This window comes from Mesocricetus auratus, unplaced genomic scaffold (genome assembly GCF_017639785.1).
Source record: "Mesocricetus auratus isolate SY011 unplaced genomic scaffold, BCM_Maur_2.0 Super-Scaffold_100009, whole genome shotgun sequence".
Classification (NCBI taxonomy): domain Eukaryota; kingdom Metazoa; phylum Chordata; class Mammalia; order Rodentia; family Cricetidae; genus Mesocricetus; species Mesocricetus auratus.
In genome coordinates this window covers 75,183,282-75,255,370 of record NW_024429193.1, presented here as the reverse complement: position 1 = coordinate 75,255,370, position 72,089 = coordinate 75,183,282, and the positions used below count along the sequence as shown (strand labels likewise).

The following is a 72,089-nucleotide window of genomic DNA, read 5'->3' as shown; positions in this document are numbered from 1 at the left end:
AGAGGCACCGGATTCTGTTTCCATGGCAACTGCTTCACTGCCTAGGGGAAAAACAGGACAGCAATTGAAGTCTGTGTTAATGGCAGCCCTAAAAATAATCAGTAATGTGTTGAAATCAAATGAAAGACCCAGGAAATAACAGATAAAAATTAAAACCCTGCAATGCGGGGCTGAACAATGAGACTCTGGGCAAATCTCATTGCTACTATCCTGTGCTCCAAGGTGAAGAGGGGCAGTGGCGATAAGTGTATTTTGGAGGAGAACTGATCATTCTTTTATTGGATCTCTTATTCAGATAACCACTAAATGACTCCAGCCTTGAGTCCACAGTGGCTTTGATTCTGGGCTGTCATGGCTTTATGGGGTCAGTAGACAAGAAAAGCTGCCTTACTTATTACAGATGTCTCGTTTGCTATCCAGTAGCCGTTCTAAACGTTTCCACTGGGTTTGTGTGGGGTTGGCCATACCCAGCCCCAGGGACAATTCAAAACAATTTATAGCATTTTATTAGTTTAGTAAAGGTCATGCAGCTAGGGGGGAAGACTGCCAGGGACTCTTATATATGGAGACTGACTTCGGCTAGAAGCTCTGAGATCTTGTTGATGCACAGTAAATGTTTATAATCTTCATTTTTCCTGAACGTGAAAAAGGATACATTTAATATCTGTCACTCTTGGCAGCTACTTTGTGATTAAGGGAAAAGTAAGTTTGAGGATGAAAACAGCACTTAGGCAAGGAAAATGCCAAGCAAATTAGAGAGATGGGCTGGAATGATTGATGGTTCAGTGGCTATGAGCACTGGCTGCTCTTTTGCAAGAGTGGGGTTCAACTCCCAGCACCCACATGGTACCTTACAACTGTCTGTAACTCTAGTTTTGGGAGCATTTGACAACCTCTTCTGCAATCATTTGGCACCAGGCACGCACACATACATACAATGCTGGCAAAATGTTTATACACATAAAATAAGAAGAAAGAAGGAAATAAAGAAAGAAAGAAAGAAGGAAATAAAGAAAGAAGTAATAGAGAAACATGATGAGACAAGCAAAGCTGCATGGAAACTTCTGGATAACCTTTTGTTTTTGCCAGCAAAATTATTTTTGTAGAGACTTGAGTATAGATTTCCTGTGTTCTGCTTCTTGAAACTAAACAAACAACAAACAAAAATCCTGCTAATAAGCAGCTTCCTGCCATAGAATAACTTCCATATGGACAGAGTCTCAGTTCAGCTCTGCTATTGGCTTGGCTCCTGATTGCCCAGGTCTCCAGAATTGCTAGTCAAGGCCTTGTGCAAAGATGGATAGATGGATGTACAGCCAGCCAGTCCTCCCCCCAACACCCCTAAAGAGGCTTGGATGCAAGTGCTCCTCAGTTAGTTGCCCTTTCAAGTTTGTCGGCCTAGAGGTCAGGCTCTCTAGGACCTAGTGGTGTGGAGTGAAGGCTACTGACACTATTCTTTATTTGCCTGGCCACCAAGAAGAGTCATTAGTGGGACCAATCTACTATATGGACCTGTACTTTGACCCAAAGAGGAAGGTGTGTGTGTGTGTGTGTGTGTGTGTGTGTGTGTGTGTGTGTGTATGTGTGTGTGGGTGAGCTGCCTAGCATATTTGGCTATATCAAAGAGCTAGAATTTTGTGGGCTTAGTTCCAGGAAGAAAAAGAATCTTCTCAAAAAGAAGTTAGTCAAAGTTGAAGCAGGGACACTGGATGATGATAGGTGAAAGATGAAAGGAAAACCTCTAGACTTCAAATAAAAAACTGATTTCAATCAGCTACCTTTTAAATTTTTATTTAACTTTTAAGTTTTTTTGCAGTAACCTGTCATAAAACTAGATTACGTTTTTCTATCTGCTTTAGGTACAACATCAAAATCATTAGTATATAAAAATTGTTCAACGAATATACAGCCAAAATATGCCAGATAAAAATTATATCACTGTTTTGGACCATTAACAATTTATTAAAGTTCTGAATTGATATGTTTATGTTATATATCAACTTAAAATCTGTAATACATTTTGTTCCCTTCTAAATATTCTCATGGTTATCATTCTGTTCTTTCACTGGAATGAGTTCGTCTGTACTCATACTCTTCCGATCCATCTGCTTCTTGCATGTGTGATGGGGCCGTTGTCTCCTTCCTGTGAGTAGGTTTTTCTCCAACATTTTCCTTTAGGGTATAGGAAGGAGGAACATGTTAGAGTGCCTGCTTACTGTTTTATTTTATTTCATTTCTAAAACTCCAGCAAAGAAGGCCAGCTTAAGCCACTGCCCTGTTATTGCATGACTTCATTTTGTGGGACTGCTCCAACAAAGGATCACAAACTGTCATTTAAAATAACTGACACTTTGTTGCATTTGGGGTGGCTAAAATCTGGAATGACCTTGTTGGTGAAACCTCTGAAGATTTCTTCCTTGCCTCTTCATAGGTGTTGGCGTTCCTTGTAGCTGCCTCACTCAGAGCTAGTCCTACACTGTCACATGACCTTCCTGAGGGTCTCTCCACTTTTAATAAGGATCCAGGGCACTGGAATGGGAATTCACTTTAACCCCCTGTGACTTCATCTTATACACATGTCACAGTTTTGCAATAAGGCTACATTGTAAAGTCCTAGGTGAATAAATTATAATTTTTTTAGAGACAAGGTTTGTGTGCTGACTAATTTTATGTCAACTTGACACAGGTTGGAGTCATCTGAGAAGAGGGAACCCCAGCTGAGAAAATTCCTCCATAAGATTGAACTGCAGAAGAGACTGTGTGTTCTTAATTAGTGATTGATATGGGAGAGCCCTGCCAATTGTGGGTGGAGTCATCCCTTCGTTGGTGGTCCTGAGTTCTGTGAGAAAGCAGGTTGAGCAAGCCATGGGGAGCAAGCCAGTAAGCAGCACCCTTCCATGGCCTCTGCATCAGCTCCTGCCTCTGGGTTCCTGTCCTGTGATATAGAAGCAGAAGTCAAATAAACCCTTCCCTCCCCAGCTTGCTTTGGTCATGGCGTATTATCATAGCAATAGTCACCTTAATTAAGACAGTCTCACTCTGTAGTTCACGCTGATCTCAAACTCCCTGTGTAGTCCCAGTTGGCCTTAAACCCATGGCAATCCCCCTGTCTTTTGAGTCTTAGGATTAAGACGTGATTTTTCAGGTGGCATTATTTAAGCTACTAAAATACACAACAGGTGTATTATTCATCAAGAGAAGATGGAGGAATTTGCATTGTCTCTATATTATCTTCACTCAGGCAGCTTCACATTCCAGGGTCTTGGCTGGAAAAGATTTAAGTTCTAAGTTCAAATCTACCCCAGCGAAAAACCTTTGGGTTTCAAGCCATTTTAACTCCATTTGAAGTTACTAGGGGCAAGCCATTGGCTTGCACTAGCATAGAAAGGGTAGCGGTGGCAGAGGCTGGGGCTGGGTACTTCAGCACCCACCATCCCCTCATTCCAAGCTTCTTGTTTTGGTTTTTGAGACTGGGTCTCTCTTTGTAGGCCAGGTGTCCCACACTCTCTGCAGACCTCACAGAGGGAGGTTTCAAACTCACAGAGAAGTTTGTGGCGCCACGCCCCGGTATCCTTCCTTCTGAATGTGGCTTCTAGGTCTGTTGAGGCTGAGACATGTGGGCACCCTCACATTCCAGGGCGCCAGGGGTTCTTTTCCCAGAATAAAAGAGGGGGGCTATCAGGTCGACAAAGTTAGATGCCACTGTCAGTAACTTCTCGCCTCTCCTCGCTTCTGTAGTCAACCCCCTTTTAGAGTGTGGAACACCAGAGCAGGTGCCGTATAGACTGCGACGGCAGTAATTGCCAAGTCTGACAAAGAGAGGAAGAACGGTGGTTCTGTGCTCAAATGCCAGAAGAGAACGGAAACAAATAATCTTGGGTGCAACGATCTGCCCTTGAGAGTTCAGCCACCAAAGTCCAGCCATGGATGTGTTTCCTGTGATCCTGACCATGTGACTCGATTGCGCTTCCTCACTTCCATTATTGTTGGTTCAGCAGAAAGTATTTTAAAACTAGTTTATCTTTGACATGGCCCCAGGGTCTGATAATACTGCTGCCATAATAACAAAGGTAAATGAGAGGAAGTTTTGTTCAGTGAGAAGATCACTTAGTTTGTACCGTGGAGCTCTGCTGCTTCTAGTCCCTCTAAGATTCAAATACACCTCAATTATCCAAACTTTATACTGTTTCCAAAAAAATAAAAATAAAATGTATGCTTGTGTTTATTCTTCCTGGAGTTTGTAAAATTCCTTGAACCTGAAACAAATAACATTGACAATTTTCTCTTCAAAAATTGCTTACTCCTCTTTCACCTTTGCTTTAGTTTTGCATTTTGATTGAGCCTTACCACGGAGTCTGTGAATCTGATGCTTTTGCTACTCTTCTATTTCCCAACCTCAGCTTTCTGTGAGTCAGTTTGGGTATCTTCTCAGCTGTGTCCATTCTGGTTTTTAGCCATCTGACTGTGAAATCCACCCTCGACAGTGTGAGTCTCATCCCAAGACAGTGATTTTTCTCCATTTCTTGGGTTGGTGTCTTTTATCAGTTTGAAAAATCTCTGTCCTCTTTTCAGTTGTCATTTCTGCTCATGTATATCTGATCACACATTGAATCTCTGACTTTTCCTAATTTGTTTTTCTGACAGTTTTCATATTTTCTACATAACTAGATTTGGTTATTTAAATCTCATGTTCTGCCTTGTGAAATAGGACTTTAAAACCAATAATTTTTTGTTTCAAATTTAAAACATTTTTGGATTAATAGTGTCCTTTTCATTTTATACTAAGCTCTAGTATTCTGTGTGAATTCTGGCAATCCTCATTTTTCCCCCATAATTTGATGTTTTCTTTTATACATTAACCAGTGTTTTAAAGTCCATGCCAGCAGTAGATTTAGCTCTTTAAATTCTTAATCTTGATTTTTCAGAGAGAAAAACCAAGAAATTCCATGGAAAAAAGGTACTATACAGTGAAAAATCTTAAACATTTGTATTTTAAGCCTTTTCATCCAGTTTTATTTAATAAATATTCCTTCTTGGAGGAAACAAAAGTGACCATTGTGTTAAATGCCCCTAAAAGAAGCTCTGCTGTGTGCCTTAAAGAGATGCCCAGCTCTGGTCTTTGAGTTTCTTTCTGGTTACCCTAAAATAATTATAGTTTTTGTTGTAGCTTCATATATCTTTAAAGTATCAATTAAAATAGAATTCCATTTGGGAAACAGACAAGAACTAATATCATTTGATTTTGCGCAGAATTTGTGTTGTAATCTTCATAGTGAAAATGTGACTGGAAGGAAATATTGGTATTCATACTACAGTATACTACCACAGTGACTCACTGTCCCTGCAGACTCTTAATTCCAGCAACAGGCTGAGGAATTCATGAAGCCATCCCTGAGCATACCCGGGGACACACTCCAGTAATTACATCAGGATGCCATGTTTTAGGTTTTGAGAAAATGAAACCAAACATTGGGGGCGGTTATATTATTGCAACCTTTTATCTGTGATGTACTATACTACTTAAACACTAAAATAAGTGACAGTGCAGCCCTGTCACTCTTGAAGTCAGAGTGTGCTGAACATCCATAGGCACACTTTCAAACAGGGCCAGGCCACCCTCATTATTCCTTCTGCCCCTTCATGCAGGACAGGTTACAGACAAGCCTCATCAACAGCTCTTCATGCAAGAGCTTAGGAGAAGGCATGCTTCGGACTGTGGTGGACATACTGCGAGGGTGGTGAGCCTTCTTCACAGCTTCCTCAGTGTCATTTACAGTGGGAAACCGGCTTTCTGAAATGTCTAATATTCCAAGGACAGCTCATCTCATTAAAGATGGCTCACAATGTGATTGGCAGCTACCCTGTCTCTTCTATGGTACAATCCAAACAAACTGTGTCCAAGCCAGCCAGCCAGTTTTCAAACTTCCTACTTTATAATTGTTTTCTAGAACTATGGTGATGTCAGCCACATGTCTTTGATATGATACTTTGAGTTGCCTTTGTGGAGATGACCACTAAGAGTCAGCCCTTGGCTTTGCTATATCCACATGGTTCCTTGCTTAGTCAGCAGATACAGAATGCACCATTCAGTGGAGTAGGTTGCTAGTCTGTGGGTGGCAGGGACTACAGCAGCTCAGTATAGGGAATTCTTGTAATGGAGGTGCTCACACAGGCACAGGAAGTGACATAAGCCTTTGAGGTAGCTAATGCTCCAGGCTTGGGCAGATGTAATTGCAATACTCTGGGCTCTGGAAAGGCTGGTGGTCTGCTTTCTTTTCTTCAGTTCATTTTTCATGTTTGCTCTCATTTTCAGTAGGTTTAAAGTTTCAATCAGTTTTCAGATTAGAGGTGCTAAGACATAAAGGCAATGTGCGATTTGCCCATTAAATGTCTTGTTTCTTGAAGCATTTCATTGAATGACTTCACCCAGCCAAGGCATTGTCTTAACCTTTGTGAAGCCTGGCTTATTTCAATGTTGACAGCTATAGAGTGTGATCATTAATTTTAAGATGTGCCTATTAACCGGTGTTTGGCTGTAATAGGTCCTTTCCACTTTGAATTCCAGACTTTGTTTGGCTAGTGTTGGTCACCTGCTGAAATCCCTGCATTAGGCTCTTCTGTCTGCTACGGTCTGTGACAGTTTTTTTTTTTTGAAGCTTGCCTCACATACAAGAAGACAGAGTTTAAAGGGAAGGAAGGCTGAGGGCTACTGTGTGGGTAAGCTCTTCGGTTTGATTTTTCTCTAACAGTTCACTCCTCAGACCAAAACTCCACAAGCAGCTGTCCTGGCTGTTGCTGTGATAAAACTGCATGACCAAACATGAGCTGGGGAGGAAAGGGTTATTTCATCTTACAGCCTACAGTCCAGCATGAAGATAAACGAAACAGGCGTTCACTGCAGGGACTGAATGAAACACAGAGCCCGAGGAATAATGGGTGCAGGCTGGCTGTCTGGATCTCCAAGGCTTGCCCCAGCCTTCTTACGCAATTCAGAACCACCTTCCCAGGGTGTCACTACCCAACGTGGATGGACCCTTCCACTCCAGTCATTAATGAAGAAATGCTCCAATCTGATGGAGGTACTTGTCAGTTGAGACCCCCTTTCCAGATGCGTCAAGTTGGCAGTCAGCTGATAGGCAACACAGCATCCTCACATGACTCTCTCCTTAGATCTACAAGATTGTTGCTTGCTTCCTGGATTCCCTTCACCTTCACGATAATTTGGAAAGTGCCCTTGCGAAAATCCTGAGGTCAGGACTCTGGGTGCTCAGTGTTACTTGATGTTTGATCCTCATTGCCTTCACAGGTTAGTGTATGTATGTATGAATGTATGTATGTATGTGTGTATGTATGTATGTATGTATGTATGTATGTATGTATGTGATGGGGGAAGTTCTGTTTATATGTCAATAAAGCACTGTTGGCCAATAGGGAACCAAGATAGGTGGGACTAGGAGTCCAGGAGGACTCTGGGAAGAAGAAACACAGGGAGTCGAGATGTAATGCCATGGGGTAGGAAGCCCGGAAACTTCTCCGGTAAGAGACATACTTAGATTAACAATTATGGGGTAATTACTTAAGTCAGAGCTATCCAGTAAGAAACAAGCAAGGCCAACAGCTTCATAATTAATATAGTCTGCTGTGTGTTTATTTGGGACTGATGCGGCTCTGGAATCAGGCTGGCGGGAAGGCTTCTCTCAAGGAAAAGGTTTCTCTTTACATGTATGTAATTTAAAACTTATTCTTAGTAGATTTAGTTCAATATATTATATACCATTGGGTCTAGGATACAACTAAATTTTAATTACAGCAACAACTATCATCATTATTATTATTATTATTATTATTATTACTGTATACTGTTTCTTGAGACAGGGTTTCTCTGTGTAGCAATCCTGGCTGTCCTAGACCAGGCTGGCGTCAAACTCCCATAGATCCACCTGCCTCTGCCTCCCAAGTGCTACCACTGCCCGGATTAATGATTATTACTTTTAACTACAGAAATATAAAATAACCATGCCTCGTCCAACCTTGAGGCCTAATCCAGCCTTGATAGGAGAGTCTGTGCCTAGTTTTATTGCATTTTGCTATGCCATGTTTGGTTGATAGCCCTGGAAGACCTGCCCTTTTCTGAAGGGAACTGGAGGAGGAGTGGATATGGGGGAGGAGCAGAGGGAGGGGAGAAACTGAAGTCAGGATGTATTGTATGAGAGAAGAATAAATAAAAGAAGAAAAGAAGTCATCAGCAAGCAGAGTAGCTAAGGATGTGGGGCACTGGGCTGGAGAGCTTTGCTCTTGCAGAGGACCTGATTTGGGGGGGGGGGATGTCTCCAGCATCCATCACTCCAGCTCCAGGGCTTCAACATCCTCACCACTGTCACTTAGAAGATCATGGACTTGGCATGATTAGAATGGCCATGTTTGAGGATGCATGTGGGCATGAAGAACTTACTCACACTGAGACAAAGTAGCAGGAGGATTGATATGGGGAGTGAGCCGTCTCTGCTGGGTTCGAGCAGGTTCTGAGGGTGGTGAATGGAGCAGACGGTGTATAAAGCGCTTGGGGATTGCAGAGTGGAGGCCACAAGGCAGGATTCTTTACCAGTGACTCTCAGCCTTCCTGACGCTGCAGTCTTTACTACAGTTTCCTGCGTTGTGGTGACCCCCAAGCATAGAATCATTTCGTTACTGCTTCATAAATGTCATTTTGTGGGCTCACAACCCGCAGATTGAGAATCAGTGCTTTAGACTCTGACGACTGAGCACAGTTTATGTCTTTTCCTACCAAATCTAAAGTAACTTGATAGGGATATCAAACGGTTGCTTTATATACTTAGTTAGCTAATTAGTTAATTACCTAATTAATTGATTTTATTGTTCAAGACAGAGTCTCACTATGTCTTGGGTGGCCTGGAACCTGTTGCATAGATGATGAGACTGGTCTTGAACTCTTAGAGATCTACTAACTTCTGCCTTCTGAGGGCTGGGATTAATGACAGATGCTATGTTCAAAAACTATTTTAAATGAGCAAAGTAATGAATAACATAGCAGTCTAGCAACATGACAGCAAGTAGCTACTCTTTGATCAGCCATCAAGCTTTTCCGTAAAAGAAAGATGCCCACTAGGAAGTGAGCAGCTGACCTAACAATTGCTAGCTCACCCCTGACCAGTGTATTAATAGGCAAGAACAACTGTGAGTCTCTGATTTTGGTCACAGTGAAATGAGTATTCTGGAATTGTGCTTGTTTCCCTCCTGATAATGATAAAGCTAATGTTATTGGTTTGTTTGTTGTTTCAGTAAGGTGTTTCATGTAATGATTCATTTACTCCTCACATCAACCTTATGAGATAGATAGGTGCTTTTAATAAGAATAGCAAAATTAATAAATAATATATTTTAGCTGGGCGGTGGTGGCGCACACCTTTAATCCCAGCACTGGGGAAGCATAGGCAGGTGAATCTTTGTGAGTTCGAGGCCAGTCTGGTCTACAAAGTTGCACAGAGAAACCTTGTCTTGAAAAAACAAAAAAATGTATTTTAGTATTATTGTTATCAATCATCATTGTATTGGTAGCTGTCTGTGTGTGTACATGTATGTGTGTGTGTTTGTACATGTGTGTGTGGGGGGTGCATATTTATGAGTGTTCATACACATGTGGAAGCCAGAGACTGACATAAGGTACCTTCCAAAGTCCCTTTTCTACCTTATTTTTTGAAAGGTAGCCCCTCACTGAACTTGAAACACACTGATTGGCTGCAAGGACCAGGCGGAGAGTTGCAGGGATCCTCCTGTCTCTGTCCCTACAGTGCTGGAATGACAGGCATGTGTCACAGCACCTGGCTTTTTAACTGGACTCTGGGGATCTGAACTCCGGTCTTTATGCTCACCCAGCAGGTTCCTTACTGACCAAACCATCTCCCCAGCCCCTGCTCTGGCTGTATTACCAGAGGCTTAGGAGAAATGGGTCCCATTTAGCTTAAAAGCACCAAATTATCTAGAAGGTAATGCTTCAGTTTCTGATTTCACACTTAGTATCTTCCTGTGACAAACTTTCCTGATTTCAATCACATTTCCAAGGTGCTAACTATAGCGTCATGCAGATCCCCACTAACTCCATCTAATTTTAAAAGGCAAACATTACCCATGATTTGAATCCAAAGCAACATGGAGAATATACTCCTGATTTCAAGATATAGCAGTGAGGCAGATTCTAGGTAGTATGTTGCTTTAGCAACTTTTGACAACTGTGTCATGGACCCGAAAACATGTGTTGATCATAGGCCTTAGCTATGGCTGGCTTCTTATAGTCTCTCTAGAGTTCAGCCAGTACATGAAAAGGGGAATGAACGTCAGGCTCCATAGCCTGCCAGTCACTCCGATGAGCGCTTTACATGTAAGGGGGACTCTAGTTCTAGAACCACCCAGTGAGCTGGACAAACCAGTCCAGTTTTTCAGCTGAGGAAACAGAGTAGAATTTGCCCAAAGCACCTAGCTGAAGTAAGAATTTTTGTTTATAAATTCTCCAACCTAACCTGATGAGATGCAAATATTGCCTACCTCTGTGTTGTGAGCAATTAGTGAGAAAGTGAAGGAGGAATTGCCTCTGAGCTGGTGATTATTGTGGTCAAGGATGACTCCATTCTTCAAAGAACTGGAATTGGTATACATTCTCTTCTGTGGGAGGTGCCTTGTAGTTAGGAAAAGTCTGTTCGTTCTTCTGAAGACACTGTTCTTCTGTACATTCCTTAGACTTTTTTTTTTAAATTTTAGAACACACTCCAGACTTCTAATAAAAGGCGTTTGGGTCATCCGTTTTGGTGGCACTACTAGGCTCTGAGGGGTGCCCTGGAAAGCAGTGATTAGTTCGAAGGCTGCTGGTTGGCACAGGGTTGCTCTCTTCTGTATGTTTTCCTTAGGTAGCTCATCCACCTCTGGTCATGCATGCTCTTGGCTTTCATCCCATAGGTGGTAAATTGTGACCTTTCTCAGATCCCCTTTGCACTGTGATTCAGACATGCATGGCCTGTCTGATATATGTATAGCCATGTACCCGTACAAGCTTTATAGGCTGATAGGCCGAGTTCGAGGAGACAGTGCTTCCTATGTACATGTTATAACCATGCTTAGGGGAAGAGACAGAATCCACAGGGCTGGGGAGGTGAGGACGAGCGGCTAGGAAGAGTGTGATAACAAAGTGTTCTTGCTTCCTTGAATTCAGTGACTGAAGGGTTAGCAAGGAAACTGAATGCTCGGGACGGGGCGGTGTAGAGCGACCATGGACAAACTGCAAACGTGACTGTGAGTCTTCCGGTAGCTTTTGACTTTTTTGGTCCTTCCTCCTCTAGCATCTTCCTCTTTCCCTGGAGTCCTTCTCCATTGCTTGTGGCTTCTCATCCAGGCCAGTGGCTCTCAACGTTTGGATTCCTTGGACGGCTTGTGTCAACGCAGATATTGGCACTTGTGTCCAAAGCTCCCAATGCAGGAGATCTGGTGCTATAGTGGAGGAGTTGCTCTTCTATGAAATGTCCAATTGTGGGTGATGCTGTGGGGGGCGTGACCATGATTTGGGAAGCAGTAGGCAAGGGGCTTTGCTTGGTCATCTTAATATTTTCACTAATTCATTTAGTCAACATTTCCTGAGATATTATTGAGCCAGGCAATGTTGTCTCAGTTTGCTCTCTACTGCTGTGAAAAGTGCCAAAACCAACTTGGGGAAGAAGGAGCGCAGTCTGTCAGTGAGGGAGTTGGGGCAGGAGCTCAAGCAGGAACCTGGAGGCAGGAGCTGGAGCAGAGACCCTGGAGGAGCATTGTTTACTGCATTTCCCCTGGCATGATCAGCCTATTTACTTATGCAAGCCAGGACCACTTGCCCAAGGGTGCCTATAGTAGGCTGGGTCCTCCACCTAAATCATTAACCAAAAATAATAAACAAAATGCCTCACAGGTCAATCTGATGGAGGCAGTTTCTCTACCGAGGCTCTCCCTTCCATTTTACTCTAGTTAGTATCTAGTTAACAACAACAACAAAACTAGCCAGCTCAAACGCCTTAGAAATTCATGCTTTCCCTAGAACCTTGGGTTTTTACTACCATGCTGTAGTGTCATAAGTGCTAAGTGGTTTAGTAATCCATGGAGGGGATCTAGCAGGTCAGAGCACGGCAAACATAGGCCACATCATGGCAAACACCACAGACAGGTTTTGCCCCTTTACCCCTTTTCCTCTCCCTTGCTGAAAACCCTTACTTTCCTAAAGCTAGCCCCCAAGGTTTATTCCCTTGTTTAGACACTGACTCGTTCCTGAGACAAAACACCAGGGTCCTGTCCAACAATCAAGATTCATCCATTGGCTAATATATCCAATGAGGATCTACCAACTCACCCTAGCACAGACCTCCCCCACTCCTGCAGAACGCCCTCTCTTGTTTCTCTTGCTCTCTGGCTTGTCTTGCTTGCCTGGGCTGCCGCTGCTTGTGCTGTCTCCCCCAGACTCCCTGTCCCTCCAGGGTAATAAATCTCCTTTGTGTTGAGAGTTTGGTGTCTGGGTGTGTCCTGTACTGAATCAGAGGGCTAGCCTCCCTTTCAGTCTTGCCTCCCAAGTCTCATGAAGCACTCTAGCCGGAAGGACTTGCCTTGCAGATCGTCACTCTCTGCATGAGATATGTCCAGCGGCACCCCTCAATAAAGCTCTTAATTGCATCTCAGGGGTGTCAAGTCTTGCCACTCACACGCTTACAACCCTGTCAGTACTGGTTACTACACATAAGCCTTGTTCATGCATGCTTTCTGTCTGTGCAGCTGCTTAAGGGAAGTCACCACTGTCCCTGCTGCTGCTGTTGCCACCGCCGCTGATGTCTCCTGCAGTGTGACATGGTCCACTCCATGCCTGCTGTGCTTCTGTGCTCGCAAAGCAGACAGCATCTAGAAGTACCTGAGCAGCGCTGGAGAGAGCCCTCAGATCCTGCGTCGTATCTCCTCAGCTGAAACCCACAATGTGTTGCTTGTGTCTCGTTGCACCTCAGAATACCCCCATCAGTGTCTTCCTACAGTTGCATCTCCCATGCCTCTGTTAGGGCTGCAGAAGGAAGAGTGGGTGAGTGTGCAAGGTTTGTGATATCATCCCATGCTATCTTTCCTAATCCCGTGTTTTGATGGGCTCATAACACATGTATGCGCAGTTACACATCTTCATATCAGATATGTTGCACATACTTGAATCGCAGAAGGTGGCATATACACTTTTAAAGTACTAGGTTGAACGCATATGGTGTTTACTTACAATTCAGAAGCATTTCTAGTGTGCACAATTTAATCTAGCATAGCTATGGGGCCTTCCTTCCTTCAAACACAACCCCACAGTGTATTTCCTGCTATATAAACTGTGCTCGAGGTAAGGGGAGACGATTTGCAGTTGTGGTCTAATTTCTTTCTATGGGCTTAAGTGTTGAGCCAGCTTTGACCCAATCTTTACTGACTTTTGAGGTTGCAGATCTAGGGCTGTGAGCTTCTGTCGAAGTTGGGGACATCCTGGGGCCAGTGTGCAGGTACTGGTTCTTCCTCACATGTGGTCTGCTGGCAGGGTGGGGGCAGCACACTGAGGACTCAGTGCCCACCTCTGAAATAGGAAGAATTGTTTAGATTCCCTGAGTATTTGGTAATAGTTTATGTAGCCTTCCATTCATTTACCAGATTCCTTTTTTCCCGATGGAGCCAGAGGGTTGGCTCAGGGGATAAAAGTACTAGCTGCCCTTGTATGGGACTCAGGCTCAGTTTCCAACACCTACATGGTCACTCACATCTATCTGTAACTTCAGCTTCAGAGGATCCGACACTGTCTCTTGACCTCCATGGACGGCAGACACACACGTGGTGAATATACATGCATGCAGGCAAAACACTCATACACAATAAATAAAGTAAAAAGATCTAAAAATAAATAAAAACTCCATGATAACTCTGAATTGAAGCAAATGGTAATTATTCAAATATTCATGAGTCATTTAAGTATTAAGTGGTAAAATATTTCAAGCCTAAGTTAAGTTGGCTGCTATACATTTGGGGAAGGTTGAGACATGGTCTTGCTACGTAGCTCTGGTTGTCCTGTAACTTGCTATGTAGACAAGGCCAGCCTTGAACTCATAGAGATCCTCCTGCCTCTGCCTCACAATTGCTGGGATTTAAGGCATGTTCCATAATACCTGGCTGATGCTATATATTTTATCTGTCTGCTCATACAAACATTTCTGTTAATACAACAGGGCCATTCTAACACCACTTTGAAGAGGCGGTACCACATTCCTGAGGCTAAATGAATTATGGCAGGACATTTCTTTACTGGGGAAAGGCCAGGGGCCTCCTTTTGCTCTTAATCAGGCTTACCCACAGATCGAGAAAAGCGCATCCATCCCCTGGAAATACAGCTACTCTGTCTCTTGCTTATGTTTGCGGTTGTAAGCTGTGACAGTCAGGGTCACTTCACAGATTTATAAGGACAGCTCTGAGGAGACAGATTCTGCTGAAGCACTTATTTCTCTACAAGTCAGTGTAGACAGGTAGCTCAGTAAGAGTGGTATCTAAGAGTGACCTTCTCATGCTGTACAGATATGCACAGATTTCTACAAAACAATGTAAAAGATGGAACTTATGTTGCACACAGTTTAAGGGAAAGATAAGATATACAATGTAGAGTGCTATTTAGACAATTATAAGCTGGTATGGTGGCTTACACTAGTGAACCTGAGGCAGGAGGATTGCTGTGAATTCCAGGCTAACCTGGGAGATAGTGAGACCCTATCTCAAAATAATAACCACCAACAAAATAACAGCAGAAGCAACAACAAACCTACTAAAGACATACTCCTTACTACCAACTAAACAGCTACAGTCTTTCAAGAATTATTGAGATGAGAGTACTTCAGTTCCCTGACAGGGTGGCTTGACTCTGTCCAGGCCTTGTGTGAGAATAGTTAGCCAACATGTGGATAATTTCCACGTGGGAAACAGGAGAAGACTGCAGCAGAATTGTAGTTCTGGAAAAGTGATGCATCCTAGATACCAAGAAGATGGTGAGGGCTAGGGACCCAGTGGAAAGAATACAGTGAATATCCATCCATAGGTCCTTAACATGTAACAAGCAAGGGTCAACAAAGAAAAGGAAAGGTTTAGTGAGAGAGTTTCTATTAAGAGTCCCTATTCATTTTCCGTCACTTTGCAAATAGTTTTCAGGAGGTGGAGGAGCTTGAGCTCACAGGGACACACCAGTGGTACGCCTGACAGGAGAGGGGATGAGAACTGGTGGAAACTTATGCCTATGTACTGTCTAATTTAGTTCTAGAGTTGTTCCAGGCTGAAAGCAAGGCAACCTTCACCATAATTGGATGTTACAGATGGAATTCTTAGGATCTACTTCTTTTTTAACCTTGGTTTCCTTATATATTATTGTTTTTATGAAGAGAAAATATTTTAGGCATAGAGTTTATTAGTATCTCTGATGATAATAACTTTGAGTGTTACACATGCACAAGTTATGTTGTGATAAGCTTTTCACCCATTCTGATTTCAGTTTCTCTTGAATGCCACACTACCCAATGGCATCATTCTACTTGGTTTCATCAGAGATCTTGAGTAATAGGTGACAGGGCCTTCCATGTTCTGAGATGAGGTGTGGACCACCACATGGGGGAATTGGGTTGTTATACCAGGTGACTAAGGGTGTGGGTGGGTGGTGACTATTCACTTGTATTCCTTATGAGGCACAGGTAAGGAAGCCAGCTTGCTGGTCATCTGACATGCTGACTCAGAGAACAATTGGAAGATTGTGTGTATATACATTGTATGGCTACTATAATATATATACACATACATATATAATAACTCTGATATAGATGGATTTCAGGGTGTTAGGAGATACTTTGTTACTGCCCCCACTGAAGAGACTGCAGGATGCTCTTTGGAGGGTCAGTTTCACATATTACCCCATGCCCGGGAACTGCTCAGTAGATTCCCAATGTCAAAGGAGAGCTTTTCTGCTCTACTTCTCTCCATCTGCTGCCCTTGGACATTGGGACAGCTCAAGCCAGGCTTAGCACACAGTGAGGAGGTAGATGGATCCGGAATGGACTCATTATACAGGGAAACAAACAAACAAAAACCATTCCAGATGGGTCTCCTTGCTTTCTTGTTTGTAGATTTTTTTCTTTTGTGTGTTTGTGTGTGACGGTTGACTCATGAATGCCTGGCAAGCGCTCTGCCAGTGAGCTATAGTCCCAGTTCCTGACTATAGGCTCTCGTGTGTGTGTGTGTGTGTGTGTGTGTGTGTGTGTGTGTGTGTGTGTGTGTGTGTAATACTGCTGCTGTGTCCATCTCCTTGTCAGGCTTCTTGAGAGGGCTAAGATAGCTTCTGCAGAGGGAACAAGATTCAACTCTGAAATGAACTCAAAGGATTCTGCTGTGTGATAGAATCAAGCATTTTAATAAGGTATGCAGATACATCTAGGACTAACAATGATGGACAAACTTTAAACCCCCTACCCCCGTGCCCTGTGTAGCTAGAGGAGTCCTAGCACCCACATGCAGTTTCACTCAAGGGTTTTGGAGGAAGCAGTGAGGCCCCAGAACAGGTCTCACGGGCAGTGGAAGGAGTGATGCTCAGAGGGATTTTTGATTACATCTAATGAGTCTCATCTGTTGTATTGGCTTTATTTCTACTGCATAAATAATGTCCCGTGCTTGTTCCAAATGCTATAATAATAGCGTTGGCTTGGCACAATGAGCCTCAGTAGAAGATTCTTTGACAGGGTGTGGACAGGGGGAGATAAAGACAAGCATATTACCAATGAGTCCAGGTGGTCCTTCCATTGTGGCTGTCTTCTCTAATCACAATGGGTAGCTCTCGGATGAATGCTGTTGTCCGGCTGCTGGATGTGGAATGAGATACAGAAGATTAGACAGGTACATACCGTGGTCAGTGAGGGGGAGAGCTGTGTTTGCTTCCTTTCTAGCCCAATCTTTGCTGACCACAAGCCTTAGTGTCTGCTAACCCCTGTTGTGACTGAGGAGATGACTTGACCATTATGCTGAGGTATGAGAGGAGCCAGCCAAGCTCATCGGCACATACTATCTTTATTTGCTTCCTAGGCACCTGTAAAGTTGCCATTAAGATGTCTGGAAGAGGCTTCTGCCAAGTGTTTATTTTTAACTTTTTTCATTTAATATTTTATGTCGTTGAAAACAGGACTTAAGATCTCCCTCATAAGCTAATCTCTGCCCATGGCTTTCATTTGTAGAAACTTAGACCAATTAATCTTTTGAAAGTAAAAGACAGCTGTAAACAGCAGCTCAAACATGAGCCCCTCCCAGAAAGTTCTGAGGGAGCATCTAGAAAATAAATTCATGCTCATGGGGTACGTCCTTTAGAAGTTTGGGAGCATAAAGAAAATGACTTCAGGGCCTGAATTCTCATGGACTTTAGCTGAGGCCAGTTGGAAATTCAAGACTGCTGGCCATCTTGGCATTGTTTTGTCTCTTTTCACCGTGTGCCAGAACTTCTAAAGAGGAAGAAAAGTTTGAGAATGAGAAATTCTCAGCTTTTTTTTTGGCACTGTAACAGTATTTTTATGATTAAGCAGCATCACAGTCCAATCTACTCACTCCCAGGAATCACGACCTTTTTCCTAACAGGTAAAATCGCCTGTCTCAAAGGTGGCTTCTTGTTTGACTCCATGGGCCGCAGAAGCAAAGAAAAAAAAAGCCCAGTGAGTCCCCAAGGTGGTCTGCTCCTGCCTTTGTGCCAGGACATGCAAATAACCCTGGCCAATCACTAACCTGTTTTTAAAAGACCTCCAACCAGAAGGAACCTAGGCTGCCTTCTAAGCGCTATTTCCGGGTGCATCTGCTGCTCACCACTAGTGTCTTCCCGTGTCTCTAATCTCACACTTCCATTTCCCTCCTCATTCCCAGTAACCCCTCCTTAGCTTCTTCTCTACTTCTTGGTGGATTCTTTCCAGGATTAGTGGGAGACAGCTGTTAGTCTGCAAACAGCCCAGATGTAAGGTAAGATGCAGGCCCTGGTCCTCTGGTGTCTGGTCCCCAACTCCAAAGGGTCAGTGGCACTCCTCATTCTCCAAGCCTTTATTTGGCAGGGGGGTCTCCACCAGCCTGGGCAAACACTTCAGATCACTTCAGCCTCCCAAGGCTGACATGTCTGTGTTGGTTAGCAAGTGGGACACTAGGGGGCTCCCAGGGGTTGAAAGAGGAAGAAAGTTGTTGGAATGAAAACTGACTCGGAGCTGTGTTTCGAGAATTCAAAATTAAATTTTATTTATTTATTTATTTTAGTCATCTTTCAAAGAGAGCCTCCCGTGCCTGAAAACTGTGCAGCAGCCGGTTTACAAATTGTTTTGCTGTCAGGAGGCAGAAGCTTTGATGACTGAGCTGAGCTGCCTGAAAGGTGGAACTCTTCTGACCATGAAATATGTTCTCTTGACATGCCTGCCGCAGCCTCTCCAAGTTCTGTGCATCGGGGTCAGGGATTCCATTCATCCTGGAGCTGAGTGTGCGGCCAGCAGGGTAAGTAAACTGGTCTTTTTCCTTTTAAGTCAGTTTCCTATGCTACTTAAAAAAGTGGAGAGAAAACAAAACAAAACAAAAACACGTGGAGATTCTATTTCATTCTGCTCTCTTTAGTGGAAAGAAAAGAAATAAAAAGTAATTGCTCATTTGTGGTGTTTGTGTGTGTGTGTGTGAGAGAGAGAGAGAGAGAGATGAGAGAGAGAGAGAGAGAGAGAGAGAGAGAGAGAGAGAGAGAGAGAGAGAGAGAGAGAGAGAGAGAGAGAATAAATGTTCCTTTTTCCAGAGCTGCACAGTCAGACAGTAAAGGCAGTTAAATACCAGTGTAAGGTATTAGAACACGATGTGGAGACAATCTGGGGCATTTCTTTTAAAGAAGAGTATGTTTCAATGTGAACTCACTAGTTGTTTTTGCCAAAGTAGTTAGTACATATCTTATAAAAAATTAGGGTGCTTATAAAAATTTAAATGTGTTTATTACTCGTCTTGAGCTACTTCTGGATCGCACAAAGGGGTGTGCAGGGAAGCCCGGGTTGATGCCGTTTTTACGCGCTGCTTCACAGCCAGGTGTAGCGTGACTTTAACCGTGAGCCACCAAGTGCTCTTTGCGGCTTGTTTTCATTACTTTAAAGTGAAATCAGACACACACACCTGTCTTGTTTCCACGGTTTACACTTTGACCCCAAACTTGGTAGTGTTTATGGAAGGAAAGGGTTACTCTCCTCTTTCCTCTTGCAGAGGAACCTAAATGGGTTGAGACGGTGACTCAGTCAACTTCGTTTCCACTCATCCCCAGAGTCAGCCTTCCTTTCTGCTGGGGAAGGCTGATAGGAGTTTAAGAGGCTTGTGGTGCCCTGTGTCCCGAACGTTCCCAGCGCCAGCAGCGACCCCTCTCTTTCCCCTCTGCCTATTGGAGACCACTCAGATATCGAAGCGGACTGGACGGCTGGATTCAGGAAGCCATGAATCATGTCACCAGAAAGGAGCGGCAGACTTTAAACTCCATTCAGCATGTGGAAGCGGCAGAGAAATGACCTGTCCAGACAAGTCGGGGCAGCTCCTAAACTGGTTTGTCTGCTCCCTGTGCGTCCCTCGAGTGTGTAAGCTCTGGAGCAGCCGACGTCCCAGGACCAGACGGAACCTGCTGCTGGGCACTGCCTGTGCCATCTACCTGGGCTTCCTGGTGAGCCAGGTTGGCAGGGCCTCCTTCCAGCGTGGGCAGACCACTGACAGGGGGCCACCCCACAGCCACGACATCTCCAAGGTACTCTTCCCGGAGATCCCCCTGGATGGTACCCTGGCCCCTCCAGAGTCGCAGGACAATGGCAGCACACTGCAGCCCAACGTGGTGTACATTACCCTACGCTCCAAGCGCAGCAAGCCTGCCAATATCCGTGGCACGGTGAAACCCAAGCGCAGGAAGAAGTACGCAGTGGCATCCGTGGCCCCTGGACAGGACGAGCTGGTTAAACCGTCTTTTATACTGCAGGGAGTTGCGCGGGCAGCAGATGCTGAAGTACCTGGCTATGCTCAGGGCTACCTGGCTAAGGTTGGGGAACGCCCCTGGAGGGTGCCGCGTGGTCCTGGAATCAGAACTGGTGGTTCAAACTTGCAGCAGCCTAGGGTGCGAGAGAGCAACATCCGGATTTACAGTGAGAGCGCCCCCTCATGGCTGAGCAAAGAAGACATTCGCAGAATGCGCCTGCTGGCTGATAGTGAGGTGGCTAACATCCTGCCAGCGGTCTCTAACAGTGGTGCCCGCTTGCTGGTGTTCGAAGGGAGCACCTCAGGCTCTGTGCCTGGCTGTGGGCCTAGTCCCTGTGGGCTACTCAAGCAGCCCCTGGACATGAGTGAAGTGTTTGCCTTCCACCTGGACAGGATTCTGGGTCTCAACAGGACCCTGCCATCCGTGAGCAGGAAATCAGAGTTCATCCAAGGTAACAGATTCACTTATTTCTTATGTGCAGCTGTTGGGAATTTGGGATCATTTTCTCTTTCCACTCGCCCTCTTGCAATGACTTTTCTCCACCCACGTTTCCCATTTGGACAGCAGCAGCAGTAGCAGCGGTGCGGTCTTTCCATACTCGTGGTATTCTTTCTCCCAGTCTGGCGATGACGCCTTGCTGGGCATGTGAGAGTAAGCCCGCACTGTTCAGTCTCTGCTCACCATTTCCCTTGGTGCCCTTTTTCGCATTAAACCTAATTAAAGCCAATGACAGTTTGCACGATGACAAGAAGCCAGGGTGGAGGTACAGAATCTGCTGACAGCCCCATGTATTATTACAGGTTTCTATGGAAACTTCCAAGACAATTCAAAGAGTAAGAGTGGGCTAGAGAGGTGGCTCAGTGGTTAAGAGCACTCACAAAGGACCAGAGGTGGAGTTTTGTTCTCAGCACACGCATGGCGGCTCTCAGCCACCTGTAACTCGAGTTCAAGGGTGTCCAGTACTGTCTTCCGACCTCTGCAGGTACCAGGCATGCGTGTGGTACACTTGCACACATGAAGACAAGCATTTCTACACATAAAATAAAGATTCAATTAAAAAAAAGAGTAAGAGGAACCTGAGATAGTTACCGTTCCTCAGTAAAATAGAATCTTTGCCAGAGGTTCAGACAGAACTGACTGTGTAGGAGCCAACCCTTTTACTTCCCTGTCACCAATGGACTCAGTCTCTTTATCTAATAAGTAAAGAAAAAAGGTGACGTTGATGTGCCTAGACTGCATACTAACCAGTCACGTGATTTCTTCAAGCTCCGTTGTTTAAGGAGCGTGATTTTCAGGACCGAGTCTTCCTGGAACACAAAGGCAGTGTCTAGAGCTTGTGACCACTAAGTGAAGGGCAAGGTCACGGTGCTGGCCTGCAGGGACGATCATGCCACATGGAGGATACTCCTCGAATAAGGATACCATGCCAGGCTTGGAATCCGAGGTTCACCCACTCAGTGGCTTGTGTTGGAACACAGAATAATCAACACGTTACAAAAATAAGTCAAGGCTGGAATGCCACAGTATCTCTCTCTCTCAGTTTCTTTAGCTGTAAAATGGCAATACTGCCCACCTCATGAAGCTGCTGGTAGCTCACCCATGGAAAACAGTTCTTGGCACACAGTAAACCTTCAGTAAGTGTTGGCCATTTCCTTTATTACACTACGTCCAGGAAGTACCAAGTTCCTTGAGTTACTTTGAGTCTTCCACCCTCAAAAGTCATTTTCTCTTGTGGAGGAAAAAAAAAAAACTAGGAATAAAACTTTGCTCTCAACTCCGCCTACTTTGTTCCAGGATTCCTCTTAGACATTTGATTCTGTGCCTTGGGTTTACAGCATATCCCTTCCCTTGAGAAGTCCCTGGCATGGTCCTCTCCCATTCATACCTAAGTGGCAGTTGAAATAAATCAGTAGGGTCACAGTCGCAGCTCAGTATGATAAGTTAAATCCCTAGGATTTCATATCAAATGATTCTATCACTTGCTCTGTTCTTCCTGGCATCTTCTCCATTTGGATTTTTGAAGCCAAAGTCAGGTCAGCTTCCCCAGGAGCCTCTGAAATGACTTACAAGCAGCTCTGCATCACTTCGTACATGAGAGCTGTTGTGGTGCGTCAGGCGGCATGGGGAGACCATTTCTGGCATGCAATGGACACCCTGAGGGTCCCTCTCTCTGTGTTGCTTTGTGCTCCGATTCCGTTGAGTGTGAATTTCTCCTGTCAGGACCTCCCATCCTTCTCTGGACTCAAACTTACATGCACAAGTCTGAGCTCTGAAGGAGATGTGGCTCATTCATTTTGTGTCATCATTCCCTTTCCAGGAGCCTCCATGCCTGGGAGGCACTACTATTTCCTGTTTTGTTTATTGTATGCCCAGATCTTATTGAGTGTATAACATGCTGCAGATACTCAATGAACACGATGTCAAATGATGCAGGAATTCCTTCTTGCCTTCTTCCTTTGATGCTAAACAGTAAATCTGTATCTGCCTCACTTCTAATGTAAGGACAAATATTAGTATTTTTACAGCAAACCTTGACTGAGGTTCTTCTAGAGGCCTCTTAAAAAGTTCTCTGTGGAGGCCGATAGCAAATGTTGCTGATATTATCCTCACTGTACAAATAATAAGGCTTTTTGATGCATTATGATGAGGACCACTGGCAGGATGTGTAGGCATTATGCTGGCATGATTTGATGATGGGCTTCCTGTAGGAGTAGCAATAGTGCTTGTTTAGGTAATATGATTTGGTCTAGAAATAACGTCTTTTTATATGGAGGAGAGAGTAGGTAGTTAGCACATCTTGTATATAATATGTCCTAAATATTGTGTCTATTCTTCAACTTTTAATTGTGGTTATAAAAATACATTTATGTCTAGTACAATGAAGGCAATTTGGTTGTAGCTGTCTGGATTATCTCACAGACTCCAAGAATCCTACACGTTGGCAATTTTTAAAACCTTAACTTGAGGTGAAGGAAAAGTAAGGCATTTTAGAGTCATAAAAGAAGAATGAATTCTTGAGAGCATAAAAAAATTCAAATTCTTTTTTCTCCATATTTTTATCCTAAATTTCTAAGTTGTTCCCATTTCCACCAATTGGCTTCTCTAAGCAAATCCTTTAAGAAGCCACATGGTCTTCCTTTATTTTTTTTTATTAATTTAGTTTTTACATTACAATTCCAGTTTCCCCCTCCCTCCTCTCCTCTGTCTCTCCCACTGTCCCTCCCCACCTCCCATGTGCTCCTTGGAGAGGGTAAGGCCTCCCCTATGAAGTCTACTAAGTCTGTCCCATCATCTCGTTGAGGCAGGGCCAAGGCACCTGGTTTGACTTTTTTTCTCTCCATAGTGTAAGCAATTATAAACTTGTTATTTAATACAGTTATCACAGGTGACCAACACTTATGCACACATACAGGCTCTGGAAACCTCTTTTCTCAAGGGACAGCGACTGCCACCATAATTGAGACTTGTCACTTCTTACCAATACCCTTTTGTTTTAAGAATTGGATCTCCATTATCATATTAAGCACACATAAAAATTTTCAGAGGTGCACTCAAGTCACAGGACCTTGGAACTCCATGACAGGAAGTTGGTGGATCTGGAGATTGAAGCCTGGAGTAAATGTATCTTTGATTAGAAAGCATATGGATATAAAGGAACGTAAAAGAGATGGGCGGCAGCTCTAGGGAGACACAACGGAGAAACCAGAATGATTTGTGCACTCCTGGTCTCTCAGTTGAAGCTCCCTGTTGACTCAGAGGTTCCCAATTACAGATACATCTCACCTTACAATAGGTTTATGTACTGGATTCAGATGCACTTAATATGGCTAATCTATGGGATCATGGCTAGGCCTGCTCCATCTTAAGCATGATCAGGTAGCCCCCAGGGACATTTGCATTTGTCTATAGCTATGTAAAATCATCTACCCCAAAGTCTATTTTGTAATTAAGGCTCATACACAGAGAGATGTGTGTTGCATACACAGGATGGAAAGTAAAACACAATGTCCAGATAATACCTGCAATATAGCAAGGTGATGAGTGTTGGTTGTCTACCTCCACAGTCAAGTGGCTAACCTGGGCTCAATGCTACCACCCGGTATGTCCACAGTCAAGTGGCTAACCTGGGCTCAATGCTACCACCCAGTATGTCTAGAAAACCTCATCAGATGTTGCTAGTCCAGGGAGAGATCAAACCTCAGAATTCAAAATATGGTTTTTATTGAATACTCTTTGCCATCCTAAAGTTGAAAAGTTGTAAGTTAACTTGAGCCATGGCTCAGGTACTGTCAATCCACAGACTATCTTCAACATACTTTTTCAAGACTAAAACAATTAAATTATATGCATACTTGTATCTGAGTATTGGCTTATGGTTATGGGTGAACAGCCCTCAGAGTTCAGAGCCTTGGAGTCTATGGAGATGAAGTTACATGTGATTTTGAACTGCTTGACATGGGTGCTGGAAGTGGAACTCATCTTCCGCAAGGGTAATATGCGCTCTGAACAACCGAACCACCTCTCCAGCCCTGTCTTCAGTTTTAAAAACTGATAAAAGTAATAGCGATTCAATCATCACAGAGTTATTAGGTCAGATTTCTCTTTGGATCAGTTCATGGTTATAGAATGATACATTTTAAATGAATATTTTTGGATATAAAATATACATTTAAAATCAGTGAGTTTGCCGGCATTTATACCAAACCATTTTCTGATAGGCTGCAAAGCTGTTCTAGAAAAAGAAGAGCATATATATATATATATATATATATATATATATATATATATATATAGGTGTGTTTATAGTTAGGTAGGGACTGACAGCAGATCTAGTCATTATCATGGGCATAGATTCCTGTTCTATGGTTCTCTTTGAGGGAGGTCCAGAGATAAATAAAGCATCCATAGTCCTTAAAAATGATCTAGTTTTTGGCCGCTCTTTAACCCCTTAAGATTAAAAAAGTATAAACCTCTGAGGGAGAGAAAGAGGTTGGCTGGGTATACAAAACTGACAAAGAACAAATTGTGCAGAGGCTAAAGACTGGTGGTCTATGTAAAACTTGTTAGGACCAATATGGCTAACTTTGATGACCCCTAAGTGTCCATTAATTCATTATTAGGATATCAGCAGCTGTGTACTTGCCTAACATGTACAAGTCCCTTGATTCAATCCTTAGTACCACAAAGAAATGAATAAAATAAAACTCCAGTAACATCTGATGTGTAGACTTGGTATTAAATATAATAGACAAGTCATCACATGTGCTATAGGCACGGAGTGATGCCTAATAGTAAAGTCTTTGTGAGTGTGTCTAGTGCATTTGACACCTTGGCAGATGTGGGGAATCACATATAAGGATAGAAAGTGGGAAAAAACCCTGTTGGGAGAAAAGAATCCTTTCCCATTCCTGGAATTCCTTGCTTTTCTCCACCTGAATTCATGAATTATATCCTTTCCTTTGCGAAAGTTTGGGTATGGAACCTGTAATCTAAAAATCCCGAAGATCTTCCATTATCTCTAGAAACCAACACCCATCCTTGGGTATGTCCTACTGTCATTTCCTTAATAAACCCTAGCTTAATTTTATAAAAAATATGAAATATAAAATGGTATTTTTTAGCAATATTCAACTGGTCATCTATAAAGACGGTGTTATATATAATACAGTATATAATGGTCATTATCCATGTACTTAAAACAGTTTACTACCATGAACCTGGCATCATGATGCATGTGGGAAATCCATATAAGGACAGAGGAGCCACACCCCCAGCCCCTATTGCTTTTGTTTTAAGCAGGGAAGTCTGAAGCTATATAAGGTTATGAATTTTTCTTCAAGCCACATGGCTAGTGACTAGGGAAGATGGAACTTGTTCCTGATTCTTCACCGGCTAATTCTTTCCCAGGTTTCTTCTCTAAACCAACACCATGTTTTAAATACTGTCTGGGACAGTTATGGGATAGTGACCAAACTGTACACATTTTAGCATGATGTTTTCTGATTGTGTTACTATGTCGGCAGATTTACGTTCTTTTTCAGTTCAACAATATAACTTTGACATTGTTTTTGCTCAAGGGGTGAAGTATTGATGTTCCACTCTGACCATTGCTACACTTATTTTTAAATGCAAGATAAAATTCTAACATTTACCAGATTTGTTTGGTGTGAACCTAGGCAAATGAAAATATGCTTGAACATATTAATTTGTCTTTTCTTACACAAGACTCTCAAACTATTACAAAGGTCACCAGATACTTAGTGGTGCTATGTTAATATATTCAGGTGACTTTTTGAAAAAAAATTTAAAAATATAATTTTATATTTTATATAGGGTAAGACAAAGCAGGCTGTGACCATGTGAAAATCAATACATTTAAAAAGGAAACCCAGCCGGACTATGGTGGTGCACGGCTTTAATCCCAGCACTTGGGAGGCAGAGGCAGGTGGATCTCTGTCAGTTCGAGACCAGCCTGGTCTACAGAGCGAGTTCCAGGACAGCCTCCAAAGCTACACAGAGAAACCCTGTCTCGAAAACAAACAAACAAACAAACAAACAAACAAACAAACAAAAAAGAAACCCAGGGCTGGGCTTGGCTTAGCAGGTAAAGGTGTTCGCTGTCAGGCCTAATGGTCTGAGTTTGATTCCTGGAACTCGGACAGTGGAAGGAGAGAAACAACCTCTGAAAATTGTCTTTTGACTTCCACAAGAGCCCTGGTACGTGTGTGTGCTCTCCCCACGAATGAATGAATGAATGAATGAATGAATGGAAACCCAGTGTCCTCTGTGACCTCTGAGTTAGTGACTTTGCCACAGCTTCCCAAGAGTCTGCATGTCACTATGAATGGGGCTTGGGAATACCATTTGGGTAGCATTTAAACATCCTGCTACTTTTCATACCCAGCATGGAAGATGCATTATGTATGCTTTATTTTTAGGATGCTGTTTTATTGCCATGGAGCTGTCATACTGAATTAAGGTAGGCTAGTTCCAAAAATTCTGTGCAGCGTGCTGCTTGGATGACAAACTACAGGCACCCCACAAACTTCTATCTAAATCCATCGTGTGTCCCAAGTTGCTCACTGTTTCCCAACTTGCATTGCCTCTGCTTCTTACAGAGCAGGAGAAATATACTGTGTTTTAGTTTTTTCCCTGTCTTCTCAGGTTTACTAGAGCAGCCCTGGGGAGTCCTAGCTGATGGTCTATCTGCTGGGGTGGAAGGACATTAGCTTTGCTTTTGATGTTGTCTAAGGGGGTCAGGTAGAGATGGAATCTATTTGCTTGCAGTTCTGAGAATGCTTCCACAATTTGGAAACACAGTGGTTCTGAGTCCTGCAAGGCTTCAGCATGCCTGCAAACTTTCTTACAATATTTATCCAGGAGTGTGTAATCATGTTTTATTCTCAAATTTTTTTCTCAAAAGCACATTGTGTTCTTTATCAGAAAAACCCCAAGGCCCTTTCTTTACCAATCAAATCGAGCTGGCCAGCTTGCATTCATCTGGGGACAGAAGTTTACTGAGCATTGCTCCCAAGCATCACTGGCTGGCTGCGGTGCCCTCTTGTTTGTCTACCTCATACCTTCACAGACACACTGGAGACCTGGCAACCTTCTGCTATGCATCCAGAATTTCTTCCTTTTTCTGACACTGGACTGGGACAGAAGTGATAGTGAATGGTTGTCATGGTATTCACACTGCAAACATGTGCCTGAACTGCATGCAAATCTACGCGTCTAGAATCGTGTTTATCTATCTTCTCTGCTTTAGCAAATGTTGACTGAGCACCCACCTTATACCAAGTCCCCTTCCAGTCCTTGGATCTGCATCCCTGTACTTCATAGTTGAGGGTGATTGTCCTTGTGGACCTGATGTCATGGGATCTTGTGTCACTGATTGCAGGTTTTGCTCAGCATCACCCTGAGCTCAAGGTCATGACTTCTCTCTGTATGGCCCGAAGGTGCTACAGCTCTGGGGTAGCAGAGGGACTGCACAGGTTCAGTAGGGCCAGACGAACTTCCCTTCCTTAATTAAAAGGCAGTGCTTATGACTTTAGCACAACTCGCCTGTAATCAGCTCAGTGTATTGGTATTTAATTTTGTTTGTGAAGCACTGTCCTGAAACTGGGAAAGGGAGTGGGATTTCTAATTCAAATAGCTATGTAGCTGAGTGTGTATGCTTGTGGTATATACTGCCTGAGTTTCATTCCTCATTCAATCATTTGCTGAACCTTTTTTTATTAGCATAATAATAATGATGAAAATTAGAATAATGATATTTATAATAATATTAAATATGGCCTTGTCATTAAGGTTAATTCAACACATATATGTATGTATATATATTGAGAAACTAAATGAAAACAGATCACATTCACAAATGTACAGTAGGTGCTATATCTGTAAACTCAAATAGTTATTACAGCGCCTGTAGCATACTTAGAAATGTGATCTTTTGCTTTCCTCTAGTTTCTGAGCTGATTTAGAATCTTGTGGTATATTTTTGAGATCAGTAATGGGCACCTACAATTAATTCAAAGCAAGTCCTATGGCTGGCAGTAGATCATACTCTTGTTTCTAATTTTTGAAATGAGAATGCTTTCTAGTCACTAGCTCATCAAGTCCTGCAGGAGTCTGGTACACACGACATCCTCGTGGTACAGATGTCCTGTGGAGAAGCTGAAGCTTAAAAGATAGCACAGGTCCCAAACGATGCATCCTGAAGCTGAGCTACCGATGGGAGTGGGAGGATTCAGTGGTCTCATCCTTCATCATCCTGCCTTGTTGCCCCTGTGATCAGTCATGTCACAGGAGGGCTTCCAGTGATTGTATTCCCATCCCTAGGCATCCGGACTGCAACCTCCTTTCACTAGCCTTATTTTCTTGTCTGTTCTGACCTGATGTCTTCACAGTTCATCTCATATGAGTGGATCGAGGTCAGCAGGTGTGTGTGTGTGTGTGTGTGTTTGTGTGTTTGTGCGTGCACGTGTGCACATGTCTTCGCCACACCTTTCTTGTTTCTGTATTCTCTACAGAATGAGGGCATGGAAATCTATGTACATCCCTAGATCTGCTGCTCAAGTTTCTATCTAATCCCCATCATTTTCAGGGGGGCCATTGAAATGGAAGATTACTGGGGTCTCAGGCAGCTACATTTTTATTCTGAGTCCATTAGCTGTGTTTTACAAGAGTCATGCAAGAACATGGGGAGATCTTGAGACAAACCATCCATGCAATACAATGTTTTTATGTTTACTTAGTTGTGTGTGTGTGTGTGTGTGTGTAACATAGGACAACTTTCAGGAGTTGTTTCTCTTCTTTCACATCGTGATCTAAGGCTCAGACTCAGGTCATCGGGTGTGTGCTGGAGACCATTTAGTCCACTGAGCTATTTTGCTGGCCCAGGATTGTCTCTCACAAGTCAGTGTGGATAGAGTAGGAGCTGGTGTAGACATAGGAAGGAAAATGCAAGTAGTTTTGAACTGGAGAATGGGGCTTGGGGGATGATCAAGACAAGTCTTAGATGGGCAGTATGTTCTCTATCCTCTCAGGACCCTGAGCTTTGGGTTCAGCATGTGGGGAATGGGGAGTAACTGTTTTAGACAAGGGGGTGATGTGTCTGGGCTTGTATTCTGAGGTTACTCTTGTCAGGAACTTATGGCTCCTTTAACAGCATAAACCTAAGATCTCTAGACTAGGTTCCCCAAAAGTGAGGAGGATGTCACCTCCAAACTGTGATCGTTTGCAGAGTCTGGCACCCTTACCACATCACCACAACCCTCATAAGCTAATTGAATCCTTTTTTTTTTATTTTTGAGACAAGGTATCTCTATATAGCCCTGGATGCCTTGAAATTCACTATGTAGACAGACTAGCCTCAAACTCGAAGAGATCCATCTGTCTCTGCCTCCCAAGTGCTGGGATAAAGACTTGTTCCATCACACTCAACCTGGTTCTTGCATTTTTAAAATAAATGCTGAGGCAGGAAGAGTTTAGGAGTTTCCATTTGTGTAGTAGAGACTCCTAGGGCGTGGGTGTTCAGGGTAGCTCCATAGGCAAGCTTCAGAACAAAGGGTAGTTTTAAAAGTGGAGTTGATGGCTCAGATCGCTTAGACAGGTCATGATGAGCAAGTCATAGGCTTTCTTCCCTGTCCCCAGGCTGCACATGTACTCGAGATGAACTAAGCTCTTCTCAACCCAGAGAAGTCAAGCTAAGAGTGAGTGGTAGTTACCTAAATACACAGACATGCATTTGTTTTTTTTTACTTGCTGAAGTGGTTTAAATTACCTAGAAATCTAATGCTCCTTTAATTTTAGTTTTAGTTGGCAATTGTGTATACTCACGGGTTATAATTTGCTGCTTTGAAGGGACATGACTAAATGAGGCGGATTAAATCTATCATGCCACATACGTGGTATTTCTGCATAATAAAAACATTTTAGATTTGTCCCCCTCCCCCCACATTTTAAAAGCAATTTTGGAATACACAATGTGTCATTTTAGTCACCATTCTGCGCAACATAGCATTAATTTTTAAAACCATTCCCCTTGTCTCTCTCATACGTGTGTGCATGGAGTACTGCCACCCGTACACTCACACAGCTTGTATCTCCCTGGTCACTTTACTGTGTGCTCTTTGAGACAGTGCTTCTCACTGAGTGTGACACTCATTGTTTTGGCTGGGCTAGCTGCATCTCCCTATCTCTGCCCCCACCCTTAACCCCACTCCCAACAATGAGCCTCAAGCACATGGGGCCACACCCAGAACTCAGGTCTTCCTGTGCAGCAAGCTCCTTATCCACTAAGCCATCGCCCCTGTCATGAGTTTATTCAATCTTCCTTTTCTTATCTAACTGAAACTTCACATTCTTTTTTTTTTATCAGCCGTGGCTCCTCAAGTAGTCTTTATCTTGTCTCTAGCAGCAAACATTTATCCTCTTCTAAGAGTTCAAGGAATTTAGAGTCTACATATGGCATCACACCGTATCTGTCTTTGTCTTTCTGTTAGCACAAGGTCTCCTGTTTTATTCGTGTTGTCCTGGGTGACAGCATTTCACCTTGGACAGACTGAATAGCATTCTGTGGTAGCACACGGTGGTGGCCATGCAGGTTGCCTCTACAACTTGGATGTAGTGAATGATGCTCAGGGAACATGGGAGTGTAGACTCCTCTGTGAGATTCTGGTTTTAGTTCCCTGGACAGTATCTAGAAGTAGAACTTACTAGGTCATATATTCCCCTTTTATTCCTCCAAGGACTCTGCCAAACAGTTTTCCACAGTGGTTCTATTAATCTGAATTTTCACCAACAATGTCTGAAGCTTCTCTTTCCTCCAGGCCTTTACCAGCACCTATTTTTAATCTTAACAATAGCTATTCTAATAGATGTATGATGGCATATTCCTATGTTTTAATTTACAGAGAAACCTACTTCCAAGGCTAGTCCTGAAACCCACTGCTTGGTTAGTTTTGCAGCATGTATATATACACAGAACTACGCAATCTTGCCTCTCTGCCCTTTCTCCTTTAGAATGAACAGGCCTTATAAAACCCTGTGAAGATTTGTTTCCTTTTAAGACTAGCAGAGCTGGCTCTTCTTTCACTGGGCTTACAGTCTCACAAGACGGGCTGAGAAAGTTCTCTCTATGCGTCTTGGGTAGGCTAGTATCTTCCTCAGAGTGCCAGGCCTTGCTTCTGGTCCTCTGGTGGCTTCAGGATAAAACTGACAATGTGTGGCTTTTTTTGTTTGCTTTTCTATAGTAAGCACTGAGCTGCTCCTTAGTAGCTTCTTCTCCCAGTGACCAGTCACTTTCAGCAACATGTCTCAGCTCAGTCTTGAGTTCCTCACTGTCCCCGTACGTGTAAAATTCTTCCGACTCACTCCTCTCTCAAGGCTGTCACAAACTCTATATTCCTATTTGGGCCTCTCTTACACTTGTTAGCTTGTCACAGCAGCTTCAAGTGGAGAGATTTCATCTGCCTGTTCATGTCAGTGAACCTGTGTACAGGCAAGTAACATACAGATTAAGGAGATTGTATTTAGGAATATATATGTATACACATATACATAAATTTGTGAAATAATAATGAAAAAAGGGGTCCATAAATTTGAAGGAGAGTGGGAAGGGTTATATGGGAGTGTTTGGAGGGAAGAAAGAGAAGGGTTAAATGTAACTATATTTTATAATCTCAAAAATAAAATAAAAAAGAGAGATAGGTGGGAAAATTGTATATGTGTGTGTGCTTGTATGTGTGTATATAACCTGAGAGGGGAGAGAAAGAGAGAGGGAGAGAGAGAGAGAGACAGAGACAGAGACAGAGACAGAGACAGACAGACAGACAGACAGACACACACACACACACACATGTTGTTCGTAATACTCTTGGGCATGGTAGGCAAAAGATCTACTAGTGAGCTCAAGCTCCATTCCTTGATATTTTGATAATGTCTCTTTCATGTAGCTCATTCTTTCTTTAGAACAGTAATATAAACCAGACTGTCACAAACTCAAAATGCCCTAGCCTCAATTTCTGTATGCTGGAATGAGGTGAGCACCATCACACCCAGTACCAGTCTATTAGTTTTGAAAAGATTAAAATTTTTTATTTTTAATTATGTGTACCATATGTATGTACAACAAACATGTATTGGTGCCCTTGGAGGGCAGAAGAGATAAAATCCTTGGGAGCTGGAGTTGTAAGAGTTTGTGAGCTGCCAGATGTAAGTGATGGGAACTGGGCTCCAGTCCTTCAAAAGAGCAGCATGAACTAAACAACAGAGCCATCTTTCCAGATATATGTAATATGCACGTGTGTGTGTGTGTGTGTGTGTGTGTGTGTGTGTGTGTGTGTGTGTGTGTAGATATATTCCATATCCTGCTTTTGGAGGCACTGGAGAAGAATGGAGTTGACAGGACTTAATGAATTTTCGTACTTAGACTTTTCGACATGACCATTGGAGCAGCATGCATGATCTGCTTTTATGCAATGGGCAACCTGTCATATAAAGCTTTCTATCGGTGACTTGCTGATGCTTGTGATGGGATTTGTTTCCTACAATGAAGATCTCCACTGGCTTTGACTACCAGCCCATGTTTTCTTTCATGGATCTGTACAGTTGTGTTTAGAGAAAGGCTCTGAGCTGGACTGCTACTTCCTTTTGGTCTCATTCACAAGGAGTTTTGGAACGTGGCCCATGTGACAGAAAGGGCTTTTGATTCACAGCTCAGAAGACTTTTGCTTCTCTTTGTCTAGTGATAAATACAGGCAGGCATTCACTCCACCAGTGCTTGGCCTGCCCTACAGTGTAGCAAAACCAGTCAGACGGTGTTTAAAGTGAAGGGAATTTCATACATGTAGACAAAGGAGATCGTGCAAGGCACACATTCTTGGTTAATTTTCATGTCCATCTTCTCCAAAGAATGTGCTCTTTGTGCTGTTGAGTAAAAAAAATGACTTAAGAGAACATCAAAATTCTGAGGGGATATTCAGATATTGGAAGAAAGGAGTTTTACTGGCAAGTCTCGTTTTTTTAAGACAGCTGTGTAACCTTTAATTCACACGGACATCAACACATCGGTCAAAGGCTACTTTCCCAACACTCTGACAGCTAGAATTTTATCTCCTCACCATTAAGATTTCTCCAGAGAGCACCACACTGCATCATTTTGACAAATCTGAATGGGGGGGAGATGAGCAGTGCTCATCTTGAAAACGCTTTGGGGCGAACGCCTTTAACCAGGCTCCTGTTTCAGAGAGCATTTCCCCACCATCGCTTCAGCTCTATCAATGCTCTTTACTCCCCTTAAAAGCTACATTTTATATCAAGTGGAACTGCCCCCTCAGTGGCTCTCCCTGCTCTGGGGTCTGCTGCTACCCTGGCAGATACTCTTACTGCAGGGTCACACAGACTCAGGTGCAGCGGGAAGACTGAACAGCGAGGCTGGAAAAGAGACCCTGGGCTCCATTCACCAACCAGGGAGCCTCAGATCAGCAGCTTTCTTTGTCCTCTGGAAATCCCTTTCTCTCGCTGGCCGGGGAGAATGTCTTTATGTTTTCCTGAGGAAACACGTATGGCTGTGGAGAAAAACAACTTGTGCTTATCTGCTGAACTACCTTTGGCAGTTAGAGAATGGCTTTTTTTTTTTTTTGACGTTTTAATGAATACATTTTACAAATACACTGGAGAATCTTGCAATGCTGCCTGAACTGGATTCAATCCTGGGACACAAGTCTGCATATTCCTTTGCAACTGGACCTGTGACAGCAGAACCTTTCATTTCTCCTTTATTGTTTACTATGACCCCTGCATTGTCTTCAAAATAAAGAAACACCCTACTTTTCTTCGATATGACTTTCGTTGTCCAATTATCACTGCTGGATAGACCTTTTTCCTTAGTTCTGGTTTGCCTTTCTTAACTGTGGCCATCACCATGCCGGCCACGCCATCAGCAGGAAGTCTGTTCAGTCGTCCCTTGATGCCATTCACAGAGATGATACACAATTCTTTTGTCAGCACAGTTGATCACAGTTCCTACCAGAAGACCCAGGAAAATCTGGAGTTTCGCTCCGGAGGACCCACCCCGTCCTCGTGTCGACATCTTGGCTGCCCCAGAAAGAGTCAGAAAGTGAGAACGTCTTCTTAATTCTCAGAACAGAAAGTATATCAAATGACCAAGTATGGTGTGTGCCTATAATCTCAGCACTCACGGAGATGAAAGGAAGGTTCAAATCCAGCTATGGCTGCAGCTGGAAACCTGCAGCTGGGTGACAGGAAGAAGCCATGAGTTGTGGTGATGCACACTTGTAAACTCAGCACTTGGGAAACAGAGCCAGGTGGTCTCTGTAGGTTTGAGGCCAGTCTGATCTACATAGCAGGTTCTAGGCTAGCCAAGTCTACACAGGGTGACCATGCTTCAAACAACAAACAAACAAACACAAAAACTGCCAAAGAATTTGGTGATCTACAGAGGAGAAATGGGAAACCCAGGGGCTAGTAAGGATTATAGCTTTCGGCCAAAGATGGCCCACTACCCACTTTGATTTCATGAACTGACTTCTGAAATTCTACATGGGGATGTCTGTGTTTCACATGCCTGAAAACATGATAAAAGATTAATAGTAGTTCTACAACCCTTGAAAATCATATGGAATTCACACTTCACAATAAAACTGTGTTGCAGAGGAGGAGGCAGGCTTGGGGAGGCCTTGCTCCCTGTGTAATGTTACAGAGGGAGAAGGTCATAGGCCAGACAGCAAAGGTCTGTTGGGTTCCATGGTCTAAGCATCAGCCACGAGTTAACCTTCTTCTCTTGCCAAACTCCTAAATCTATGTATTTATTCAGGGGAGAGTGGAAAGGGCAGAAAAACTCTAGAAAACAAAACGTGGTTGTTTGTGGTGACAAGGGAGTGTCTTTTTCTCAGCTGTACATGCTCATGTAGAATTCTCATTGTGTACATCGGGAGACTTGTTTTTATTTAGTGTTATAGTAAGGCGTGGGCATTCTTAAGGATTAGGAGATAGCCTAGAAGGTTTCTCTGACTTCTGTAGATCACTTTTTGCTCCTTCCAGGGCTTGGGGTGTACAGGAAATGGCTGCCTGCCTGTCCCTTGTGGTGGCTATGCAGTGACATGCAGTGTCGGGCTTTGATCACCTTTGACCTCTCCCTTGCTCTGAGATGAAACGTGCTGTTTGTGAGTCACACACAGTGCCAAGGATACTGGCTCTTCCAGCTCAGATGCCCTGTGTATTTGTCTCAGAAAGCTCTGTGATATTTTCTATTCATAGTTGGTGACGTAGGCCTGATTTGTCTTCCCCACCCGAGAGACAGGCCTTGCAGGGATTTTATTCTCCCCCTCTCTCTTTTTAAATCAGCACAGTGTTTGGAGTACACACAATTGTCTTTTGTCTTCTATCTTAGAATGCAATTAGGTCTCAGGCGTCCCAGTCGCTTAGTGAAAAGAAATAGAAAGGAGGAATGTAAAGGTAAAAATCATGTTCCTTTGGGTCAGCTTGAGGTTCTTTTCTCTTAACTGAGTGGCAGCGACTGTGCCATATCCTGCCTAAGCCAAAGGCCTTCCTCATGCTCTACCCTACATGGTTGGTGACATGGAGAGTGAGCTTTCTTCGGAACAGGCAGGGATGGGGCAATTAGAATGATTGAATGTGTTTAAAACAGCTGGTGTGGCATCAGCTTCAGAATGGGTCAAGAGGCTGACTGTTTCCGGCAGATAAGAACACTGTGAGACGCAAGCCAGAAGGGTAGAGTTGCTAGCTGGGCAGAGAAAGTTACAGATTCCAAACATCCAAGGCCGTTTCAAAGGGCTTTCAGAAATTCCGGGGCATGCCTGGACATTCCGGTCAGAATTCCTCAGGGCTCTATTGTTCAGGCTTGCAGAGAGTTAAGGGGGCTTTTTAGATGTTTGTAATTGAGTTGTTTTCTTCAAGGGCACCGCACTGACTTTTGGGTTATAAGCGACCCTGCTCATTACCATCTCTGTGTGCTCACCAGTGAGAGTTCTGGTTGTGAGTCTGAAGTGTTGTTGAGTGGACTTGCTCCTGATCGTTTCTGTTGCTGACTCCACTGGGGCCTGGCATACTTTAGTTTAGCAATGACAGACATTGCATTTCTATCCCGTGGCTGAGATCCAAACAACTTGAGTGACATTTTAATAAATATCATCTATGAACACACACTTGCAGAAGTGACATTTACTTAAAAGATGCCTCATGAGGTGATGTGTGACTGTGTGATCCTTTTCCAAGAACACTGCTGTGCTTGCATGCTTCCTACCAGAAAAGAAAAACAGAAACAAAAACATTTCTTTCTCATGTTTCCCTTGTTTGGAGACTCCGGTAATTGATACAAAGCATCCAATTTCTCTTTTAATTTTGTGACTTCTAAAAATTCCCCCCACCCCCAGCATCCTTGTGTAGCCTCCAAAAATCAGACAGCTGTTATTACAAACAGAGGCCGCTCTGCTCACACCCTAAATAGACAACTATAAATGTCTGGATTCTTTCCTTGTGGTGGCTGCTTTTAGACGTTGAATAAAACCATACTACCAGAGGAGGCTTGAGCGGTGGTTAGTCGTCTGTTCCTGCCACATCCATAAATTTTGTTAAATTTTCTCTTCATTGTTTATAATAACTTTGCACTTCATAAGACTTATAACTGAATATCGTTGTTATAAAAATATCAAAACTTGGGAAAGTAAGGGAGCATGGAATTTGTCTTATCTCTGTCCCACGTTGCATGGGTGAGAGTGAGGGTGTGGCGGAGTGAGTGACCTTCCCAAGGACACTTGTCTACCCAATAGGGCAGCATGCTGAGTCAACTATTTGCTTTTCTGATTCTGTAGATGGCCGACCTCGTCCTATTGTTCTTTGGGACTCCTCTCTAGCATCCGCAAGCAACGATAGCCATTCTTCTGTTAAGATCACCTGGAGAACGTATCAGCAGTCGCTAAAACAGAAGTGCTGGCTGAATGGCCGGGTTCCCAGACCTGAGTGGGGCTGCACTGAAATCCATCACCACGAGTGGTCCAAGATGGCTCTCTTCGATTTTTTGTTACAGGTAAGTTTATCCAGTTCCCTAAGTGGTTGCCTAAGATTGATGGTGTCATCAGGTCTCAGAGGAATCTCCAGCATCTGGAGTTTCTATGAAGTTGCAGTTTAAGCTCTAGAGTGCTGTATTTGGCCAAGTACAACATGCATACTATGAAATTTTATATTCTTCTGGTAGAAGTATTTTTCCTGACCCATTCTGCAGCCATTCAGTCCCAAATAAACACACAGAGGCTTATATTAATTATAAACTGTTTGGGCTATTGCCCAGTCTTATTACTAACAAACTCTTACAACTTAAGGTAACCCATAATTCTTATCCATGGTTAGCCACATGGCCTGGTACTTTTCCTCAGTAAGGCATTCTCATCTTTTTTCCTCTGTGTCTGGCTGGCAACTGCGTCTAGAATTCCCAGAATTGTCCTAATCTGGTAGTCCCACCTATACCTCCTGCCTGGCTATTGGCCAGTCAGCTTTTTATTAAGCCAATGTGAGTGACAAATCTTCACAGTGAACATTATCCTATACCGGAGATCATGGATATCCTTTTAAAAATGACTTTCTGAAGAAGTAACCTACTGGCTGCCCTGCAATTTGCCCACTCATCGGTCATAGCTACAATGCCTTGAGCCATGGCGGTGTGTTTTACCATATTCTCAAGGCCAGCTGAAGTTGGGTGAGGATGGCTATCTCATTCAAGTTCTAACAATACTGAGAACACATACATACATATACACCACGCTCACTATATTAGGAAAGTAGTAAGAAGTACTTATCTCTGCTCTCCCCAAATTTTTTTGTGTTTGCTTTCTTTGGAAGTGGAATTGTTAGGAAACTAACTAAAGCCAGAGCCGCATCAGAATTTCTGGCTGAATGTTAGTTCTGATTGTTCTGAGGTCAGAAGAGGGAGAACATGTGCCACTAAGTAATGACAAGAAATCGTCTGAGTAGAAGTAAAAATAGGAGGCCGTAGAAAATCATGAGAGGAACATGGATATGGTGATGCTTTATGGTAATTAATCATCTTAAATATGCCATTTAAAGTGGAGCCTTTGTCTAAGCAAGTACTGGGGCTTCCTGCCTGCGGACATAGGAAGTAACAAAAGGGAAGGACTCATTTTCACAAGTATGTGTGGACTGTGTCACCCTATTGCTCATTACCCTAAGTGGTCAGAACAAAGTCCAGCTGCTCCAGTTTCCTTCTGAGGGCAGTGGCAGCTTTGACCCCCACAGGGCATTGTTGGCTGTCTTGATGAATGTGAGCATATGAAATCATTGCTGTGAATTACAAACATGCATACATATCCCATACACCTTGAAATAATATGATTAACTTCCCACTTGTGGAACGCTTATACTGTGCCAGCATGGCTCTAGGCACCCTGGTTCTAAGCACTAAGATAAGAAGTTATGAACTAAGTACGATTGTTATTCATAGTTTAGAGATGAGGGAGCTGAGGCAAGCATAAGTCTATTCATCTTGCCCATCTTGCCAGAGTCACATGGGCAATGTTCACTAGTCCCCGGAGTCAGACTACGAATTCTGCCTTAAGAATCAAGCCTCCAACAACTGTTAACTTCATCCCTTGTACAGAAAATAGTACCATCTTCAGTCACTCTTCCAAGTGGAAAATTGAGAAGCCAGCTGTGTGCTTCTGTGAGGGCCATACCCATAGTGACCTAGTCTTGATGTCTCTTGATTTGCTTTCTTGAAGGAATCATTCACTGGCTCCTGTCTTAGCTCAATTCTTTGTCCTTTCTTACTTAGATGACTCCCTTTAACCCCTTCAAACTTATGGTAAAGGTTGCGGGTCTGCAGGTCTGTGGGGTAGTTAGTCTATGCTGTTGCTCCCTCTGCCTGTGGTAGGAAGGTTTTCCTCCTTGATAATTCAAGAGGAAGAAGTTTGGGCAAGGCTTTTCCAGAACTTGATCAAATCAGTATATCAACTGGGAGATCCTTACTCTGGTTTATAAGTCTAAAACTCAGTTTTAAGTCTAAAACTCAAAAAGTGTATTTATTAATCATCAATTTAACTAGTATTTGCAAATACACACACACACACACACATATATATATACATATATATGCATATGGAATCTGTTGGGAGGGCTTATTTTTTGTTTTTCATTATTTATTTCTAACAGTGAAGAGACAAGAAGCTAATTTTCTTTAGATAGTGCATCATTTTACCATTTTATGTGTCAGGTCTGATAGTACCAGCTTCCATCTTCTTTTCTATTGTGGGAAGTAGAAGGCACTGTGATGTTTCTGTTAATCAGATGGAGGGTGAAGAGCTCTTATTTGAATTTTTGAGTTTTATATTATATATGAGATCGAGGATATTATATAATTCAGTTATTTAGTTTGGTTTCACTAACTCTCTTGTTTAAATGCCATCTTATAACTTTCCTTATTGACTAAACTTTGACTATTGTGAAAAGAAGCCCTTATTAATGTCTGCACCTGCCAGCTTCGTGAGACATGAACAAAGAGCTGAGACAATCAACTTGTGAACAGCAAAGACACCGTGGTTCACAGTTTTTAACACTTCAGGCTGTCATTGGTTGGCCCCATTACTTTGTGTGATAGATTGTGGTGAAGCAAACAGGTTTGTGTCATGGATAATAAACAAATGACAAAGAACAGAGGGGCCAGACTCCCACAACTTCTGGTTTATGTTTCCTCAAGAGAGATGAATGAACATTTGTCACCTGTGATATGTCATAGAACTGATTCATCCAAATCAAGCTTGGTGAATAGTGCTTAGTGACCTTATAGGCAAATGGGGTGATGGTGGTCACTTTCAATGGTGACAAATAATACTACATCACCAAAAAGTGCCATCTCTTCATGGGTAGAACCTCATGGTAGTAGAATTGTGAAGTTCAGCCTTCAGTTATGTGTTTACTTCTTATATATTCTAGTGCCTCTCAAGATCATATATGCAGCTTGGGCGCACAAGCAGGTAATGACAATGTCCTTTTACTTTCCCTGGGGAGACATGAACAAATTCTGTTCATCCCATCTAGGGCATCAATGACAGAGTGCAGGAACAGTTTTACCCAAGTCTAGCATTGCAAATTAATGATTCATTGGGGTCACTTACAGATGCATGGATGAAGCATTAAAGGAACATGTATGATACAAGGCAGTTGTATCACTGAAAAGCCCAGTCTAGGATGCTAGGACTCATGAAAACTGCATCCCTGAAGCCCCATGTATGACTTGTAGGTGACATGTATGTAGTTCCCCACACAGAAGATTCTCTCTTCTTTCTTTAGCACTATTCACATGACCTCAGGGAGAGGCCTTGTGATACCTACTTTTCCTGAGTATCTTGGGTCTCATTAACGTTCCAATCCTTTCCCATTCTCCACAGGAGTGAATGTTACAATTTAGAGGAGATATTTGCCTAATAATGAGTCCTTCCTTCAGCTCTCCCACCCTTTCTGCCACCTTTTTGTGATATTCCCTGAACTTTAGTGGGGATAATGTAAATGTCTTGGTATTTTCTTCTAATTATAGCTAAGCATTAGGTCACTATACATAGAAAGAGTCACGTATTCTCAGAAGTCTGACCAGGTATGAGTCACAGTATCAACCACTCATAGCAACAAAAAGAAGTTTCCCCCCCAAGTCAAACCTGACAGCAGCAGGTGTAAGCATAAATATTTAGAAGACAATTTGACAGGCATGCTATGTCCTTTTAACTAAACAATAACACTGGGGCCTCTCAGCTCTCCAGCCACAGATCCTTGTCTTGGTTAGTTTACAGTACTAACATGAGTTCCCTTCTCTGGAGATAGTCTTAGGTCCAATTGAAAAGCAGTTGATTGAACCTACAACAGGTATGCCACATTTTGCTTGGTATGTTGGTAGTGTAGTATGTAGAGTCCATAACTCAGCATGGATTTTGGTGACAATTCTCGCCATAGGACCAGCATAGGACTTTCCAGTACTTTAAAAGTCAGGTAATACAAAAGGAGCTTCTATCTTAGTTTCATCTTGAGTTTTCAATATTCTAAAAACAAAGTGTGCAATGTCTTCGACAATAGGGACATACTTTGTAGGTCTGGCATTAACCAACAGCAGGAATAACAGACTTGGTGGTTTGTGAGAATCCAGGGGCCTCAGCAGCCAATAGTTCACAGGTCTATGTCATACTTAGATGTAACTGTCAACTTCGCCCAGCTTAGGATCACATGCAAAGAGTCTCAGTTGAATAACTTTCTTTATCAGAAGGTCTGTGGGCTTGTCTGTGAGGGATTGTCCTGATTGTTAATGCATGTAAGGTGGTCCTGGTTTAAGAACACTAAGTCTGAGCCTGAGAGGGAGCCATAGCGTAAGCTGGCAAGCACCATAGTTCCTGTGTTGAGTTCTTGCCTTGACTTTTCCCGGTGACAGATTGTGACCTGGAAGGGTAAGATGAAACATACCCTTTCCTCTACTAAGTTGCTTTTTGCCAGGGTTTTATCATAGCAGTAGAGACGTAACTAGAATAGGAGGTAACCTATTCCTGGGAGCAAGGTTTTTATTTAATAACATGGATTCTTCGAGTGCCGTTCCCCACTCAAACAGAGTGACTTCACTCAGAATCTTTAACATCTGTTTTCACTTTCCCTTTAGATGTGTTTCCAAATTTGTAGCATACCCAAGACACTCAAAGGCATTACGTAATGAAACCTTTTTATAGAGGGCAGGATGTCTTAAGGCTTACTATTGTCCACTTTAAGGAAGTGCCAATTGGTTTTTGGATTTAGCAGCTGAAGTTAGACTTTTCAAAATTAGGGAGGACCTTTAAAAAAGCATTAAAGGATCTTACCATGTGTATCAATTGTTTCATATAAAGAGCAATGTTGAATGGAGTGGAATGGATGGGAGGCATGACCATATTTAGCCTTCTTCAATATGCTTGTTCTCCACTAGCTGCCCTTGCTTTTTCATCCCTGGGCACTACTGTTTGACCTGTATGCATCTCTCCTCCCTAGATGGTTTCCACTGGGCTGCCTTGCACTGCTTAGCTAAGCCTGGATCATGGCTGCACTCTTAACACCTGTTCAACCACAGGCTCGAGTCCAGTGCTGTGGATGTTATCACTCTTTTAGTCATATTTGGCTGCTGAAGGAATTCTGGACTGTGTGTATAGTCTCTACCCCCAATATAATTTTCTTGTAGGGGAGAAATGTACACAGAATATTCTGGGGGAATAATTGCCCACTTCTAGGGCAAACAATCCTTTTTAGTTGTATCACTCTGTCTTCCATTCTTTCTTTCATGTCTTTGGTGAGCTGGTGCTTAGTCATTAGAGCCTTCCTGAGGTTCACTACACACACAGCATTCGGTGTTCAAGGTTCCCCTAGGAACTCTGTCTTCACATATGTCTCATCGCGTTGGATACTGGGTGTCCTGGACACACCCTTTTGTGCAATTCCCAGTTTAAATGTTTAAGTCATTCAGATCTACCATAACCTCCTCTACCTCATCAAGATCACGCCCCATCTGTGGCTCAGCAAAGTAACAAAAACCCTTTGGGAATGTATTTCTTCCTTAGTTCTTCAGTGAACCCAATCCATTAGGTTTGGCGAGCAGGCACAGAGTGTTGTCCCCCTCACTCCCTGTCTCCTCAGTGACGTTATTCCTTTTGTCTTCTAGTCACTGATACTCACACTCATGGGAACCCCAGGCAACTATAACCGCATGTGCCTAATGGACTACTTGAGCCAGTTCACTGGGGACACATTTTCATTGTATTGCCTCAAGGGTGTGTGAGCAGCTACCCCGTATGTCCACATCTTTGGCTCCCAAACTGATCCCATTCACGCTCTTGTCCCATGTCCTGCTGCCTCGTAAGTCAGGTTATGAAGGCCTCTTTCATTTCTTGTTTAAATGATTCTTTTCACAATTCAAGCAGTTCAGATGCAGAATTTGCTCACAATTGTGGTTTCTTCTATAATCGTTCATTAATGTTCCTGTGTGCATTCCAGGGCATGGATTTTTCTCTTCCTCTGTATTAAGGGTCTCACTGATACTGAGCGATATCACACATCATGTTTCTCTCACTTTCTCCCTCCACACTGACTGATTTTCCATGTTTTTGATCTCAGGAATGGATGTTTAGCAAATTGCTAATTTTTCATTCTTTCCTTTTGTGTCTGTAAGAAATGGCAACCAACACTCCTTTCATATCCTCCCTTCTCATATTTTTTCCAAATCTAAGGCTCTTACCAAGGATAACATAAACAATTCCTTTCCTTGCACATCTTCCTTTGTCTGGGGAGATTGTTAAACCTCAGTTGCATGTTTTATTGCCCCCTTCCAAGACCATGCAACTGACACCACAGTCACTTATGATCCTAAACGATACATCCTCTAGTCCATCACTGAATTTTGGTTCTTGCTTGTGCTCACATACTCATGGAGACACACCGTTCTGTACCACATAGAGAAAGAGCATCACCTTGAGTTTACCCCAAGGATGTTCTGCCCTCGTATGGCTCTGCCTTTGATGTGATTCAGGAGCTAGCTCCGAGTACGTGGAAAACAAAAGGGCCCATGGTGAAAGTTGCAAGTGTGTAACATATTTAACAGTGAGAATTCACTGCAGAGTTAAAACTGGGAGCCAGGAAGTTAGGGTTAAGAAACAGAAACTTGCTATGGGATATGAGACAGCAAGTGGACCAGATCAGAGGAAGAATGAGGCTCTAGGCCACGGTGTCCCTTCCGTGAAGCTTTTGAGAACCTGATGGAAAACACTATTGCCCTTCTATGTAGTCTTGCTTTTAAATGCAGCTATTTCTACCAGTCTGAATTAGAAGTGAGCATGGCTTCTAATAATAACTTTGCACCTAAGTAACCACTCTAGCAGCCCGTGGACAAGGCGTTACATATAAAGCTGTGCTAGAGTTAACTCTGCCGGGATATAGCTACAAGTTGATCATGTGAATGTGAGAGCAAGGAGAGGTTAATATATTTGTAGCATTTGAGTCATTGCAATGTCAAAAGTAGCAATAACAGCCAGTTAATAGTTAGCAGACAGTCAAAATTAGTATCTGTTAGCACAAGTCAGAGATGGCAGAGAGTGACTTTAATCACAGCTAGCTGAGTGTTTAGTGCATGGTGAGATCATGCTTGAGCTCATGATCACCTCTCCACTTGGCAGGAAAACCTGCAGAGTGTGTGGGCATTCTATTGAGTTGACCCAAAAAAGCACAGAGAGCTAATAAGTCTCATAGCAATTACCTCATCACTTGTCCAGTTTGCCTATAAAAACCCCAGACAAGGAAATTTGACATCTTTTTCTTCTCATGGAAACCCCTCCCACTCTTGAGAGTTTCTCTAAATTTTTCTCAATTTCTCATTTTTTTGTAATTCTTCTGAGTAAAGCTTGATTCTGCTTTGCATGTTTGTTCCCATGAGTGTTCATCTCTTTAGGCTTCAGTAATATGAGAAAACAGACCCGGAGCACTGTCCCAGGTGTCTAACACCTTAGGTCCCTGGATTATGCATAACTGGGATACGAAAGATTCCATTGTCCTAACCCTCCTGTATCAGTTGCATACTTGTCTTATTCCACAGCAGGGTTCATGCACTTTCCACTGTAGAAAGGTGGTATAATATCTCCATGGAAAAAATGAAGCTCGTTAGATTACTCTCGTGAATGCTTTACCTACAGATGGATGAGCCTCAGTTACATGTCTTATCATCCATTGTAATTGATGTACAGATGCTCAGTTCCAATTTTTCTTTATGTGGCTCTTTGTTCGGGCACCAGTTGTGTTCTGTGGCTTTTCCTGGATAGATGCAAATACGTGTCTATTTATCACAGGAAGGGCATTAGTGACAGACTAAAGAAATGATTTCAAGTCTAGCTTGCCAAATCAATTAACTCATTGGAGTTGCTTAGAGGAACATGGTCAATCCAAAGGCAGCTGCATCACTAGAAAGCCCACACTCAAATGGGTGATGAGCTTGGGAAAGCAGCATCTTTGGAACTCAATGTCAACTCCAGGCAGTTCCGCCAGAGTGTTCTCATTCCCCAACCATTGTTACAGCCTTGGGAGGATACCTTGTGGGAACTCTAAGTTTCATGAGTTTCCTCTGTCTAGAAGGTCTTGTTAGCTTTCTAAGTCTTAGAAGCCATTGCCTTCCCTCCAGGACGGAATATTTCAAGTATAAGGAAATGGTTTCACAAAAGACAGGTCATGATTCTCTCTTCTACTAAGGAGTATAAATAGATCCATTGCTATCACCAGAGATTGAGCTGTCATTGTGCTGTTTTGTTTTCTTGCATTATCATGACTAAAGGGCTGAGGCTTTTTCAGCCCTAGAGTGACTATCAGATGTTCATGTTCTTCCCGGAGGGAAAAGCGATGCTATACCACTGAAGACTTGCCCTTAGACTTGATGTACATAAACTTTCATTACTACCTCTCAATCACAGCACTGGGACCAATCCTTCTACAAATGGGCCTTTATGAGACCTTCCAGATCCAAACTGCTGTAACATTTTCCTTTTGCTTCTACTGACACCAGAGGAGTAGATATGTAAGAACAGATATAATTGATTCTCTTACTACTTATATTTACCATCATAAAGTGTCTCTAAAAATTGAAGGAGTTTATGAAACAAAGTCTGTATAAACTGGCCACTTTCATGAGTGCCATAATAGTTAATATTTTTGTATAAATTTTTTCTATTCAATAACGTGGAGGTTGGTTTCTAATCAGATATCTGCCTTGTCAAAGCAAATGCTTGGGAATGTAGTGAGTGGATTTTTGTGAAATGATTTTAGATTTGTTATGCCTGGAGCAAATTACAGTCACTTGCTCTGTGATGCCAGAGCAAGGGCCAGGGAACACAGAACAGTTGTTATTCTCTGCATACAGTGTCCATTTGTTTCACCCAATTAGCAAGCCTACATTCTGAAAGGCTGGACCATATTACTGACTCCATAAAGTGCGAAAGAGCCGCAGCAATCTTTTCTTCTTGAAGTGTGGGTGTATGAACTGCACAGACCAAAATTTATCACCACAGGGATGACAAAACGAAGTACTCTAAAGAACGTTTTGTGTTTCTAAGGTTTGGCCCAATTTCTCTCAAAAGATTAGATAAAATAACAGGAGCAGGGAAACCCTGTTTCCTGATTTAGGAGACTTTACTATAATGGATTGGTTTGCAGAATATGAACATCAGCCATTCTGCTAGTCATTTCTTAGTCTTGAGAAATTACTTGTTCCCCTTTCGTTAGTTTCTCCATATGTAAAATAGGACACGGTTTAGAAGGCTAATGAAAGAACAAATTACATATATATATATATATAAATACCTTTGTGTATTTAGAATGATACCTGATATGCAGTCAGAAATACTATTCATTAATTATGCAAATTAAACACCTAGAAATTCATAGATGTAAATATGAGTTAAGTAAACCAATCTTCCCATCATTTTGTTCATTAAATTGAAAGTAATTTACCAAATAATTTAATTTCTTTGAATGATTATGGACTGTTATGCTTCTAGGTCTTCTGTTATTAAGGTTTAATTCTTTTTGACAACTCTGTCTTTTCTTATAAACTCTGATTTTCTCAAGGGCAAGTTCCTGTCTTAATGGACTTGTAACCGTTCTGTTAGCAGCCAAATGTTTGGAAATGCCACAGTACCTGGGGTACTGTTTTTGTTCAAGGAAAGCTACATACTTACATTAAAATATTAAATTCAAAGTGTCAAATTGAGATTTTTATAAATGAAGGAGAAACTGCTTGTAACATAGAAAGTAAGTAATGTTGCTAAAGGGAGGGAGTTAGGGAAAAATTTTAAATGGAAGAATTAAATGAATAGAAAATGTTTAGCATTTGATGCTAACATTTTCCAAGACTATTTGGTGGATGACAAATTAATGGATATTTTCCTTAAAGGGGCAGCAGTTGTGTGTTCAGAGGTATTTGCTTTCACCATCACCAGAAAGTTATAACTTATTTCTTTTTACTGTAATAGACTTTCTCCAACTCTTGTTTGTCCTAGACACAGAGAAGGTTTAATGTTGTACATAAGAAATTGAAAGAGACCATCCCCTGCCTCAAGCGTTACACAATGTAATATGAGAGAAAGATAACAATAGTAGAATATATCAAGCACCATAATAAGTCTTAGGGAAAGAAACTGGAAGTTATGGATAATTCTCAAATGATTGGCTCAAGAATGAAGTTAGGGACTTTGACATTTAACCCAGAAAAGCAAGACTCTGTAATAGAAATTTTAGTGGAGAAGAATCTTAGCAATGAGCTCAAAGTGTGAAAAAGTTCCTCGAATGGGAAAATGATGCCTGAAGCACTTCCTGTTTTCCAAACAAAGTTTTCTCATAAATGACTCTGAGTAATGAACCTATGGTCATAAATTCAACAATTAGCCACAGCTTGCCTTGTTCTGACAGCTGTCTCCTCCAGTTACCTTTTCTCCCCTTCTCATCTGGTGCCTAAGGAATTTGCTCTGGGTTGAATTTCATAGCATTCCCTTTGCTTTGATCTTTGTGGGTTGTTTATTTTCCCACTTAGTGGTATGATAAAAGTAAAAATGCCAACCATCTAGTGTGTGTGTATGTGTGTGTGTGTGCGCACACGCATGCACATCTGTATGTGGGTGTATACCCTTGTATGTGGACACCAGATGTTCACTGGCTGGCCAGTGAGCTGCTGGGATTTTCCTGTCTTTGCCTGCCATCACTGGGATTACAAGTGTGCCTCCTGGCTTTTTATGTGGGTGCAGGGATCTGAACTCAGGTACTCATGTATGCACAAACACGTAACCAAGTGAGCCTTCCTCCAGTCCCCACACTCAACCATCTTCTATGTAAAGGAGAACATACTATCTTTCACAAAATAATGTTTTATTTATTCTGAATGTTCTCTGCTAGGTAACGAAAGATTCTGCTTATGGCCTCTTGATACATGATAAAGGATTCCCAAACATCCCTTCCTCTCCCTCCTTCTCAGAGGCCAAGGCTCTCTCTGACAGCTCTCAGGAGCCAGTGAGAAAGACCTGTCACAGGTGAGAATTCCTGTGGCAGGAGATAGAGTAGTCCAGTGTTCCAGACATTGAGATTTCACAATTTGACTTGGCCTTATTATTTTTCAAAATTGGAGCATTATCAATTTAAATGACTTCTGCTCATGTATTTATTGGAAGTTCAAACAAATGGTTCAGTTTCTCATTCACTTGATAGCAAACAGTAAGGGAAAATGGCCTCGAATAACGTCTTGGGACCAAGTAGCTGGGAAAGCCTGGGATTAGCTTTAGGGATAGTGGTTAATCATTGTGATAAATTGGCTTGGACCTAGTAATTGATGAGGGAGAAACAAAGGGGCTACAGAAGTATGTATTTCTGCTTATTGTTTGTTGAGATAGCATTCCAGTTCTTATGGGGAGTATGAGATAATCTGAGTGATTTCCCTGGCTATAGGTCACTTGATCAGGTAAAGGATGTAGGGACTATGCTTTTCTAAACATTAAACATGACCAAGGTTAATGGATGTGTGATGTGTTCTTCAGGACCCCATGCCTTACAGAGGAGCTATTAGCAGGCAATAGAGCTTTGGTAAAGAAGAATCATCAATTTTTGAGAGCGTGGGAAGAATCATCAATTTTTGAGAGCGTGGCAACTGGTAGGACTCCTATGATCCAGCAGATACTCCACACTTATATTAGCACCACTCATAGGACTTAATGAGTCATCTACAAGCAAACACAAAAATGAGAAGATATGAAGTTGTAAGGGGGGCATGTTGGGGGGCATGGGGGAATTGGAGTGAGGGAATGCGGGTGGATATGATCTTGATTTATTATATGTATGTATATAATTCTTTAGAGAAAAGAAACATTATTTTAAAAAACTGATTGAGATTAATCTTCACAGGGATGGACATACTAAACACTGGAATTTATTATGGTTATTACAGAATTTTAGTTTTATAAAACTGTTTCATTTCATCAAGGAAATTCAAGAGACATTATTTCAGCATTGGTAATGATAATTATGTTATCTCATTTACAAAGACTTCCCAAGAATGTCTCCCTTCCTTTTAATATTATATTGCAACAATGCAATTTCATTGAAATACACAATACAGTTTATAATGACTGGGTGTACAGCCATAAACCGTGGTGTTTATTGGGCACCCACGATGTTTCTTTCTTTTTACTATTTAGTGGAATAGAGACATTGGAAGTGATGTAAGAGAAGGGTTACTTATGAGGTTAAAAGAACAAGAAACAGGCTTTTGGCATTGGACGAAATGGATAACCCATGTGAAATTATTGCTGTTAAGGAAGGCTTGGAGCTATTTTGCACTGGTTCTAAGAAGGTTTGGTTTTATTCTTTTCCGTCTGAGGCAGGGTCTTGCTGTTACCCACACTGGTCTTAAACCTTCAGTTCTCCTGCCTTAGTCTCCTGAGTTTGGGACTACAGGTCTGTCTCATTCCACCCAGCTGACTAATTTTACTCAATTATCTCATTACAGTAAGTTTAATTCATGACAGTTTATTTGTAAGTAATTCATACATCTGACCAGTTATTATTTTTATGCATGCCTGAAGAATCTGCCTTCAGCAGCAGTTGGTCCCTCGGGCTCTCAGACTGTCTGGGGGTATTCACCTCCTCCCTAAAGACTTCCTCTCTTGACCTACCTGTTTTCCCTCGTTACATAATCAAGTTAAATCTGCCAGGTTTGTGCATTCTGAGCCATCTTTCAGCCTTTCTCTGCCTAGTGTCTCACAGTCAAGCCATAGCAAATTTTGATATTTCTTCAAAATGACTCCCAAAGCCCATCTCTCTTCTTCCTGTCCATGCCACCTTGAACAGACTCTCTCCTTTATGAGTCAGATACCATCCAGGGCTCCCAGTTGATCTCCTTGGTGGTCTTTCTTAGATGTCATTTACTGTGCAAATTGTCATTGAATCTACCTCTCAGAAAACTAAGATATATCTGTAAGGACTTCTGTTTGATTGGATAATTAAATTTAAATGCATTAGTGCTTTCAAAATTGTTATGGAAGTAAAGGTTTCAGCTGAGTGATGGAGGACATGCTTAGCATATGTGAGGCCCTAGCACCTGTCCTCAGGACCAAAATAAATAAAAACATAAACAAAGTGATCAAATTTAAAAAAATCAAAAGTATGCAAAAAGTAGGTAAAGTGTTCCCTCTTTAACTCTACTCATTTCCTGTGCCTACATTAATTTGAAAGAAGTCATAGGCATTGTACTATTTCATTTGCAAGCATTTCAGCATGCATAACTAGAAAATAAAACATGAGCATATTAGCATACCTCAAATTATTAATAATTTCTGTCACATACCAAAGGTTTTTGTTTTTTAAATGGTATATGTATATACTTAAATTTGTTTAAAAACTAGATTTCAATAAATCCTGGCCATGTGATCAGTTAGGGTCTTTAAATATGCAAACTCCAAGACTCCAAGTCTACATCTTCCAATTTATTTATTTATTTATTTTCATTTTATCTTGCCATCTACAAGATCACATAAAGCCAGTTTTCCCGGGCCTGCTATGTGAGTCCTAGGGGATGAGCTAGGTCTATTATATAGATAGGAGGACTGTAGGAAACACTTCTGGATGGATTTGGTAATTGCTGGGCCCTGAGTTTACAGAATCTAAAACAAGTCAACATTTTATTCTTGGATTCTCTTCGTTGGGGTCCCTGTTTGTTATCCATCCAAAAGCACAGGGCCTACCAACCAAAAACAGGCCACAGCATTCCCTGTCTCAGAATGATATTGTCAATTCTTTTGCAGATTTCCTTTCAGTCTTCCCTTTGGAGACTTGACTCCTGCCCCTTCCTCTTGCCCCACTCTTGAAACTTCTCTCAGATGTGACCCCCCCCCCTCATGAAACCAACCTGTCTTTCCAACTGGGAATCCTGATACATGCGTGTATCCGTGAGTTCCTATGTAGTAAGTGGATGTTTGTTCATCTTTAAAAGGTTGGCCTACTGCAAATTCGGGTTTCTGTACCTTCCTATGTCTGTAGCTTTAACAATTGAGGAGTGACAGAGGGTGTGATGAAAGGTAGGGAGAATGTGTTCCTGAGGACAGTTCAAGAACAAGGCATTACCTGAGTGGTGGTGGTGAATACCTTTAATCCCAGTTCTAGGGAGGCAGAGGCAGGCAGATCTCTGAGGTCAAGGTTAGCCTAGTCTACAGAGCAAGTTCCAGGACAGCCAGGACTAAACAGAACAACACTGTCTCAAAAAGCAAATAATTTAACAAAAATCCCCCCAAACCAACCAACCAAATAAATAAATAAAAAAAGAACAAAGCATTGTCCAGAAAATACTCTCTATATTGAAACCATATTATTTTTCTTCTAATTTTATCTTTTATGTGTATGCGTGTTTGTTTACATGTATGTCTGTGTAATACATGGAGCCCTTGGAGGCCAGAAAAAGGCACCATGTCTCCCCAGGACTGTAGGTTCAAATGGACTCACTGTGAGGGACCATTTTAACAATGTATGAAATCTTTGTTTTGCTTTTTAGGTGTTTGACTTGAATTTTTTTTTAAAAATCAACTATTTTATTCCTGTTAGTGCATTTCAGCACAAATTCCCAAACATTTAGAGAACCACTGAAGGGTTTTGATGAAAGTCAATGCTTTTCTAGTGAGGGATTTCTATAATTTCCTGTTGGCCTCAGCTATCATTTTGTTAGTGGCCTCTGGACATAGACAAAACATCACTTCCATAGCCTGTTTTTCAGCAGGGCTCCACCCCAGGTGTCTTTGGGTTGATCCTCATATCTTCTTCCTCTTGGACCACTCTTTGGTACATCTCCTCTCAACAGGACAGACTGCACACTTCATCCTATCTGAAGGTCTACTCATTGGAAGGTCTACAGAATCTTCCTTGGCAGAGATCGACATGTTTTCCTCTGAGAATTATGTTTGTTCAAGACCTCAGGATGGGAGGAAGGAGACAGTGGGATTACAGGGTCTCTGATTCAAAAGACAAATGTTCTCTACTTTTAAGGGCTTTACATGGAGCACACTTGTGGTGCTAAAGTTCTCTTCAAGGATATCGCAGGCAGGGAAAACAAATATGTGTATGCTGAGCTATGATGATCTTCCCATCTGGGTTTTGACCTCATCTTCTGCTAGAGATTTGAGCTTTAGAAACCACGTTCTCTCTATTTGATTGTTTTGTTCTGTAAATGAGAGAAGGGGAGAGGAAGAGGAGTGGCCTTTAACTACATGGACTCACACTTGGCTTATGAGTCAACTGCTGGCCTCTGGAGTCAATATCTACTACTCTGGAGACTAGCCAGTCCCCCTTCCCCCATTTTTTAAAGTTTTTAGATAGAGTGTCACTGACTGGCCTCAAAGTCATGATCCCTCTCCCTGACTGTTCTCCTATGTGCTGGAATTACATATTGATGCTACCATGTTTGTTTTAATTCTTTCTTTAAAGAAAACTTTGTGCCTCAAAACCTATACCCGTTGTTTAGGAGCATAGAGCTTACCAAGATGTCTGATCCCAATATGAAATATTGAAGAATGTTAATTTATTTTTATTCTAAATATTAAAACATTTTGCTGTACATATTTACTTGACATGGCAGTATTTCAGAATATATATATAATTTGTGTTGGTGCAATGAGGTATCTCCATCATCTCTAATTTTTTGGGTGTTCAAAGTCTTAGTTCTTTTGAAATAGGCAATTAATTGTTGTCAACCTCAGTTGCATCACTGTACTACAGAACAAGTCACTATTCCTTCTGTCAGACTGTGACCCTTAGTCATCTTCTCTTATCATCCCTTCCCAACCCTTCCAGTGTCTGTCAAATACCAGTCTGTGTACAGTTTCCATGACATCAATACTTGAAGCTTCCACATATCACTGAGGCACGTGCAATTTCTCTTTCTGTGCTTGTCTTATTTCATGTAATATAATGTTCTCCAGTTTTGTCCATGTTGCCCCCCAAACCAGGATTTTACTCTTTTCTGTAAGTAATACTCCATGTGTGGCTCATGATTTCATATGCCATTCATCCACATAGACACCTAATATATATATAGTTCCATGGTTTGGCTGTCATGCAGAGTAAGGCAGTGAGCGTGGGCTGTAGATGCCTTGTGGACACACTGATTTCATTTTTTTTTGGATATGTCCTCAGGACTAAGATTGCTGGTCACAGGGTAGCAGAACTTTGCCCATGTTTTCATACATGTCTAGCATTCATTCTCAGAAACTCCTGTCTTTGATTTCTCTAATCTAGGAAAGTTGGTTGATTGGGGTGTTTGTTTTTGTATTTGAGTAAAAGAAAGAAATGTCTGGTCAAAACTGATATACATAATCCCATATTTTTTGTGGTAATCACCAAAATATTTTTTGGTCAGTTCTAATTTTATTGTTAGCCAGAAGTGAGGAACATATTGGTTAGTTATGTGCCATTTTTTAAAAGATTATTTTCACAGTTGCTATGAACTTTCCAGACAGTGATGAAACTAATACTGCACAGTTAGGGCATTTCAGCAGTTACACAGGGGGATGATGGAAAGATGATGAGTTTGAGAAAGCCTGCTACTCTACACATAACCATGTGAGATTCAAAGGCTCTGTAGCACATTCTATCCACCAACTTTTGCCTCCTTCCTAATACCATTGCTCATTTATGAAACCCACTTACTTAACTAACATGAATTCAGGGAAACTAGAGTTTTTGAGTTGGACTTATGGGTGAATCTGTTGAAGCAAATTAAGAACTCTGTACTCTCATTAAGACTGATGGATGTTTATATGCCCATTCTACCCGATATCCCTGTGGAACCACTATCATGCATACAGTGTTATACATATATTTACATGTATACCTGTATAATTATTTAAAACTTTTATGGTTCATTATTGGCTACTGATGATATAGACTCACAGGGTTAAAGGCTGACTAGGAGCTTGTTGATCTGTTATGAAAGTGAGGTAAAGGTTCTGTTAGTCTCATGCACTCTGCAGCTATGTTAATGTTGTTGTTTATAGACACCATTTATTAAAAGATAGATGGATCTTCAAAAGCAATTACTGTGATGGGATCAAATCAATGAGATTTGGTCTGGGACAATGAGTTTTTTAGGCTTTTCAAGGAACCTCGAGATCGTAGTTCTGAGACTTTTTTTTCCTTCCTTTGCCATTTTTGATATGTTATTATTCACACTAGAAAGTGAATTTGTTGGAAGACATTGTTGGCTGGTTAGAGGCTGCAGCCTCTCCATAGTCTGACAGCTTTTCTCAGTAGCTAGACAACATGGGGCTCCCTTCCTGCAGCAGAACTTCCTGCCTCCACCTGCTCTTATCTGGAGAATGTCCCTGGGCCTGGAGGACTGACCTTATGTGAAAGCTGTCTGTTTCTAAACTAGATGCCTGATTCATCTCTAGCTTGACGTTTGGCACAGATTCCTGCTAGAAGGCTTGCTCTAAGAGCTCTACTATAGGATCCAACTGACACATACTAAGCCTTGTGTTAGGAGGGTGCCACTTAATGCAAATTAGGGTCTGTCCCCAGGCTCTCCAATCCTATATATTCCTTATACTCTGGAATGAAGTTGAGCTGATTCACAGGAATCTGTCTCTGTAGGGTTGTCTCCATTCACGCTCACGTTTTCTGTTGCCTCTTCTGCCTCTTTCTCCTTTCAGAGTGATGGATGGGCCTAGAGGGAAAGAGGACACCCACATGAATTTGTTGATGTCTTAGCATGAGTTAAGGTAGGCAGCAGTCCATCAGTAAATATCCCCAGTCTGTGTCCCTCTGCATGTCTCAGGAAAATACACAGAGCGAATGCCAGATTTTCCCGAGGATGGCCTTGGTGAAGTGATACTTTACTAAATGTCTGCCTATAGTACATAATTCTTAAATACCTGAGTGATAAGGTGAGAAGAGGTCTCAGGTATTGCATCTTAAAGCTCAGTCACTGTGTTGAGATGTTAGTAAGACAGCAGCTGGAGAAGCATGGAAGTCTGACTTCATCACCACGTCAGCGGAGTTTAGTGTTGTTCATGTAGGGTGAGTAGACACATGTTGATCCCGTCTTCAGTGTTTTCATTGATAATTATTAAGTAGACATTCTTTATAAGATATAAAGATAGGAGGTGCACTGGTAAGATATGCAAAATCAGCCATGCCTAGTACAAGAGGCTCTGACATCCATGAGAGTAAGCATTGGCCTTTCTAGCATGAAAGGCCATGGCAGGCTGTTGTGAAAGTCAGCTCTTGTGTCCCTTTCTGGGCATCTGGGTTATCCTCTTGGAATGGTTCTCTTCATTTGCATGTAACAGCTGGACCCCTAAGACCCACCTGCTAGTTTGGATTGTCTTAATGAGTTAGACATCCATAATGTTATAAGGCTTACAATGTTTTGAAGATTTTTAGCCAGTTTCATATATAAGGTTTTAATTTATAAGAAGCAAAGACATGAATCCATCTTAGAATGGGAGAGTATATATTGTGGATTTAAAAATAATTTTGAAAGCAAGGTCAACTCAGAAAGCCAAAACAAAATATTTTGAAAGACCAGCAGACAATTTGTCAGAATTTGTTACTGTTTTAATTGAGTTCCATTAAGAATCTGAATCTAGCCAGATGTCAGATTTGTCAAATCTGTTCTAGCCCTGATCAGAATGGCATCTGAGCATGTTCAGATATTTGGACTTTATTCTTGTCAATTTTCATTTAATAAGTTTATATTATTGAGAAAAATAAAATTGACAAGAATTCTATGTAAGTACTAAATATGAATAAAGGTCACTGTACAAGAGGCCAGTTTTCAGGGGCATTATTCCTTCAGCTATAAACAAGCAGGAACTTTAGCCCATTGATTACCCTAGTGTATGTAAGCTGAAATACCATCTCATTTCCTTAGAGGAATGCATTTTAAGAAGATTTTTCTATGATTAGGTGTATTTCATTTCTACTTTAAATTTATTTGCTTAGTATAAATTCCTAAGAAAAATTTTAGGTTGTTTCATTCTCCTTTTTTGCTTATGTTTTAATTTTTAAAAACGTTGTTTATTTTAAGTGTGTGAGTGTTTCGTTTACATGCCTGGTGTTAAGAGAATCTTTTTCTTTGCTAGCCGCTTTGGTTTATCCCCCGCCAGTCGCCTGGGCTCTGCCACGCCAGCCTGGTTCTAGAGCCGCATCAGTCCCAAAAAAACACACAGGAGGCTATATTAATTATGAAGCTGTTGGCCTTGCTTGTTTCTTACTGGCTATTTCTGACTTAAGTAATTACCCCATAATTGTTAATCTAAGTATTTCTCTTACCGGAGAATAGTTCTGGGCTCCTACCCCCATGGCGGTTACATGTTGACTCTCCTCTGTTTCTCCTACCCAGGAGTCCTTCTGGACTCCTAGTCCCTCCTATCTAGATTCCCTATTGGCCAGACAGTACTTTATTGACAAATGCACAGGCAAATAACAGGACTTCCCCAACAGCCTGGTACCCAGGGAAGATAGAAAAGGGCATCAGATCCCCGAGACTGAAGTGATGCATGGTTGTGAGGCACTGTGTAGGCACTGGGAATTGAACCTGGGTCCTCTGGGTGAACAGCAATACTCAACCCCTGAGCCATCTCTCCAGCCACCTCCTTTCTGGCTTAGATTTCTCTGCTCAATATAAATTCAGTCTGCAAACCAAAACTTTACAAGATACAAAAATACTTCTTTTTCTGTCTGTTAGTTTTCATGGTTTTAAAAAGTCATTGCAGGAAGGTGGGTGTGTCCCTGGCAGAGGTTATTTTTACTCAGCTCTGCCTATTCAAATTATGGGAAGTGAATTTCTTTCCCTAAAATAGGCTGTTGGTTGCCTGGTGCCCCTATGCAGAGTCTTTCTGTGGTGCAGTGGAGCTTACAACAGTGCATCTAATGCTCTCAACGCGTCACTACACTCGACACTGGACAGAGAGATGCTACTGCGACTCTTCTTGTGGACTGTAACAGGGAACGGACTAGAGATCCATCCGTGGATTGGTGCACACCGCTAGCAATTTAAATGTGGGATTCTTGGGTGGAGGCGGGTTAGGGCCGTTGTTTCTTACAGAGACAGGCACTAAGAGCCTGTACCTCTCGGAAGGTCATTTCTACATTTCTCACTGTTCCTCAACTGCCCTGCAGGTCACATGTGCATTCTCCCATAGTCGCTGTCAAGGCACCATGGGACACAAGTGAAATCTATTGCTTCATGAGGTGACACAGCTCCAAAGAGGTGTAGGTACATGTGGGGGAGAACTCATTCTCTCTCTCTCTCTCTCTCTCTCTCTCTCTCTCTCTCTCTCTCTCTCTCTCTCTCTCTCTGTGTGTGTGTGTGTGTGTGTGTGAGTGTGTGTCTGCGCTGCGTGCTTATTAACAAACACCATGGGCACTGTGGTGGTTGTCTACGATTGTTCCTTCCATGGTGTGGTGTTTCCTTACACGCTCATTAGACTGTAGGGCCCCAACTCTGATTCCATTTGTAGCACACAGGTTTATATGGGATGAAACGCTGGAGTGCATTTTCCCATATGGAGTGCTCTGACAACTAAATAAGTCCCAATGTTCTGTGTCTTCCCATGATGGGATAGAATGGTGCTGGTTAACTTGACTCTATGTCTCTTTAAGGCCTTTTGAAACACTTAAGATAATTGTTGAAAGTAAGACCCACTTCCTGCCTGTTTCTCTTATGAGCAAATGAGATGTACAATCAAACAATTGAAAGTCAGAGGAAATCTGCTAGAAGCCCGCCTGTCAAAGAAAAGAAAGAATTTTCTTTTACAATTTCTATGTTACCTGCCTTTATGCTTGTGACGTGCAAGGCATTATGGCAGATTTTCGGCCAGATAAAGGACTTAAGTCCATAGTTAGTGCAGTTAAACCCACTGAAAGGCACTGCCACAAGCAGGCAACGGGTATGGAGGCAGCTTGGTGGCTTGCTCCTGACAGCACTCTTGTGCATTCCTGTCTTGATAAACCACCGTTGCTGTGTTTGCTTTTTCTGAGTACAAGGCAGTGTTTTGATGGAGGCCTGTGCATAGCAAATCCAAAGTGAGTTAGAACGTTCAGTAGAGCTGATTCATTAAGAGCCATTCACTGAGTGCCCACAACATGCTAGCCTTTGAGTTAACTATTCTGCGGAACTGCGGTTAATCTGCATATTTTTCCTGAATATTTAAGCCTTGTTTTCCCTCTTAAATTTGCTGTTCCCCTTCAAAAGATGTTGGTAGTTAAGTGTTCCAAACAGAAAGGTTGAGGCAGGTTTGGTGGCACATACCTTTATTCCTAGCATTTGGAAGGCAGAGGTGGGTGGATCTTGTCTACTTACCATGTTTCAGGACATTGGGGTTATGTAGAGACTCTGTATCAAAAAGCCAAAACTGAAACCAAGTAGTTCCAATAAGCATGCTAAGAATTTTAAGACAGGAGCTGGGGAGATAGCTTAGTTGGTACAGTGTTTGCCGTGCAATCCATCCTGAAGCCTAGATTTGGATCCCCAGCACCCATATAAAAGCCAGGCATGGCGGTGAGTGTGCATCTTTACCCCAGCAACAGCAGTGGGAGATGCTTGGTGGAGAAAGAAGGGTCATCAGGCAACCAGCTAGAGCAATCAATGAGCACCGGGTTTAGCTAGAGACTGTCCTCAAACACTAACAGGAAAAGTTACACAGGAAGACTGTTGAAGTCAGTCTCTAGCTTTCACATGCATCTGTGTGCAAGAACATGTACCACATACACATGTATGTGCACAGTCAAATTAGCAAGCATGTATACTTCCTACACAAAGAATGTTTAAGTACCGACTTATTGAACAAGAAATACATACATGCACACTTGTACATGTATGCTCATGTGGGCCAGTTTAGAATGGAGAAAGAAAGAACAGTTAGATGCCAATCTGCAGATTTATCTAGTTTATCGGGTTTAGGCCTTAACATTTGGATGATGGGAGTTCACTGTCTGTGTTGGTGAGAATATCCTCATTATACTCTCCCTTCAGCTTCCCAGCATGCTCTGTTTCAGTTCTCACTCTTTTAATGGCTTCCCCTGATGCCCCGCTCACTGCCCTTCTCCGTTTCTTCCTGTTCGGTCTGAGAAAATGGGGAAGTTTTCAGATAAATCTATTTTCGTATTTCCCGTGGGGCACAGCCCTCAAACTTCCACCGGCTCTACCTGCTTTCACGTTCTCATCATTGCCAGCAGCGTGCTCTACCTGTGCTGCTGCACAGTGTATCTCAAGGACCCAGGCTCCCCCGTATCAGTCCACGACACCAGTGCAAACAGTGCCTGAGCGATTTTAGAAACATCTATAGCACGTTAGTAGAGCACTCTTGTCCACTGAGCGTAATGAAATATTTCTTCTCCAGCTAATGCTGCCTGGCTCTTTAAACTCAAGTCCTATGACCTCTCTTTCATGCATTTTTCATCGTAGTTCTGGGCTGAAGTTCTTTGTACTTCTGAGATAATCAATACTAATTGAATACTGAACCATTTAACATTTTATGCAAATGTAAACAATATTTTTTTTGCCTTTGCTAGAAGACAATACCTGAAAGATACTATCAGTTTGGATGAGAGCATGGTGATATCTTGGACTTTTGTGTTGGAATCCAAGAAGAGTTGACTCCCTCTTCTTCACCCCTCAGTCTCCTCTTTTAGTTTCTATTGCTTTGTCATCTGCAGTTAACTGTTTAATCATGTTGTTTTGAAGAAAATGAATAGATGAACAAACTAACCCAAGTTGGACCTAATTTTGAACACATAGATGGATGGGTTCTGTGTAGGAAGGATCTGGTCTCTGCAGATGTCTAATGACTCTTGCGGAGCCAGGGAGCTAAGCATAGGCTCCCTTGGTTCAGTGCTATAAAAGAAGTTATAAGTCACTCAGAAGATATATTTTTTCCTACAGACAAAACTATCACTACCAAAGGAAAATGGAATTAAAGGGGGAAAGCTTTTGAAGGAAATATGTCTAAAAATATCTATCCCATCTCTTTAAAAAGTTGGCTGGAACACCTGGATTTTTCTGAGTGTAATTTTAGTTAGGCAAACATTGAAAAGATATATTTTTCTAAAGAAGGAAAGAGAACTCTCATGGAAAATGATGCTTGGCAGTCCTCTTCAGCAGTAGATCAGTTTTGCAAAAATGATTTTCCTTGTTTTAAAGAATAGGAAAGTGTGAATGCAGTCAGGGCCAAAGACATGTCTGGTCTGATAAAGGTGCCTTCTGCCTCCGCTACCTACATGGCAAAAGGACAGAGCCCATATGTGAAGGTCCTCTGACCTCCATGTGTCATGCAAACACAAACCCATGACAAGTGTCCACACAGAATAAGTAAATTAATAAAATAATAACTCAAACACTAAGGGTGATTGACATCATTATTGCTTACCCCAAAATATTTACCCTTCAGTAGGCCTCTTTGTAGGATACCCATTTAAAAACAGAGACACAGATGGGCATTGTGGGAGCTCTTCTACGCATCGCTTAAGTGTTTGTTTTAATGTGTGCACTAAACAAGCACATTAAAAATGCATCTGGGGTTTATAGCTGTGTGGGTTGTGCTTTATTAGGCTTTAAAAACTGGTGAGCTATCTTAAAAGCATGCAAAACTACATTTTGCATATTCTTAAACCAGCTGCCAGGCAATGGTGCTGACTTTAAGGGATTGGGTTATGGTGGTCAAATGATCCTTGATATATTGAATGGGGACCCAGAAGGAAAATTTTGACAAAATTCTGAGAAGAGTTAGAGGGCATGATTTAACATCTACATAAGCCATTGCTAAACAACTGCAAAAATAGAAGGACATACTCTCTAGTCAGAGAGCAAGGAAAACAGAGAAAAACAAAAGATTTTGGGCCTTGAAATGTAGGTATATATGCACTCAGCACATGGTAATGTATCCTCCAAGTACATATATGAGTCTGAAGAATATCAGTGTCAACATTCCTAGAAGATGTCGGTCACCATCTGTGATGTTGGTCAGAATTGCCTGGCGCAGATGGCTGTCAGGGACCTGGTGAGATCATCAGAATGTCTCATGACTCAAAATTAGATTACATAGGACACTTTAAAACACACTGCAGGAAAGAGTTGAACTTGGGGAAGGCAATAAAAAGATGTCCTATGTCATTCTTTTCCACTTCTGATTGCTCATGCTTTCATGGGGTTTAGAAATAAAATAAAATAAACCTAATAAAATGTAATACTTACAGAGATGCTGCCAGGGCCTAAATTTATGAGAGCTTATGATCAAACATGAACACATTGAATATTCATGGTTCTTGTTACAGTTTGGATCATAATTCTCCCCCACATTCCCAGGTATTGAAGGTATGGTCCCCAGCTCAAGGCATTCCTGTGAGGTACTGGGATTAAGAAGAGGGGGTTAGTAGGAGTTCTTAAGAAATTAGGTCAGGCCGGGCATTGGTGGCACATGCCTTTAATCCCAGCACTTGGGAGACAGAGGCAGGTGAATCTCTGTGAGTTCGAGGCTAGCCTGGTCTACAAAGCAAGTTCCAGGACAAGCTCCAAAATAATACAGAGAAACCCTGTCTCGAAAAACAACAACAGCAACAACAACAACAACAAAAAAGAAATCAGGTCGGGCCTAGAAAGGGTTGGTTTTGGATGATCATCACCGTTCTTCCTAGTTTTGGTTCTCAGCTTTCTCTGCCTTCCCACAAGTCCAAAAGCAATGAGGTCAACCAACTAGTGCCTACATTCTCCAAAACTCTTAGCCAGGGTTAAACTGGCTGGAGACCACTTTTCATTATTACTATCATATGTTCATGCTCAATTATATTAACATTTGTAGTAGAAATGAAGCTTTTTAAAAGTTTTTTTACTATACTAGACAATAGAGTTGGAATTTAAATCTTAAGGACAAATTTACTGATCATTTTAGTTGGTTGTTGTTTGAGATACTCTCGGTGTAACAGCCCTATCTGTTCTGGTCAAAAGAAGTGACACTGAACAATGTTTGAATCAATCTTTCTGCCTTTTTTTCTAGTTCTCTGCATTATAACAAGCCTCTAAAATCTTTGTAACTTTGCCACATATTCAGAATTGAGCTGATGTTTCATTATTGGCTCTCGTACTTCCTATATAGTTCTTCTATCTTATTTCTAGTTAGCTACTACAATTCCAAAGTTCAGTACAATGGACTTTATAGCCAACAAAGTAATCAGAATCTGCAGAGCCTAGCTCCAAGGAGAAAGCAAGAGTTAGCTCCCTGGGTCTGTAGAAGTGTGACGCTGTCTCTCCTCTCCTGAAGAGTTAGAGATTCTGTTGGCCAGATTCTCGAATGTGATTCCATGGGAACGGTGGATCCCATGGGTGGATATGACTGGGTTGGATGCTCTGACATTGGAGCTGTTAGCAGAAGCTGGAAATACTTAGGACAATGTCTGAGTCAGAGGGCTTTGAACTGTGGACTTATTCTAACAGTTGCTTTTAATTAAACCAGCCTGGCCTGCAGGGATTCTGGCAAGTCAGCTGTTCAGAAAGCTCCCATTCTGTGGAAATGTTCTGACCTTCCCAAGATTTTACTCAGCATCTTGGATTTTGTTTTCATTTCCATTTTCAGATTTATAATCGCTTAGATACAAATTGCTGTGGATTCAGACCTCGCAAGGAAGACGCCTGCATACAGAATGGACTGAGGCCAAACTGTGATGACCAAAATTCTGTGACTTTAGCACACATTATCCAGCGAAAAAATGACCCAAGGCATTTGGTCTTCATAAACAATAAGGGTTTCTTTGACAGAAGTGAAGACAACTTAAACTTCAAATTGCTAGAAGGCATCAGAGAGTAAGTTTTTTGTTTGTTGTTCAAGTTCCATCTCATTATTTAGCCTGGACTGTTCTGGAATTCCCTGTATAGCTCAGGCTTTTGTAGAACTCGCTGTCTTCCAATCTGACCTTAAACTTGCAGTCATCCTCCTGTTTCAGCTTTCAGAGGGCTAGAATTACAGGGAGGAGCTGTTACAACCAGAACAAAGAGTACATTTTCCAATGAAGTGACTTCTTAGATGATCACATGTATGTTAAACAACTAGTAACATTTCACAAAAACTCACACCTTATGTCAGATAGATTTCCAAAGGAATTGTGAGTGTGGAGACAGAGACTCAAGGAAGTAAAATAACCTTCCAAAAGCAGCCAGTCCACAATGCCTACCCAGCTCCTACCACATTCTGCCTTAACTGCCTTGCTCAGCCTTCATTGTGAATGCCCATGTGGGTGAAGTTGGACAGATCCAGGGCTATCAGGAGTAGGGATAATTAGGTGGCAGAGGCTGTTACTAAGGTACAGGATTGGACATGGGAAGAACAATAGTGATATCCAAGTCCATAATCAACTATTCGGCACATCAATAGAACTAATAAGCACGGTAGGATGTCAGATTCATGATAAACCCAGCGACTTCTATGAATACAGAAGTCATAGACCTTGGAGCTGGGACTTGAATAAAGGAAGAGCTTCAGGAGGCTAGACGATGAAGAACTCAATATTGGCCAAAAACTCAGAGGTGATCTAAACAATTTGGGAGACGTTTGGTAGAACTTAGAAAGGATAGGGGTAAAGAGAGGTGTGAAGCTCAAGAAGCTGGGTCTGTACTGTGGAAGTAAAAACACGGTGGGTCTCACGGCACACCGATCTCACGCTTTTGTAGACAGAGGAGGTTCAGACTCCTGAGTAACAGGAGCTGGTTGTGAAGTCTGATCAATTCTAGCCCATTTATGTAAGTTGTGACTAAATTTCTTACCAAAGGGATCCACCCTTGTCCATTACCCATTTTCATCAGGATAAGATTCCCTAATGAGGTTAGATTGGAAGCTTAAAAGTCCTTAAGATAGCGTAGCTCCCCAAGAGTCTGGCGACACCAGGGAAACATGCCTATGATTCTGAATTTAATGGTAGAACTCAACTTTTCCAAGCCTGCACTCACTTGCAGTAACTTGTATTTGTGTTATGATGCTATTCCTGTTACTAGGCTGGCATGTGACTCAGGGTGTTCCATACCCAGAGCTCAAACATAAAGCAAACCCAGAAGAAAACAAGAAAGTATAAAACTCACTGATGGTCCTGTCTGCAGTACATTTCAATTGTTTCCCCTTGACTTCATGCTTAGATAATGTGGGTTTTATATACCCTCAATACTGGAAAGCACACTCTTCCTGTAAGTTTTGAGAGTTCCCAGGAGTTTTTTGCTGGTCTTTCCTCTGCTGATTCTCTTCACATCTCTGTGAATTGGAGGCAGAATATGTGGCAAATTCTCCCTTTTAAACGCCTAAGCCAAGGTGAATTTATGTATAGGAAATATGACATTCTCAAGACATCACTTACTGAATTGATACTACAGGGACTTAAATTTCTTTGCAGAATTGAGAGTGCCGGGGGCTTACATCTATCTATCTTAAATGTTCACATAAATGCAAATACTTTCATTTATTCTTTTGAAGAAGATTAAACCTTAAGTTCCTTATGAGGAGTGATGGGTTTAAGGTTAAACCTTCTTTGAATATATAATTCACACATTAAGAGGCAAAAGTTAAGTCTTTGTTAGACTTAGAGTCACACATTGAATATTTCTACTAACATGTGCAATGTAAAAACCAATGTAGAATAATGGTTTGTTTTCTTTTATGAACAGAACCAGTCACTGAAGAGTCTGGAGGTTTTAATACTCTCATGTCATGCATTCTGCCTGACAACCAAGCTAAATTGGTTGAAGGGTTATAGAAACTATAATCTTATGGATATTAATACTTTATACAACTAAATGCTGCTTGGTTAATTCATAACCCATAAGATAGCATGGTACATATCTTTAGGGAACCTGGAACACATAATAAGCCTTATTTAGCTTCACACTTCTGAGAGTTCAAGTTAAGGATGTGGCAAAATATAACCTATGATTTAAATCAGAAATTTTCTAAGATTTCTGCATATACTGTCTATGCTAGACCCTGGCTCTAGTCTTTCTAAATGAAAAGAAGAAAGTTCAGTGAACTCTCTCATGGTGATTCAGCCAGATCCTTCTTAAGTGACCTCAGGATGTCCAATGGGATGTCTTCAAATGTCCTTGCTCTAAAAGTTTACTTTTATTGAATTTATTTGAAAACAATTGCCAGATTTCTGTTACTGAACTAATGTCTGAAGTAATGTCTAATTACAAAATGGGAAGATTTGTCGTGGTTCCCAGCCATAACCACCCCGGCTCAGTTTCTTTGCTCCTTTAATGGCCTTAAATGCCACCACATTTCCATTAACCACATCTGTCCCATTAACCAATGCAAAGTAAAATACAATAGCAGAGTAATGGTTTTGTTTTATTTTATGAACAGGACTTTTATAGTCAAGGATGGGTTGGTCCTTTTCAGCACATGGCCAGGAATTGAAAGATGGAAGAGGAAAGGGTGGAATCCCAGGATACCTTTCAAGGCTTGCCCCAATGACCCTACCCTCCACAATGCCTCACCTCCTAAAAGGATCACCATCTCCTAGTCATAGTACTCTAAAGACTAAATCTTTAATACTTGGACATCTCGGGGGACCTTCAAGATATAAGCTAGAGCAACATTTAATACTCTACCTAAGATAAACACTGGCCTTTTCCCCATCCATTCTGTCATGTCTATTGTTACTGTTCTTACTCAGCTCATATCATGTTGGTGAGATATTTTGGGTACAAACTCCCTGATCTTCTGGGCCTTGTAATCTTTCCATTCTCTCTTTTGTAACATTTTCTGAACCTTAGGTGTGGGAGTGTTTTATAGATAATCCATTAGGATGGTGCTATACAACTCCATGAGGCCTCAACCCTACACAAACAACTGCAGGCAACTAAGGGATGCTAAGAGCCAGAGAAATAGTCTTATCCAGGGAAGAGCACACCAATTGGTTATCTATAACTAAATAGTCAGCCTTGAAAGCACACACAAACAGCATATAGACTAGGCAGATCTTATTTAAGACTATATATGTATGTACACACATATTTATGTAATAACAATGAAAAAGAGGCTATGAATTTGAAAGAGATCAAGGAGGGATATATGAGAGGATTTAGAGGGAAGAAAGGGAAGGGGGAATGATTATATTATCATCTCAAAAATAAAAAAATAATTAAAAAAGGAAAACACTGACAATCACTCACTCCAATTTCAAAGGTATAACCTGAATCAAAGGGAATTCTTCCTCTAATTGAGTTTTAAAAAATTTTCTCTTTTGTTCTATTACAAGTTTGAGATCATTGCACTTTAAACTCTAGGTTTTGTTCAGGGAGGATACTCCACTGAACCCACACATGTTCTGGTTCCCACATTTTCTTTCATCAAACCCCACCTTGTTACTGATGATAGCAGATAAAAAGCTTCTGTAGGACACATGGAGCTTAAGATGAAGGGAGATGCTTCTTCAGACCTAATGTAATCTTAATTCTGTGCCTCTCTTTGTCAGTCTGTAACAACCTTTAAGTAAGAAATTAGGCTGTCACGTTCTGAATGGTTTAGATAATTTGGTTCATTCCAAACACATTTTCTTGCATTTTACTTTTAAGAGAGGTGTCTGCTTGTCATGACAAAAACATTTGGTTTTCAAGGTCCTATATGATAGTGAGTTATGCCAGATTAATGAAGGCAGACCAACTAGGAGAAGGAATCGTATTTCTGAGCATTTGCTGAGAATGAAATACTGTGTTATCATTTCAGGTTTCCTGACTCTGCAGTTTCTGTTCTGAAGAGCCAGCACTTACGGCAGAAGCTCCTTCAGTCACTGTTCCTTGACAAGGTTTACTGGGAGAGTCAAGGAGGCAGGCAAGGCATTGAGAAGCTCATTGATGTTGTAGAGCAGAGAGCCAGAATCCTTGTCACCTACATCAATGCACATGGCGTCAAAGTATTACCTATGAACGAATGACATAGGACTTCCTGTCTCAAGGGCTATACGTGTGTGACTTTTGGTTTTTCTTAAGAAAGTATATTAATCTTAACTGTTTCTAGGAGTGAGGCAAAATAGTTGAATACACAAAACTAACCCAATATATATCATGAACCGAGTTTTAAAAGTTTGCAGAGTTTAAATGTATGCAGATTCCAGAAGTGTTGGAATAACATACTGCTTGCAAAATGCCGGATGATATTTTTTTGCCTAACACTTTGGCATGTGTATCTCAGCATTGTTATTACACATTGGCCCCAATTATTATTCCCACTAATGTTAAAACCATTTTTATCCATTTGATGGAGCGATCTAAACCAGAGGCATTGACTCTTTTCAGAAACTGTTGTCATGCCATTTGGCTGATTGGCCAACTCCTAGAAGAGAGCTAATTGACATTTTCCTGATGCTGATCATTACAAAAGTTTTTCCAACCCTATCCAGAAGCAATCTTACACCAGAAAACTGAGGCATGGGCCTTGAAACACTTTCTAAGTAGACATAGTAGTGGATTCATTTACAAACCACTATTGTGTTTTCTAGAGTCTATAAACAGTCAGCTATCTCTGATCAACCAAAATCTCATGTCCATTCCTTTTAAGAAATTTACTGTTGGTATAGAAATATCCATATGTAATGATAGATTAGTAGTTTACTTTGCTCTGTTAATTTTGATTCAATTTATGTCTGGTGGTTAGAAAACCAAATAGTTATAAGGCATGTTGTTACTAATTTGAAAATTTATTTTGTGGAGTCTCTTAATGTTCTTATGGGTTGGTTGGTTGCCTTTAAAAAAATTATAAGATCTCATATAGTCCAGGCTGGCTTTGAACTCCTTATGTATCTGAGGATGGCCTTGGTCTTCTGATGCCCCATCTCCCAAGTGCTGGAATTACAAATGTGTGCTGCCACGCCCAGTAGTGCTTGAGATCAAACTCGGGGCTTTATTCTTGCTATATAGGTGCTGTATGACTAAGCCCTTAGCCCCAGTCCCTTTTTATGATTGTTTAGCAAATTGTCATTTTATAAAGGATATGCTATAATTTTTGTAGATTTTTTAAATTATAGAACACTTCTTTTGTGTAATTAGGTTTCATCTGATTTAACTGATGTTGTCCAGGCATTGATGAGGCATTGATCTACTTAGTTCAGATATTAAATATGTTATGTAGATCAATTCAATATGAGAAGTTTCAATGAAACCCAACCCACGTGACTGGATCTTTTCAAGAAAAAAACACATGACTAGAGAACATGTGGCAACAAATTGGGCATAATTAAGTCTCAAACAATTCTCTCCCAAATTCCTCTACCAACTTTTTAGATGGATTGGAAGGACTGAGGCATGCAGTGTTCATACTCTGAATCTTCCTGTCCTTGGGAGATCTGCAAGATCATCACATATCCTACTTATATGGAAATGATTTCTCTCTCACGTTTAGCTCTCCTACCTGTTATTGAACAGCAGATTGATTAGCCAGATGTGGTGATGTATACCTGAATTCCCAGCACCCAGGAAGCTGTGGAAGGAGGATTACAAGTTTGAGTCAGTCTGGTCCACATAGTGATATCCTGTCTGAAGTGTACCCCTGCCTTCGTAGAAGCTGATTTTCTTTCTTTGGAAACTTAAAAATAAAAAAGTTACACATTTTATTGTATTTGTTTTGTTTTGTCTTCTCTCTCTCTTTTTTTAGTTGTTGTTCCTAACAGGCACAGCATTTTCTGTATTCTGACGAAGAATAATTTAGTACAGTGAACTGAAAAAAAAACAATAACAGCAATCTAGGTAACATCAGAGAAGGAAAACATTTATATAGATTATAATGGAGGATACAAACAGACCAAGTTATGATAATAGTATTCTAACTATAACAACAGACAGACCAAGGGGAGAGGCAGCCTCTGGCACACTCATTTCTGCTTTTCAAGGCTCATGTCCAAGCACTGCAATTGTCATCATACGTGTTTCCTTTCCCTTGGAGTGTTGACCTTTGTCACATTCTCTTGAGTCCCTCCACTGTAACCTGAGTGGGACTCTGATCCTGGTGAGTTCCCATGTTGGCTTCTGTCTATGAGTTTTATCTCATTAATCATCCTCTTAACTATCCTTGTAAACACTTGTGCAGCCCCTCTCAACTCAAAATTTAAAAAAATTTCTGCCAAATTGTCTCATGCCTTATCAAGATGACCTACATTCATTTCAATAGTTTTTTATTATTTTATTATTCCTTCCATGAATCTGAAGCTACATTGCCACTGGGCAGCCTGCCCTTCCAAAGGTGGATGGGACTGTACTTTGCCTAGTTATCTCAATGTGCTTAATCGTAAACAGAAGGTTCAAGAACACTGACTATTTACATCATTTACCTTTTAATGATTTAGTCTTACTTTTTATCTGTATTTTGCATGTGTATACACATGCATTTGTATGCAGTACTCATGACGGCCAGAAGAAGGCGCGAGAAACTTTGGAGCAGTTGTGAACTACCTGACTTCCGTTCTAGGAACTGAACTGAGGTCCTTTGGAAGAGCAATGAGTTGCCCTTAACGGCTGAGCATCTCAGCAGCCCTTATAGTCACCTTGTAACAATGTATTTTGTTCTGTAAACAGTGACTAATTAATAGTTAGTTTTGAATAATAGCTGCAAACCAGCCTTTGAGTTCTAATAAGTAGAATTCTTGCTTTATTGAAATGATGAGAATGTTTTGTGCACTTCAGATGTGCTCAAATTCTACTGTGATTTGGTTTGCATTAGCTGATTATGTAGTTTGTTTGTTCTGTTATAACAGATTTAAAATAGAAGAATTTACCTTGGCTCACATACAAGATTTTATTCTCCTGTGACATGTTTTTGTTTTTAGCAGTTAGGAAAATGCACATGTATCTTACATTCAGTAATAAAATGTTAGAAATTAAAGTTGTGGGTTATTTTTTGTATATATACACGAGTTTTCAAAGGCTATCAGGTCTCTCTGCTTTATATTGTTCTTTGTTAGAATGACCAGATATTCTATTTAAACTGAAAAACAGAACCAACAATGCTTGTTTGTTGGGGAGGACTGTGAAAAAAGAGACAATTTAACGGCCAAGATGTCTGCCCAGATCATGTGTGCATGCATTTGATGTCATAATTCATGATCACTATGCTTTCTTTTTCTTGGTGTTCATAAGCATTACATTATGGGATTGGTAAAAAAATTAGTCAACAGACACAATACATCTCAGGAAGAAATTTAATTTTTGGTTAACTTTCCATGGTTCTCATGAACCTGATAGTATGCTTAAAGTCTCCCTCCTGTTATTTATATTTAATAAATTTGTTAAGTTACATCAAAATGTAAAATATCTTAGGCTTATTCTTAAATATTTATATCTCTATACTTGAATAATAATGTGCTTATTCTACTATACCTTTAAATATGCATTACATTAAATGTAACGAATAAAATATCTAGATAGAAATTTATTTGCACATTGTCTTATGAAACACTAATGTCTATTTGAACACAGACTTAGGTAAGTCACATTTAATGTATAGTCTGAAAAAATACTGAAATTATATATGGACCAAATGAAAATTAATTTATATATATTTTTTTGAAAAATTAAAAATATAGTTAAGAATCAGGCTATGGGAGTCAAAGGTACTCATCAGCCTGTAGCACAATGATGTTTTGAATTCAAGTCATTGGAGTCATCTCACTGGAGAACACAGTAAGCACCCTGGGTGCTTTTACCCAGGTTGACTACTCTCCACTGATGTTTTATAGAAGGAATGATGGCATGTACTTGGAATCGCAGTATTTAAAAGTTGAATCAAAGTCACTTAAACTTTGAACCAGCTTGGACTACAGTGAGACCCTATTTCAAAAACAAATGAAGAACAAAACAGAGTATCAAAATACAAGAACTCTCATTTTGTGAGAAAGATTTTGACTTGTCAAAAAAACTTATCTGAAATTTGGAATAGCCTGTTGGGGGAAGTCCTGTGCATTTGTCAATAAAGTACTGTTGAGCCAATAGGAAACCTAGATAGGAGGGACTAGGAGTCCGGGAGGACTCTGGGAAGGAGAAACAGGAGGAGTCGACATGTAACCGCCATGGGGTAGGAAGCCCAGAACTATTCTCCGGTAAGAGAAATACTTAGATTAACAATTATGGGGTAATTACTTAAGTCAGAGCTAGCCAGTAAGAAACAAGCAAGGCCAACAGCTTCATAATGAATATAGCCTCCTGTGTGTTTATTTGGGGACTACAATGTAGCAGAGCCCAGGCAACTGGCGGGTGATAAACCAAAGCAGCTAGCAAGAAAAAGCTTCTCTTAACAATAGCCTGATGTGATTTTGGCATAGTTTTACAATTGTTGAGCTTAATTTTCTACTGAATGGTTGTTGAGCAGGGTTTTAGGAAAGAGATTACTGTATAGATTCCTCTTCCATAGAAATACAATTTTTTTTGTGTGTGGGAGAAACAACCTTAATAGTTAAAATT

The 72,089-nt window shown here is 41.5% G+C and overlaps 1 protein-coding gene, 1 long non-coding RNA gene and 1 pseudogene across 2 annotated transcripts in view; 2 read left to right on the top strand and 1 right to left on the bottom strand.

Moving 5' to 3' along the window:
- The window catches only part of LOC110342028, a 7,294-nt gene extending 3,062 nt beyond the window's left edge, over window positions 1-4,232 (top strand). The window contains exons 2-3 of the long non-coding RNA XR_002384014.2: window positions 2,687-2,880; window positions 3,739-4,232. This is a non-coding gene — a long non-coding RNA (uncharacterized LOC110342028). The remainder of the gene's footprint in view (window positions 1-2,686; window positions 2,881-3,738) is intronic.
- Window positions 4,233-18,287: 14,055 nt separating this feature from the next.
- Window positions 18,288-69,248, top strand: Gask1b (golgi associated kinase 1B). Its single transcript, XM_005076145.4, has 5 exons — window positions 18,288-18,567; window positions 19,306-20,504; window positions 37,411-37,625; window positions 63,238-63,464; window positions 67,369-69,248. Exons 2-5 carry the CDS (start codon window positions 19,598-19,600, stop codon window positions 67,574-67,576), a joined length of 1,557 nt encoding a protein of 518 aa, XP_005076202.1. The 5' UTR covers window positions 18,288-18,567; window positions 19,306-19,597; the 3' UTR covers window positions 67,577-69,248.
- LOC106021610 lies at window positions 20,514-34,649 on the bottom strand (annotated as a pseudogene).
- Window positions 69,249-72,089: the final 2,841 nt, after the last annotated feature.

Coding starts and splice junctions, on each gene's coding strand:
- Gask1b (XM_005076145.4), top strand. CDS start 19,598: ATGACCTGTCCAGACAAGTCGGGGCAGCTCCTAAACTGGTTTGTCTGC. Junction 20,505..37,410: donor GAAATCAGAGTTCATCCAAG/GTAACAGATTCA, acceptor CTGATTCTGTAG/ATGGCCGACCTCGTCCTATT. Junction 37,626..63,237: donor TCTTCGATTTTTTGTTACAG/GTAAGTTTATCC, acceptor TTCCATTTTCAG/ATTTATAATCGCTTAGATAC.